At 41.2% G+C, this 72,089-nt stretch overlaps 1 protein-coding gene across 1 annotated transcript; it reads left to right on the top strand.

Moving 5' to 3' along the window:
- The first annotated feature begins 37,721 nt into the window (after positions 1–37,721).
- Positions 37,722–69,723, top strand: NDST1 (N-deacetylase and N-sulfotransferase 1). Its single transcript, XM_063292180.1, has 14 exons — positions 37,722–38,247; positions 43,647–44,129; positions 46,070–46,157; positions 46,648–46,802; positions 48,287–48,472; positions 53,759–53,887; positions 54,932–55,114; positions 55,680–55,776; positions 56,681–56,804; positions 57,637–57,811; positions 58,162–58,332; positions 61,670–61,779; positions 63,054–63,156; positions 65,182–69,723. The coding sequence occupies exons 1-14, from the start codon at positions 37,741–37,743 to the stop codon at positions 65,299–65,301; spliced, it is 2,631 nt and encodes an 876-aa protein (XP_063148250.1). The 5' UTR covers positions 37,722–37,740; the 3' UTR covers positions 65,302–69,723.
- The last annotated feature ends 2,366 nt before the right edge of the window (positions 69,724–72,089 follow it).

The raw sequence follows: 72,089 nt of genomic DNA, 5'->3' as shown, positions 1-72,089 counted from the left end.
GGTGATCACTTTAAAGAAAAAAATGTTTTTCTCCCTTCCTTAGTAAAAGCAAAAGTTGCTGGAAGGTTTGAGACCAGATCTGTTACGGAAATAATTAAGCTAAAAATGCAGCACACAAGACAAACCAGAGCAGCCATCTGCTACAAAATTCTTTTTAACAATTGTGCAGACTCTAGCATTTTCAAAAGGATTAATGCAACAGCAATACCATGTTGCATGAATAATCTTATTACAGTAATAAGAAATATTTCCTGAATGTGATTTTTGACAAATGATCTGGCATTAATATGGATCGATAAAGGTCAGTTGTAGATTTAAAGTGCTCAAGGAATCTGGTTGGAAGTCCTAGGAGGTTAATGTTGAAGATCTGGAATATTCTGTCCACAGATTATGTGAAAATTGTTTATCATATTTCCTTGCCTGGAATTTTTACTGTTTACTGTCTGTGTTCAGTGGTGGGAAAAGTGGAAGAAAGAGAGGATGATAACAACTAGCAGCACAGTGAATACACTCAGTTGTGGCAATGATGGATGCACTGTTGGAAAACCTGAAGGACCAAGTTGGGGCAGTCCTCCTGGAGAGTATCTCTAAGTGTCGATGCTGACTTGAAGGCACATCATTTATCAAATGGTCTGTGTTATACTTGAAGCCCTTCACGTATATCATTCTTATGGCAACCTATAAGGGAGGTCGGTGGACTCTTAGTTGCTGATGTGGCTGGGCTGTAAAGAGCAACTCAACTGAAACAAGATTTAGTGAAGGAGATGAGATTTAAATGGAGGGCAGTGGTGGGGAGATGGAGCTAATCTCTGCCACTCAGCTATCTACATGTAAAAACGGTTCACTCTTTAAGTATGTTCCTTTGAAATATGTCAGTGAAGATTCTCAGTCATCCAGGTGGAATTGTCTGTAGGTTGAGTCATGGCAACTGGATTTCTTTCTTTTTGGCTGAAGCGTTTCGCTGCTTGTCCAAGCAGCTTCTTCAGTCTGGGCAAAGGTTGGTAAGGGGACCCCGTATATGTCTTCCAGGGTGGCTGCATTGTCCCTAAGACCACTTCACAAGTTTACCAGGAGGGCCACTCTTAATGATCCACTTGGGGATCCACAAGGGATTTAGGAGTAAGACATCCCAAAGACAGTCCACACCTCCATGGTACTATTAACAAGCCATTCAGGTGTAGGGACAGTTCCTTTGAAATACATGTATGTTTTTGCTTAAGTTCCTCTAAGCTGTCTTGGTTGTGTTTAGGTATCTTGAGGGGGCAAAAATCAAAATGGTATGGGAGAGGGGGGTTGTCATCCCAATGCAAGATTAACTGTAGTGTTTAAGCACTTCTGTTTTCTGGCTCTAATATATGCTTTACAAATGTCAATCCTCAACTAGACTGCAGTGGAAGAAATACATCATTAAGGAACAGGAAAAACAAAAGCTATTTTTTTAGCTTCAGAAAATACATCTTTCTTCAAATTCAGAAAAATCACTAGAATCTAGCAAGACTGAGCTTGTTCAGCCTTTTCTGAGTGATTCAATAGGATTGCACAATATTTTCTAAGTACTTGCTAATATATTTGAAAGCTCTGGCTAAATGACTTAATCAGAGTTGTGGACATAATGGCCTGGAATTTATTTTTTCCACAAGAGCGTTCCTTTTAATTCTGCTGTTTGCCTTTCCTATGTCTCTATTAGACAAATTGTATTAGGAGAGAGAGAAAGACCAAGGACCAGAAAGTCATAGCATTTCTTTTGTTAAAGCACATGCATTTCTTCTCTGCCCTTTTTCCTGCCTGGATGTTGTTTGTTTTATTCCCTGAACCCTGTAACTACTGTTTGCTAAGCACTTAAGCAGGCCATGTAATCTATTGCTAAGATGGTCCTTATCTCCGTTTTATAAAATTCCTTCAGAGACTGCTGGAAGTGTTCTTATTGCTGTTAGAAAAGTGAGAATACTGGTGAAGATGGCATTATTGGCTTCTGTTTCCGATCATTAAACTTGGCCAGGTTTTTCCCCAAATGAAGATCAGATGTCCCTAGCTGCTATCTTTTGGAATGGTCTGACTGCACATGCAATTAGCAAGACTGCCTAAATATTGGCCAGCTCAGATAGCATTCCACCAAGTGATCACATCTGATTTTGTAAGAATGACCTACTGTCAAGAATTGCTTTTAAATATTTATCTGAATGTGATACTGTGGATTTATGTCAGGCAGAGCATGGCTTAATTGAGCTGCTGCTTTCTTTTGAGCAGGGAAATCTGCAAGCAGTTGGCTGGAATAATTTTATGTTCATATATCTGAAAAATGAGCTTCTCTCTCAGGCATAACTGAAAGAAAATACAGGAGATTAGCAGAATGTTGGTTATATGTACACCTATTCCAAAAGTTGATGCCTCTAAGAAGAAAGCTTCCTTTCCCCCCTGCTGATCTTAAATGGATCTTTCTGCTGGGCTGTACACACGCTGCTCTTTCAGATGGACCAAAGGGATGGGGTTTTTATGCAGCCTGATTTTGGGAATCCTGTTGGATACCATCCTGGTATGCCTTTTCATGGCCTAATTATAAGAAAGCCCCTTGATCCTTTTGAATAACCAAAGGTCTCTCTGAAATCTTCCTTGTATTTTCTTGTGCACAAGGACATTTTGTAAAGAGAAATCTTGATACAGAAGATAATCCCTAGGTAGTACACTTGTTCTTTTCATGTCTTTGAGAAAGGAGAATAACCTAAGAATTCTAAAGGATAATTGTTTTCTGATGTGTCTGTTCCATTTTCACACAGATCAATAATGATATGTGATCTCTTTGGCCTGCTGGAAAGAAGTATAAATTCTGAAATCTCACATGAAGTTTTATCTTTGCAGTGTCCCAAATTCCCCAATTTTTTGTTATCCAGATCTCAGGGGCATGAAAACCACTGCTCCCCCCCCCCCCCCGCTTTCCCGATTGTCTTGAGGCTGTGTAATTTGGCTTTCTATTCTATTGACACAATGCTGCTGGATTCAACTGCAAACCAGGACGTGGAATGTAGTCAGCAGCCAGGGGAAGAGGGGGAAGACCTGAATTATTTATGAAGAACAACTTACAGGCTTGTGGCCTAGCTGTTAACGATCAGCAGAGAGAGCTCTGAACATGGATAGGTTGTGGGGTCTCATCGTGCGTTCTGTCTGAAAGGATGTTTTTGTCTTGCATGGCACAGTGTGTGTGGGGGGGCTTTGTCAAGTGCTTATTCAGAAAGTGCAGACTCTGTGTTATGCGAGGACCAAAGCTGCTTTATGCTTGGTGATAGAGTATCAGCAATTGTAGTGCCCCCCCTTTTCCCTCTTGCACCAGTTTTGCTTTCACTCCTAAGAGCTGGGGACATGGTGCACAACTCCTGCACGTTCACAATGATTTTAACAATAAGCAGAAAACCTTTCCAGGCTGTAGAGAAGAGTCAGTTGTGTGTGCAGCAATTTTTAAAAATAGATTCTAGATTTGGGAAGAGTAATTTTCTTCATGGCTGAAGCAGGTGAGGGATTAGAGGCATTCCGTTCCATTGCAGTTGTGATCCTGATAGAAGCCCCACCCTTACATTTATATAAAACTAATAAACCACTTTTGTTGGTGCCAGTGGAAGCTTCAAAAAAAAAAACAGCAATGGGGATGATCACAGCTGATGATTTAAGAAAAACGTTTTGCTTCCATTAGGTGCATCTAGGCAATTATTCTTATTATTTAATGAAAGATGATGGTACATGTTATGCTCCTAGTTGAACAAGTCCCACAACTATGTAACACTTTTTTTATTGCGGTCTTTGGTATATTGAAGAACATTCTAGCAATTAATTTTCTGGAAACAGCTTCTTGAGGCCAGTTTAGTGGCTGGTGTACCACAGGCCTAGACAACGGGCTAGAAACCAGGAGACTCTGAGTTCTAGTCCCGCCTTAGGCATGAAAGCCGGCTGGGTAACCTTGGGCCAGTCGCGCCCTCTCCACCTAACTCACCTCACAGGGTTGTTGTTGTGGGGAAAAGAGGAGGAAGAAGGAGTGTTTGGTATGTTCACCACCTTGCGTTATTTATAAAAATAATACAGGCGGATTAAAATAAAATAAATAAATAAATACAAATTTTGGTTGAACTTGCTTTCAGTTAAGAGGTGGCCATGATGGTTAAGCTCTTGCTTGTGATCTGGTGGGGTTATTTTCATGAATTCAAGCCATAGTATGTGAAACTATACTAGAGTTCATTTAGCTTAGTTGCTTTCAACAGGATCTGAACTACAACTTTTCCTACAGAAGAGGAAACCTTGAATTATTAATGTGCATATATACAGGACATACACATACATTCAGCTTGTGAAAGTTGCTGCATAGTCAAGAGAACCTTATGCCATAATTAATGTTAGTCTTTAAGGAGCTATAAAACATTCTGGTTTTGCTGTGATAGACTAATAGGTTATTTCTTTTGGAAATTCTTAAATGCTAACTCTGAAAGAATGTTTTGCATTATGATGCAAAACATGTAAAGGGTCTTCTCTCCCCCCCCCCCTCTTTCTTTTTGTTATGCTATCTGATCTTCCTTCAAGCCAGGTACCAAATAAGGTTGTTAGCGAGAACTATTCATTTTTTTCTTGACACCCTTTGAGGATGAAAATGATTGGTATGCATTGTCCTTATCCCAGTGACTTAAAACGTCTCTCTAGACTCCTGGATTATATTTTTAAATACCTGTTAACATTTATGTAGCACTTCAAATAAATGGTAGAAAGGCCGATTACATTAATGAACTCTTTCCTCTTCTACTTCCATTGTTTTATGTGGGCAGAGTGGGGGTCTGCATGCTAAGAAGATCTAAGGCCAAGAGTAGGTCATGAACTTTTGCCACACATCTGTAGACCATTTGCACCTTCTAATGCTTTTTTCCTTAAATGCTAGCATTTTTCAATTTCTTACAATGCATCAGTAGCATAGTTTTAGCAGCTTTTTTTTTTTTGTCATATCCAGGAATGAATTACTGTCCCTGATTTAAATGGCTCCTTAGGAAATAGAAACTATTAGTACTTGTTTCTTTTCTTTAGTTCTCTTATTCAAGCTTTCTTAGGTTTGGGCCCATGGTGGTATTGAAAATTTCTCTTCTCCAAACCTAAGAAAACAACCCACATTTCTTAAACAATTGTCAACCTCTACATCTTGTTGGCAACATGCGTCCCATGTTTATATGGCCACATCATCTGAGGATCGTATATTTGTTTTCCTCTTGTCTGAAAAGCATAAGGGAAAGGCCTTGAAACACCCCCCCCCCCATCTATGAATAATTGTTTTTAGGAAAGTCAGAGAAAACCATTTGCTACTTCATTTCCCAACCTTTAAAATTATGTACAAGTTGATTTAACTCTTAATCAGTTCAGAACTAGTTCAGGAAGTATTAAGTCAGCTGTTGGGTAAGGGGAAGATTGACATTTTGAAGGAGTTTTAGATAGCTTTAGGGGAGAATTGCAGTTGTGATGGACAGAGGGATATACAATGGGAAATGAGGAGTAGCCATTATTGGAAAAGAGGGAGTGGAAATTTTGTGCCAATCTTCTGGTCCATCACACTCTAGCTGACATCCTGGATGCCAGATTGTTTGGCAGCCTGGCTGGATGTCTTGGCAGGGAGGGTGGGTGGAGAATACAGTCTCATGTGAGGTTGTGGGGAGGATGCCCAGAAGCAAACGTTTTGGAGAGGACTGCCTCTTCCCAAGGTTGCCTTCTCACATTTCAAACAGTAGTGAAAGGTTTGGGGCAGGGGGTGTCACTAAGTTGTAGTGTAGGTGGGGTGGAGGGGTCATGATGTTTGAACTGTGATTTTTATGTTTTTTCTGATCTTGCTGGTACACTGTAAGCTGCCAAGAATCTAAAGAGAAGATGGCATACAAATGCATGTGATTAATTCATTAATTAATGTGCTGGTTTTTGCATACTGAAACCTATTGTTAAATTATGCATCTAAAATTCCTCTTTTAAAATGAATGCTAAGGCTATTGGTTTTCTGAAGCTTACAGTGTTCATTAGTGAGTTTTTTTGCAGTTTGCAGTAACCAAAGAAAAGGCTGTTCTGTATAAAATAGGCTTTTCCCTACTTAAGGTTAGTATTCTGTATGCAGTGTTATCCAGTATATTCTTACTGTGTAATTTAAACCATAACAAAACAAAACATTTTTAAAAAGGGCCAGTGAGTGTTGAAAGCCAGATCTTTCATGATAATGTGGGGAACTATCACTATATGCTTGCCAGACTCAGGGGAACACATTTTGTTCACTTTCAAGTGATTAGCACATCTATATTGTTCTGAGAGGAGGCCCTGCTCTAGGCTGCCTATGGGACAAAGAACACTGAAGATCATGGTGTGCTGCTTAAATGGTTACTTTCCAGATTTCTTGACTTCCTTCCAGTGTTTTTGTTGTTGTTAATTGTTTTGTTTGTTAAATTGTGTTCTGAAAAAAAAAATTAACGCTTCTGTTCTGGAAAGGGGAGAAGCATGAATAAGGAAGAAACAAACCATTGTTCAGCTTCTTTTCTCTCTCATTTGAAGCCCTCTAGCAAGTGCAGTCTGTGGATAGCATTGTTTTGGGAAGTATTTGCATTGAAAAACAACAACAGTATGTCACCTTTTCCAATCACTGCATTGGGTCCACTACATCCTCTGTGTGTGTGGGTGTGGATGTGTGAGAGAGAAAGAGGGAGAGGGAGAGAGAAAGAGATGACCAGTTACTCAAGTTCAACCTTTTTTTTTTATCTCTCTATTTGGCATAATGTACCTGAGTATACAAAAGAAGGCATCAAAATACCCACATGATACCTTCTTTTGGGATTTAGTTGAAATGAAATAAATTGAATAGATATTATTTTTGATGGTTTCCTTTGACAAATGGTGGCTAATGTATCAGAGCTAGAAAATTATTTCACTGTTGTCAGTTGTGTTATCAGTCTATTTTTAATGCCCACTTTTTATGGGAATGGCAGGAATTCTGTTGAATTTCAAAAGGTTTGCTTCTGGGCATCCTCCCCATAGCCTCACATGAGGACGTATTCTCCACCTACCCTCCGTGCCAAGACATGCAGCCAGGATGCCAACATTCTGGCATCCAGGATGTCAGCTAGAGTCTGATGGACCAGAAGAAGGGATTCTGTTGTATTTCAAAATTAAAATGTGGTAGAATTAAGTAATTTCAGGAAAAATTGTTTTCTTGCATCAGCTGCTTTGCCTCCCAAGCTCAAGCTTGGATGTGACTGTCCTCTTTAGCAGTAGCTGATAGCTTGTTCTTCATTTTTCTCCCTTGCAAAATTTCAGACAAGTCCAAATACTGCCAAGTAAGTAGAGGCATATTTTTACTGGCTTGGATTCTATTCTTTCTTGTTTTAGTATTCAGTTTTTCTGCTGGGGACAAGCAGCTATTTGTTGATGACCATGGAGTTTGGCATAGAATGTACAGTTTGCAGTGTTGACATGGAGTTGATCTTGGAACTTGTTTTCATGTGAAACTGGCTGCTCTTTTAAGGCAGCATATTAGATAAGCAACCCAATCTCTTATCAGAACCCAGTTCCCAAGAGACAGGAAATAATTATAGTCTAATTCCAGTTTTGCTTAAAAATTAGGACAGAGATTTCATAATCTAAATGGTTTATCACCGAAAGTGCCAAATTAAAATAATGTTCAAGTCAACTTCACATTAGTATTCACATTTTAAAAGTTAATTCCTATGTTAATTGTGAATTGTGAAAAAGCAGTGGTTTTGGAAGTTGGAGGACTTTTCAGAGTAATCTAATTAATAGTGAAGATTGCCTAATAGTAGGAGAATAGATCCTAAAATAGTCAAACATGAATGTGCAGGGCCAGCTTTAGGCTAAAGCTGAGTAGGCAGTGGCCTAGTGTGCTGATGCTTAGGAGGCACCAACATTGTTCCTCCTTCTGAATCATTCTAAACATGCAAATTTTTGCAACAATGAAAAGACACAGTGTAATGATTGTCTATCCTAAAACACACTCAGACTCACAAGCGGGAGCTTGAATCAAATCTGGTTTATTTAAGAATAGTGTGCAAGTACAAAGAAAGCTGAGAATGAGCAGAAGCACGCCAAATACAAACTAAAAACCCTCGGTGTGAATGTAAGCCCTCCCCCCGTACAACCGTTTCAAGTTCCCCATCTCAGGTGCCCCTAACGAGTTCAGCTAATCAACGGGTAAAAAGACCTTGAACACCCACGATAACCCAAACACATTCCATCCCCAAGAAAACAGATAGCCTGGTACAAGGTCTCCCAGCAGCTCCCTCCCAACTGGAACGCACGTCAGCACCATGGCATGTGAAACGTTACGATGTAAATCAAACATCGCAACGGCGAACATGACACACAGTCAGTCAGTGTGGACTAGGGTGCCATTTACCCTTGAACCAGCACTGTGAATGTGCACACAAAAATATGATGGGGTATCATTCCTTAAATATTGGGTGGGAGGGGTAAACTGGTTGTGTCCTTCAAGAGAGAGACTTCAGAAAAATTTGTGTATGTCACTTACTAAAACATTCCTCCTTAAAATATTTGTTCACTCAGCTGTTTTTTTTTTTAAAAGGTTGGATTCCTTTTCATATGTTCTGGGAGGAGGTTCTATTGAAATCAGTAGGACTCATAGAGTTATTAGGTCATTTAGGCCATGACGTTTAGCCTTCTTCTCAATTCAGAAATCCAAGTTAAAGCATATTTGACAAATGACTATCCAACCTCTGCTTGAAGTCTCCAGAGAAGTAGTTGGCTCCCTTGTCAAACTGCTCTTACCTTTAGGAAGGTTTTGTTAATATACAACAAAATTCTGTCCTCTTGTAACTGTTATTCCATATACTATTGTTAGGGACAACTCATGGTCTACTTGAAAGTTGCTATTGTATCATCACTTCTCAATCTCATCAATCCTTTCAAGCTGCATTATAATTGAAGACTTTGAGGTGAAGCAAAGATGAGCCTTCCAACTTAAAGGTCCTACTTTGTAATACCTGGTCAAATTCTATTAAAATATCTATTATCCATTAGTCTTGGATGAAAGTGTTGACCTGGCTTGTATTGCGAAGACTTGGCTGAGGGATGAAGGGAGAGATAATCTTTCCCAGCTCTGTCCACTGGATTACTTTATGATGTGGTAGGCTAGAGGTAGAGGATAGGAAGATGACAGGGCTGTAGTTTATAGGAATTTCTGTCTCACTGACCAGAAGTTCCATCTAATAATCTGCCAGTTTTGAGAACTCTTGGGATGGTTTGGATTGAACATGGAATAGGGCACTTTTTCAGGGTGGTCTGAAATCCTCTCTTACTACAGTGATGCCTGAAGAGAGTTTACTTCTCTGTCTCCATTGTGTCTACATACAGCAGGCCAGTGATGCTTTTCTGTACTGTTTTTTACTTCTTTATTTCTATGCCTATAATATACAAAATGGAAAAAGATAATACAAAATACACAAAGTACAAAACAAAATAGATAATTAAAAATTTAAATGTTTTATTTACACATACTGTACATGCATACATACGTACAACTTAGAGGCCTAACTCCCAATGACTCTGGGCAGCTTAAGTAAGAAAAAAGATACAAAAACCAAAAAGAAATCATGAATGACCCTAAGACAAATTTACAAACAAAAAACCCATCCAGTAGGGGCTTAACTATCACCCTGCCCTAAAGCCTGGGGGAATAGCGAGATCTTTAATAGCTTCCTGAACATCATCAGGGTGGGAGCCATGTGGATCTCTGGAGGGGAGTAGGATGTCATTCCAAAGGGCAGGTGCCATAAGAGAAAAGGCACAACAATAAACATATAAAAGCACCTCAGTTTTTAAACATGAAATTAAACTTTGACCACATAAAGTTGCATTGGTCAGTCTTCTGTTACGTCTGTGCTTTTCTATACCATGTAGCTTCTCCATCAAGATGATGTAGGGGTGGGATGGTATAGCTGGAATAGTTGGAGGCTTGCTGTGAGGAGTTTCCCATGTCTCTTGCTCCCTCCCATCTAAGAAAGCAATCAATACCCTTGAATATTGTCTAATGTTGATAATGCACCAAATGAGGAAGAATAAACTGCAATTAAATCCAGGCAAGATGAAGGAATTTCAGTAAGGAGAAAAATAGACTTGGGGATTGAGGTGAAGCCTGTTCTGGGCTTGCACTCTCCACAAGAGGCAGGTTTGCATATTAGATTGCTCCTTGACCTCCGGGTGGTCATTGGATTTCCAGAAGGTAGCTGTGGCAAAGAGTGCATTTGCACAACTACAGCTGATGGTGATTCCTGAGATGATCAGACTTGGCAACAATTATCGACACCTTGATTACAGCCTGTCTTGACTACTGTAATGCACTCCATGTAAGATTTGGAAAAACATACAGAAATTGCAAAATGCAGTGGCCAGATGGCTGACCAAGGATCCTATGAAGCCTTTACCAAAAGATCTGCAGCGGCTGCCAGCTACTTCTCAGGCAGTAGTAGTAGTTTTTGTTTTGTTTTTTTAATTGTATGGCATAGCAGTTCAGTGTTCATGCTGCTTTTTCTTGCTGGGAAATCCTTGTGAGGTCCAGCAGCCAGATGTGTAGACTATGTAGCCGTGACAAGTCACGTTGCCTGGGGTGCACCACGAGGAGGCTGGTCTACGTTGTACCGAGTTGGGCTGAGAGCGAGTGACTGGCCCAAGGTCACCCAGCCAGCTTTCATGCCTAAGGTGGGACTAGAACTCACAGACTCCTGGTTTCTAGCCTGGAACCTTAATCACTAGACCAATGTGGTCGTAAGACTAATCAATTAATAAATTACTACTACTATGACTACTCTAGTAGAAGTAGTAGTAATAGTAGTAGTAATTTATTAATTGATTAGTCTTATGACCATATCAAATAAAATAAAATAAAGGTAAAATACAGGATCTAATTCCAGGGTAAAATAAAATTTAAAAATACAGTAATAAAATACATCTATGGTAAATACAAAGAATCAGCATTCAGATAAATACATCACCTTTACATGATACCCCCATCTGTTTGATATAACAGGTTCTTAGCTGAACTGCATTGTCTATCAACTTTGCAGTTCTGCCCACAATGTAGATGTTAGAGCCCAGGAGGAAATAGGACAATCTGCGATTCAAGTCTCTACTTCTCAGGCACAATTTAGAGTGTTGGTGTTGACCCTTCAAGCCCTAAATATCTTTCCTGCTATGAACTTGTTTGGTTAGTTAGATCCACAAGAGAGGCCTTTCTGAAAACCCTCCTGCTGCCAGAAGCTGAACCATCTTATTTGCAGAAGAGGACCTTTGTTCTGTTGTAGCTCCCAGACAGAGGGATGGTTTTGCTGTGAAGGTGTGTTTGGCTTCTATTCTCTCAATATTTAGGAAAAAGGCAGAGCTACATTTCCCTCCCCCAACTTTTAAATGTGAGTAGATTAATTGGTACCGCTTCGGCGGGAAGGTAACGGCGTTCCGTGAGTCATGCTGGCCACATGACCCGGAAGTGTCCTATGGACAACGCCGGCTCCAAGGCTTTGAAACGGAGATGAGCACCGCCCCCTAGAGTCGGACACGACTGGACTTTACGTCAAGGGAAACCTTTACCTTTTTAATTCAAAAGATACTGATTTCAATTTTTTATTTTAACTGCATTGGACTGCTACAGTGTTTTATGTTTGGTATTTTATTATTGTAAACCACCTTGAGTGCTTATATACACAGAAAGGCAGAGTATACATTTAATAATAATGTGACTCTCCCACTAGGATTCCCTTCAATATATGGTCAGTGGTTGACTCAGAAAGGGAAATGGGTGAACATCCGTTGAAAGAGCTCCATCCAGGCCCCCACGTTACAAGTTGCCTAAGGCAGAGATATATCCAATACTTCTGGCAAGGCAACAAGAGTTCTCTAACTAAGGAGCAGATGCCACAATGATTCCCAGCCCTGAACTCACTTTTCAAGGACTTCTGAGATATTTTCATGAGAGACACTATTCGATCCAACAGTGCCCTTCCCACAGTTTTTCCCTTAATTTGATTTCAGGGAGTAGAGAAACTAAACCAAGCTGCTCCCCACACTCCAGCTGTAGCCAACGCATTCTGTTTGGTCCCAAAGGAAAGAGTGGTGCTACTAAACATATCAGCAGCTCTGTCCTGTACGTCAGTGGTAGTAAGGATGGGAGAGGACTTCCTGTCAAAGTGGATGGCTAGGTAGCCAAAAGGACACTAATGTTCTACAGTTGCATCACTTTGAGCAATAGCAGCAATTCAGTTATGGCCAGGGCCTAAGAATCATAGGTGCATTTCCTGTGTCCTGAGATTTCAGCACCTATAATGATAGCCTAAATAAACTAGTGACAACCTCAGTGAGTTCATGGCTGACTGTTCTATGGATGCCATTCACTTTTATACCAGGGCTAGAGCCTTGGGTATAGTAATCACCTAGGGGGCTTCCAGATCCTTAGAACTGGTGCTGAATAGGAGCAAGTATAAGAAGACCTTGCTCACAACCCGTAGAAAGAGGTGCAAGCAGAATAAGAGATAAGTCTTTGACTCCTGTTTGCAACAGAAATAGAACATCTTTCTCCTTTCACTTGGAATCATGTTGCTTGTCCCATTTCCTTCAAGACCTGCTGCTCCCAGACCTTGTACATGGAATAGGCCAGACAGCAGTCCCCAGGTGCCCAGATTCTTGCAGTTCTGGGAATCTGGTTTCATCAGTTGATGGGTGCCAAGTCAATCTAGTTTAGATAAGAACAACTGCTGAATCAAGCCAAGGGTCATCTTAGTCCAGAATTTTGCTTCTCATAGTGGCCAATCAGATGCATCTAGGGTGCTTGCAAGCAGAAGAGGGAGACCTTCCCATCTCCTGTTGTTGATCTTTTGGTATTCCAACATATGCTTTCCCCAATCCCCTGGAGGTAATCTTTGATAGACCTGTCATCCATGAATGTATCCAGTCTCCTGTTAAAGCCATTCAAGTTAGTGGTATCACAACATCATCCAGCAATAAATGCCACAGGTTAAATATGCACTGTGTGAAGAAAGTCTCCATTTTGTCTGTTTTAAATCTCATTCCTGTTGGTTTCATTGGATAGTCCTCTGCTCCAGCTTGCTGATTGGAATATTATGGAGTATTACATTGACATGTATCGGATGGCATTTTAACTATTCAGTCTTATGCATATTTAGTCAGTGAGTTCAATGAGATATACTTCTAGAGTTATACAATTTCCAGAATTTTTGAAGCCACAGGGGACACTTCACCCTACTTTTCTTTTTCCTTTTGGGGAGGAAGAACAGAAACATTGGGAATAATTGATTATGTGTAAAATTCATTTTATATTACCCTTTATTGATCTAAGTTCACTTTCTTATTTCAAGAACCTATACTGCAGTTCAAATAACTTATTTTTTGTTGCATATAAGCTGCAGATGCAGGATCACTTAATTTTGCCAGTTGGACAAATTGGAAAAAACTAAAGTAAAAGGAAGAAGGAACAAGCAGTATAATAAAGTACAGGTAGTCCTTGGCTTATGTCCATTTGTTCAGTGACTGTTCAAACTTGCGACAGTGCTGAAAGAGTGGTAGGTTGGACTGGTCTTCGGAGTTCCAGCCGTTGCAGCATCTTTGCAGTATGTGACTGAGATCTGGGTGCTCAGCACCCGGCTTGCAATTATGACATTGCAGCGAGCCACAGTCACATGATCGCGATTTCCGATGTTCCCTACTGGCTTCCCACAAGCAGTCAATAGCTGGCAGGAAGTTCGAAGTCTTGGTCCCATGAGGTCCTCGCTTCACGATCTGTGCAGTCCTCGCTTATCAATGGAAACCAGGACTGCTGGAACTGCTGTCGCTACATGGCATGGTCATGTGATATCATGCTCTACGACTGCTTAGCAATGGCAATTCCAGTCCCAACTGCCATTGGACTAACTGTAGAGTTATTTCTTTTGGGGCTTAGTCAAGGGAGATCCACTGATCTCTGTGTCAAAAGTCAGCAATTGACAAGGGCACAAGAAGCAATCTTTCCTTCTGTGGTAAAAATGGTAGTGTGAAAAAAGCCACGTAACACCTTTATTTCTAAACGTAAGCATTATGCTTCTCAACTCTCCTTAGTTTATTCTTTCATAGAAAACCAACCTTTGTGTATATTTTAGCTGTTCATGTTTCTTTTTAATAGGGAATTTTTGAATAGCTTATATTTCATTTTACACCAAATTGAATTTAGGCACACTTGAAAAATTACTTTTTTAATACTTTATTTTATTTAAAGAAATGTTAGATTTGGATTCAGGCAGACTTGTGAACAGGTCATCAAAGGAAATTTAAATGCATATACCAGTGATAATGATGGTTGACTGCACAGTGTATATGTTTATTTGGTATTAAAATTTCCCATCACCCCAAACTCTACAGTTTGTTTGGCTTTTCAGAGACTCTGCTCAGTTTGACCTTAGTAGTACAGTAAATGTTAAGCACTCTCTACCTCTGGGAGCTTTCAAAGGTATATTTTTTCCACGCAGGTGGAAAACTGTGTGTGAGAAAAAAGCAACTAAAGAAGAAATATTTCGTGAAGCCTAGTAAGTTGGAGGTGACCTGGGTGTGTGGAGAGAATCTGCCTAGAAAGCTGTGTTGATTGTAATGCTGTTTGTCAGGGATCTCAGATTAGGAGAGGCTGCATTAAGTACAGAGAGCCAGCCTACAGGCAGTTGAGCTGGGACATTGCTGGAAGGTGAGCCTTTCTTGTTTGTATGCCAAATGTGGAGATAATCTCTCCCCAGCCTCCCCCAGTCATTTTGCTTCTACTTTAGGAAGCAAAATAAATTTGACTGAATGCTTGGAGGAATTGCATCCATTGTCTTTGAAGCTACAAAGATAAGAGATTTCCTGGACTTTAATGTTATAATGCAGGTGGATTTTCTAAACCTAAGACAGGTTCCACCCAAGTCTAGGCTTGGCAGTGGATAAAGGGATGGCAGTAGATGGAGTTTATCAAAGGATTGATTGGACTCTGTTATTGGATAATGAGAATCAAGCCAAAAAGAAAAGACCTTAATAGGCATTTTTGAAGCAGCCCGTAAACACATATTAGAACTGTATTGTGATCAAAAAGATATTTCCCCAGCAGCCTATTAAACTGAACTACCTTTGAGTACAGAACAATTGCACCTAATGCAAAGTTAGATTTTTTAAAGCAAAATTGTCCTTTGGTCTTTTATTTTGCCTCCTAATTCTGACTTTACTGTAAATGTGTCATTCAAATATTTAAGCAATACTTTTTTTTCAGCAATAATTGCAATTAAACTTCTGTGTAGGTAAGTTGACTGTTTTGAGCCAGCACAAAAAGATACAGAATGAAGTAGGATCATAGGTACTTAGGGAAAGGCAGGAAGGTCTGCAAAATCTTCCAGCAATAAGTAAGGATGTTCTGTGATTTAACCATTATTGTACTGAATAGTAACAGAGGCTCTTCCTCTTAGGAAGATAGAAGGCTCTGTCTTCTTTTATGGTGTGTCTCCCCCTGCCCCCACATACTGAAAGCTTCCCTACAGTCTGGGGACTCTGGTCTTTTTCAGAAAAATAAATATTTAATGTACATGGTAAAGGATGGATAGTTCTCCCAAAGGACTGGATGCTATCAGCTAATGGTACCAGAAATATGTTTCCCTTTTATGGAGACTGATAAAAGTTGAACAAGATTTTCAGAATGAAGTTGACTCAAAGTTGCCCTCCAATAATTGAAGCCCCAGTCTAGTTAGTAGGAGGGGATGGGAGTTTTTTATGTGGAAAAAAAAGTACATTAGTTAAGGTAATAAGATGGCCATTAATAATTATTGGTTCTGAGAACTGAAGGCGTCTGTTTCCTAGAGGCATGCAGTTCTAGAGTTGTCCCTCTACAAAAGCCACAGGAGTAAGTATAAATATGTGAAGATTATCCTACTGTCTCAAGTGTGCCCTCTTGAGATAATATTTTTAAAATCATTGTCACGGATAGAGATTTTCCTAGAAATCTGCTTCATCCAAACAAATCATTTGTCTGTCTAACTCGGTATTATCTATCCTGACCAACAGTTTGCTGGAGTTGGGAGTACTTCAGATAAAAACTTAAGCAATCATAAACCATTGTTTTATCAGGTCCTATCACTTTTTTGTATCTGTACCTTGCTATGTTCTGTTTGTACAGAAGGCAGGTATAGCCAAGTCAGCAGTGTTCCTGCCACACCTTTTCCCAGAGTTTAAGTGTGTGTGTGTGTGTGTGTGTGTGTGTGTGTATGTATCTCTGATTGTAGATCCCATCAATTTCACCTGCAGGAGCCTGATTAATGGAGTTATGATCATGTCTAAACACTGCCCAGTTAGCTGCCCAGTTAGCTGCCCAATTAGCCAGCATCTTCTGCAGTAAAGATTTGGAGCTACACATTATGCCCAACCATGCAGAATCTTGACTTCTCAAGGGCCTGAATTATAGCTCTGCAGAAGACAATCATTTATAGTGGTCTTTCATCAATCATGCACTATGTTCCTTACCCTCGATCTCTGTTACACATCCTGGGAATAAGTAGAACCAAAGAATCTTCTAAAATGAAGCAGCTGTGCAGCAGTGATTCTTCATCTTTCTTCTCTCAATGCTGTTTGCTCAATACCATACTTGCTCAAAATTAAGACTGGAAACAAATTTCAGTTTTTCCCTTTAGTTGGATGCTTCATTAAAAACCGCCCAGGGTCCCCCATGTGGGGGAGATGGGCGGTGATAAAAATATGATAAATAAATAAAATAAATAAAAAAAGATAAATGGGCCTGTTTAAAACTTATTTTTAACAAAACAATTCTATTTTGAATCTCTTTTAAACATTCATTCATTCATTCGGTTTATATAACTGCCCATCTCACATATGCGACTCTGGGTGGTTTACAAAGTTAAAAACACAAAAACAAAAAAAAAAAATCAAAGATACAATAACAAAAAAACCATTAAAACAATTGTTGTTTATTCGTTTAGCTGCTTCCGACTCTTTGTGACTTCATGGACCAGCCCATGCCAGAGCTTCCTGTTGGTCGTCAACACCCCCAGCTCCCCCAGGGACGAGTCTGTCACCTCTAGAATATCATCCATCCATCTTGCCCTTGGTCGGCCCCTCTTCCTTTTGCCCTCCACTCTCCTTAGCATCAGCATCTTCTCCAGGGTGTCCTGTCTTCTCATTATGTGGCCAAAGTATTTCAGTTTGGCCTTTAATATTCCCTCAAGTGAGCAGTCTGGCTTTATTTCCTGGAGGATGGACTGGTTTGATCTTCTTGCAGTCCAAGGCACTCTCAGAATTTTCCTCCAACACCACAGTTCAAAAGCATCAATCTTCCTTCTCTCAGCCTTCTTTATGGTCCAGCTCTCGCAGCCATATGTTACTACGGGGAACACCATTGCTTTAACTCTGCGGGCCTTTGTTGTCAGTGTGATGTCTCTGCTCTTAACTATTTTATTGAGATTTGTCCTTGCTCTTCTCCCAAGGATTAAGCGTCTTCTGATTTCCTGACTGCAGTCAGCATCTGCAGTAATCTTTGCACCTAGAAATACAAAGTCTTTCACTGCTTCTACATTTTCTCCCTCTATTTGCCAGTTATCAATCAAGCTGGTTGCCATAATCTTGGTTTTTTTGAGGTTTAGCTGCAAGCCAGCTTTTGCACTTTCTTCTTTCACCTTCATCATAAGGCTCCTCAGTTCCTCTTCGCTTTCAGCCATCAAAGTGGTATCATCTGCATATCTGAGATTGTTAATGTTTCTTCCAGCGATTTTAACTCCAGCCTTGGATTCCTCAAGCCCAGCATGTCGCATGATGTGTTCTGCATACAAGTTGAATAGGTAGGGTGAGAGTATACAGCCCTGCCGTACCCTTTCCCAATCTTAAACCAGTCCGTTCCGTGGTCTGTTCCTACTGTTGCTACTTGGTCCTTATACAGATTCTTCAGGAGGCATACAAGATGACTTGGTATCCCCATACCACTAAGAACTTGCCACAAACTATTAAAAACATAAAAACATAATCAATGGGACAGCATAGTCAATTTCACTAACAATACAGCCACTTTGTGGATGAGACTCCACACCACCGCTACCAGATCCTCAGGCCAGATGGCAAAGCCATGTCTTCAGCCCTTCTGGAAGGCCAAAAAGGCTGGGGCCAGTCTGACCTCAGGGGGAATGAATGATGTTCCGGGGGGGTGCCTCCCCTTGGGTCCTGTCAGATGACATTCCTTCCCATTACACTGTCTGTATAGTATAAGGCTAAAAAATTACAGCTAGGCTTGTTTCCTGATAAACTTTAGAAAATGGGAACAAGTTTGATTCATTTTTCCAGAGCAGCCATTCTCAACCTTTTGACCCTGGAAGAACCTTTGAAATAATTTTCAGGCCTTGGGGAACCCCTGCACATTCAGGCTTAAATATAGGCTGGAAGTTACAAAATTATTATATTATTATATAAATTAAATTAAATTAAATATATTTAATATAATAATGTAATATACAATATTGGTATATTATTATAAAGAGAGCACCAGGGACTCCACAGTTATATTGGTTGCATGTGTAGGCCTGTATATATGCATTAACAGTGCTCTGAAACTGAAAATAAACTCCCTGTACCACCAGCACCTCCATGCGCCACCAGCAGAAAGGCAAGCACACGCCAACAAGGAGAGCCCTGGCAGCATCTCTCTCGTGCACTCTCACACTTTCTGTTCCTCCCTCCTCTCCTCCTCCCTCCTTGGGTTGTGCTTTGCTTACCTTACCTCTTGCATGCGCGTGCACAATCCCTCGGGGACTGTGAGCACTCCAGCGGCCAACCCGGTGTTAGAGGTTGGAGAGTTTTTGTTTGGTTTTTGTCTCTGCTTCTTTGAAATAAATCTTGATCTCCCAGGGAACCCCTGGTGACCTCTTGCGGAACCGGTTGAGGAACCCTGCTCCAGAAAATGCAGAGTTCTTCCTTATCAGTCTCACAAAGGGCCTTGTTAGAGAGCCTAGTCAGTTTCACCAAACAGACAATCTGCCGGCTTAATTGTTCCTGTTAGTTGGCTTGGGAACTCAAGTGTTAAGAGGAAAAATTCAGGATCCCATCCCTGGACTCAGAGCAGAAAGCAGTTCCTTATTTTAGTTACTCCCTAAAACATTTACTTTGCTGAATTATGCAAGTATACACAGAAAGAGTGAAACAAGGAGCATATTGAATCCCATAATTAAGTAGCTAATTGCAGAGGATGAGGGTAGGATAATGCCTTCATTTCAAAAGAGAAGAAAGTTCAGGAAGCAATTCGTTAAAGCCTTGTTGATATCCATACTGAGAAAGGAAAAGCAGGAACTGCTTTTGTGACATAAGTGCTTCCTTTCACATTTTTGTAAAAAAAAAAAAGATTTGGAGACAAGGACAGCAGGCAAACACTTTCTTTAAGGGGACTTTTTCAGGACAGAAAATCGTTCTGCGACTAGAAATACAAGTGAACTGATGGAGAAAGAGACAACCTGCCCTACACGTTCAGTAGAGAAGACAACTCTCACTGCATGCCTGTTGTGCATTTTCCCTCTTCACATTTGCAAAACAATTGTACTGCAATTCTATTCTTGTGTCATTCCTTGACACAGGGCTTCTCAACCAGGGTTCCGTGGAGCCCCAGGGTTCCGCGAGAGGCCACTACGGGTTCCCTGGGAGATCACGATTTATTTAAAAAAATATTTCAAATTTGGGCAGCTTCACATTAAAGAGGTAAGTTTCATTCTTTATTTTTAGGTTAAGAACACTGTTAATGCATATATTCAGGACTACCCATGAAACAAATATAATAATTTGGTAACTTCTAGCCAATATTTGAGCCTGAATGTGCAGGGGTTCCCCAAGGCCTGAAAAATATTTCAAGGGTTCCTCCAGGGTCAAAAAGTTGGGAAAGGCTGCCTTAACAAATCGATTGCAAAGTAGTTATGAGTAACACAGTTATGTGGAAACTGTATACATTTCATGAAGAAGGCATTGCTCTTGCCAATTAAAAATATTGCTTGGAAGAATTCTCAAGACATGTCTTTTTCTGACACCTACCTGGAGATGCTGGTGACCAAAGCCAAACCATGGGATAGATCTCTCTGAGAACAGGTAAGATAAGACTAGCACCATTTTTAATTATTTTAATTGATCACCTTGAAATTTCATACTTAGGGTAATACGGCTGCCATATTAATCTAATAACTGACTAGTTACAGTCTGGATCAGGTGGAATTACCTTTTTTTACATCAGCGTCTCATCTGCTAAAAATCACCTAGCGCTTTGTATTTTGCTAATATGGCTTTGATGTAGTCTGCTGCGTTGTAGTATGAAGTGTTGATCACTTTACAGTTTTTCACTCAGAAATGTAGCATTCTGGCCATCATCGCCAAGCTGTAGCTTGAAATGTGGAACGTAATCAGCTGATAGAAAGATCTTTTCATGCTGGGAAGTGTTGTAGTCTCATCTTGTGTAGAGTTGCATGCTGCAGGATGTGTTTTATTGAACTCTGTGGGATGAAACTGGCTGGAAAAGGAGCATGGAGTAATAGTGGTGTGTTGGCAGAAGGGCAACTGTTGCCACTTAGTTCAGCTTTCCATGCTGATAAAAATCAAGTTTGTGCAGTGCTGCTGAATTGGAGCGTGCATATTAGGCACTGACACAGGGTGGTCAAAACCTAAATATGAATGATTGTTTTAGCCAGAATCTACATTCTTAAACTGTGAGTAGAATTTGGGGAGGGGGGGATTGTTTTTAACCTCTTTTTGCAGTTTGTGCTGCAGTAAAGAATTACTTTAACTGTTAACTATTACAAAGATATTGGAGTTCTGCTACCACTGGTATTTTCCCTTGAATATTTATCTCATCCGTATAAATATTGCTATGTCAGACAAGTATTTCAGCAGTGTTTTGGACCTATAAGAAAATAACCATAACGGCTCAGTACTTAAGCACTGTGGTCAGTAAAAGGGAAGCAGTTGTAATTGTATATGACTATAAGAAGTATGCTTTGCATGAACAGTTCAGATTGATGATAGGTAATAGCATGCAACCAAAAATGTGTTCAGTTCCATGTGGCTCAGAATTCAGTCAGAATCTTCCCCAGGGAAAATCACAGTCTGACGGAATCTAGAATATCTTAGTTGTTCCAGGTACTGATTGAGACCAGTTGAGAGGAGTTTTATGGGACAAGTAAGATAATGCCCCCCTCTCTCCTCTTCCTCTGTTTGGCCTGTGTGTGTGCCCACCCTTCCCTTGATTTCCCCTTAGCTGTGCACCATTAGCATTATGTTTCAATTCATGTGTGGCATACCAGCTGGCCACCTATCCCTCCCCAGTCTTCCTGTGCTATCCTGTCCCTTACCTCACCTTAGAGGCATTGAATTGGGAGGAAGAAGACTTGCCCACTGCTGATACTATTAAAAGAATTGCTGATCACAATAAACAACACAAGCAGAAAGAACAGTTGAAGTCATTTTTACAATAGTTCAAGAAAATATGCTTCCTACTGTTTTCGAGTATCCATTTTGCCAGATTTCATTTCAGAACTTGTATATAACACACAGGACTTGTATCTGGAAGCTTGGGATGGTTGCTGTATCATTCTCTCTTTCTCACTTTCAAGCCATCCATGATGGTTGAGGATAATTGGGGTTATATGGTCTAGATATTGGTTTGACTGAAAAGTCCAAAACAACAACAACAAAAACACCACCCTGAAAGAAGGCAATGATAACAGCAAGCCAATGAAAGTGGTAACCCTTCCCCAAGAAAACTGCTTGGATGAAGCCATTAAGAATCAGTCATGACTTGAGAGCTTCTTTAGTTTTACTAGTTCATCTAGAGGGCGCTAGATGATAGATTAGGCTATAATCCATATGCGTCTGTGTATGTGTTGCCTCCTGGTGACCACCTGGACAACTCCCTGCAGTTCTCTTGGCAAGATTTTCAGAAGGGGTTTGCCATTGCTGTCTCTTTCCTAGGGCTGAGAGAGTGTAACTCACCCAAGGTCACCCAGCTGGCATCTTGCCTAAGGCAGGACTAGAACTCCCAGTTTCTAGCTTCATGCCTTAACCACTACACCAAACCACCTTCCATCAGTTCTCACTGATGCTGGATGCCTTAAAAGCCTGAAATTCAGGCACATTAAAGAAAAGTCTGGTAGGTGTGAAATAGAGCGACTGCAGTTCCCACATGATTCTGTAAGCACTAAATGGACCTGTTTGAACTCCTAAATGATTTAAGGCCTAGATATTTTGTCTCTGAACATCTAAGAAAAAGAAAGCTACTTTAATGTTTGCAGTGATGATACACACACCCTGTCAGGTATAAATGGGTGCTTTAGTTTTAGAAATTTAAAGAAGTAAACAGGTGAGAAATTTCAATGGCTGACAAGTTATTTTTTGCCTTTAATTCTTGATTTTTATACTGGTGTTAAAAATAAGTAAATTGGAACTAGTTTTCTGTCTCATCTGTATGCAAGATTCACAGATTTCATAGATTCTCAGACTTTCTAAACAGATTGGCATATTTTGAAATTTGAAAACGTTTTGTGGATGCTCTCATAAAATTGTTGCTGGGATGAGGGCTTGCCCATATGGCCTACATGGAGACATCAGAGCACTGATTTGACAGAACACTTTCTCTCACTGTCTGCAGCCCCTTCTCTTCCAGTATAACGTGTTGGAGGTCCAAAGATAATTGCACTGACTCTTCAGCACCTCACAACCTACAAGGGGACAGTAAGGTAGAGGGGGAAAGTTAGGGATTTATTCTGGTCCCACTTTGTCTGTTACTCAGCCTATCGCTTTGTCTAAGAGATTGTTAAGTCACTTTGTTCTGTCTTTTTTCCCAGGTCACACACACACACACACACACACACACCCAGCATGTGCTTTGAACTCACCTCCTGGTAGGATGTAGCCAGCCACGTGCTAGACTTTGTACAGGTAGTCCTTGCTTAATTATGGTAATTGGGACTGGAATTTCCATTGCTAAGTAATGAGGTCATAAAGCGGATGTCACCTGTCTGCAGTGATTAGCGATGGCACTTCTGGCAGTCCCTGGTTACTGTCAAACAAGGACCACGCAGGTTGTTAAGTGAGGACTTCACGTGACTGCAACTTCCAACTTCCTGCCGGCTTCCCTATTGACTTTGCTTGTGGGAAGCTGGCAGAGAAGGTTGCAAATTGTAATCTTGACAAAGTGACTGCGGGACGCTGCGACGGTTAGAAATCTGAGCTGGTTGCCAACCACCCGAATTGCAACTGCGGGGGCACTGTGATGGCAGAACTTCAAGGACCAGTCGTCAGTAGTACTCATTCAGTGCTGTTACAAGTTCGAATGGTTGCTGAATGAGTGGTCGTTAACCAAGGACTACCTGTAATGCATTTCTGGTAAATAAATTTCTTCTTTTTTATAACTAAAAAAACCTTGCTTCACTAATCCTTGTTCAGGTTAAATTCTCATGTTCAGGAATGTTTATGGGCAAAGACAGAATCCTTCAACCTCAAATAGAATGTTCCTTACTATCCTTATTTTTTTGTAGGTCAGCACAGTTCCAAAAAAACTCACAGGCTACATCTGCCTATCATTTTCTAAGAAAATTTATAGGTTCTATTTAGAACATGGCTGTATTCTGGGAAACTATAAGTAATAATGGAAGTCTAATGTGCCTTTTCCTCCTCCTCCTCTTCCTCCTCCTCCCCCCTTTAGATAGCCAGGTTGAGGACTATAGGCATTTGATGTAAACCTTTGTTTAGATAGTTTTGAGGAAGCTGTGAAGGTTATAGCCCACCCAAATAGCTCACTGTCTCTCCTCTTTCAATGGGCAACTTTGAGTTATTTGGGTTGAGTTCTTTTGTTCTTGGCCTTTGAGTCACTAGCTCCTAAGAAGAAATGTGCTGAATTCAAAAGAATGGATCATTCAGCCTCTGACCAAGAGGAATAGTATTTCTGTCATGAGTAAGGATGGCGAGCAGGGGGCTCCCATCCAGACTGTTAAGCGCATGCGTAGCACTGAGGAATTAGGTAGCCATTCAAAGAGACACAGATCGGGACCGCCTTAACCTTTGGGGTTTATATGGCTGGGTTTTTCCCATGCTTCTTCAGTTTGTTAGGATTCCTGTTATGTACAAGCAATAAAACATTAGAGACCAGTTCCTTGTCTCAGCGTGTTTCCTGGCAGTTAGGACAATTTCTCCTCTTTCGGCTTCCATCCTCCTCTTTGTTTTGTTACTTTTCCCCCTAATCTGAAGAACAAGAAGACATTTAGGGTGATCCTGATGGAGAGGACTCATTATTAAAACAAGAGTTATCAGAACCTTGTGCTTCCAATTGCTTAGGCCTCATTGAGGGTTAAAGAGGCAGAGGTGATATTTCCTTGTCAGTAACTGTTGCCTGTGCTGCCTCTCCTTCCATGCATTGCCATTAAATCTGTTGGCTGTCAGTTCTCTGGATGTAGCCATGGGAACTCTGATGTCACTAATGAGAGCTTGTGACTTTTCTTCTGTGCAGGAAGGAAGGGGGACTAGTGAAGGCAGGAGGTGCCTGGACCATGCAATGTGAATGATTGAAAATGGCAGAGAACAAAAGAAAACCACCTTATGGCTCCAAGGGGGAATCCTTGATTAAATAGTTTTTCTTGTACCCCCACCTTCCGCGCACCTTACATATCATAAGTGTGCATTTTTCCAACAAAAGAAAAGTGCTGAGGTGTGCTCTGCAGGTAGAGAGGGAAAAGGAAATTGGAAATTTAATGGTTAACATCTAGTAAGCACTTTGGGAGATTAAAAGGGCTATTTGGAGCTTTAGGAAAGGAAGTGGTTGAAACTGTGGCAGTGCTCCTGTCATTCCAAGCGACTGCCTCTGGGAAAATTTCTGATTGACAAAGGAAGATGCTGAGCTCGGTGTAGGAGAACAAAAAAGCCCTAACATTCTTTTTCTTGTCTATTCTTGATCTATGTAAAATCTCTTTTAGATACTGCTGCTTTGTGTACAGACACCATTGTGTGTGTGCCTTCGAGTCAGTCTTGACTCCTGGCGACTGCCTGGACAAGTCCCTGCAGTTTTCTTGGCAAGGTTTTTCAGAGGTGGATTGCCACTGCCTGCTTCCTAGGGCTGAGAGAGAGGGACTGGCCCAAGGTCACCCAGCTGGCTTCGTGCCTAAGGCAGGACTAGAACTCACGGTCTCCTGGGTTCTAGCCTGATGCCTTTAACCACTACACCAAACTGGCTCTCTGCAGTTAAACACAGCTGCAGTTAAAATTAACACCTAACCTTTTGCCAAATCATTGTTGAATGGTTGAAATCTGTTTTCTCCCCAACATGGGACATTTCATGGTAGCGTTTTCATCTCTTTGTAAATACGTTGAGCGAAATGCAAAATTCATTTGTTGATTGGTTCAACAAATAATAGGGAAATGTCTTACTTTCCCTGTCCCTGTTACATGGGTAGTTCTGTTTGCATCATCGTGATGGTGCAAAGAATGCGTGTGTCTATATCAAAGAATACCATTAAGCCCTGAAATAAGCACCCAAAGTGACTTTCAAATGCAAGCAGAACAGTTCAAATACCAAAGTGTCTTCTGGCTAACAAAACTTCATGTACTTTGATTTGAGCAGAATTTGTTGACCAGAGAGAATATTAAAATATTAAAACTTTGCTTTTCCACCTAGATTATTGCCAGCATTTTACAAAAATGGGTTAACATGGAAGCACTGTTGTATTCTAAAACAGTAAGTTGGTAGAAAGGATTAAGAAATAATGAAGAGATATTGAATAAAAGATAAAAATTACATTTAGTGGAATACAGACCTAACTATATTTGATAAGGCCTAAATAAAACAAAAAGTCCAAGCTTAACAGGGAAATGGATACTAGAAGGGGATGGAAGGAATGACCAATCAAACTGAGCACCCAAACACAGCTGGGATATGCTTGATATTTCACCACAAAGATGTGGGTGTTGATGTTTGTGTCCCTTAACTCTTAGGGAAATCCCCCTAAGCCTATGGATTTCCAACCACAAGGGGCAAAACAAAATAAAACTTTTAGAGATCACCAAATCTAAATCAAAATTCCCCCAGAGGAACAGAGACAATGGAAGTGCAGGTAGTCCTTGGCTTATGACCATTTGTTCAGCAACCATTTGAAGTTACAACAGTGCTAAATGAAGGGACTTATGACCTGTGCCAACATTATGGCTGTTGCAGCGCCCCTGCAGACACATGATCAAAATTTGGGTGCTTGGCAGGCTGCCCGCACTTATGACTGCAGGAGCACTTCAACTCTCCCCACCCGCCTATCTCCCCCCCATCTATGTCCTTTTGGCATAGATGGGGCTGGCTTCGCACTGGAAAAAGAAAAAAAAAACGCCCAAAGCAGTCCCTTTGGAAAAGCTCCTGGGTGGGGCAGGGCTTTTTGGCACGCTGCTCTCCAGGAGCTTTTTGCAAAGGGGCATTTTGGGTTAGGGTGCTCTGGGGCTGCTTTTGGCTTTTTTTTTTTTTTGCAGCCGAAGCCCAGCCCAGCCCAGCCCAGCAGCCAGGCCGGGCACGCCTTGTCAACAGCAGGAGCAAGAAGATGGCAAAGGTCAGCTGGGGCAGCTATGCTCAAGGTGGCAGGGGTCTCGGAGTGCAGGGTGGTGAGGCGACTGGGACTGGGCTGGGGCAGCTGTGGCTTCCTGGGGTGTGACAAACAGCCTGAGAGCCGTGGGGTTCTGGGGCTGCTTGCCACCCTGCAAGGCAGGGTGCAGGGCAGCCAAAAGGGCAGAGTTGGGGGGGGGCAGATGGGGGGAGTTGCAGGTAGTCCCTTACTTTACTGAGGCTGGGGGCTGGGAGAGACCAAGCCCACAATGGTTTGGATTGGGGTGGGTCCTCAGCTAATGACTGGTAAAATTCACTTAACAAAGGCAAGGGGAATTGACAGGATTGCAGTTGCTAAGCAATGTGGTAATGTGACATCTTGCTTTATGACCACATTGCTTAGCGACCAAAATTCCAGTCCCAATTGTGGTTGTAAGTTGAGGACTACATGTAAGTAAAACTATACAGGCCAAAAGGCAGAGAACAAGTAACTGATCATTTTAAGTGAGAAAAAAGAAGGGCAAGGCAGGTGGCAGAAATGATAGACTTTAAGATGGGCTTAGAACCAAATACAAAGTAGGGTCACAGGACTGTATCAAACTAACCTGCAACATGGTCACCAGGAGATGGAGCAGGTATAGTTTCATAAGGAGAGGCCAGAGTCAAGACAAGCAAATGAGCACTGCCATGCTCATCAGAAAGTGAATAATGAATTAGGTGCCTCAGGCCAAGGCTTTTTAACACCTGGCAGAGATTCTATGCTTCAGGCTAGAAAATAACAGGGATGAGCTGCAGCCATTTCAACCAAGCTAATGGAAGATACTGTACAATAAGGATCTGCCTGATAGAAGTCATATTTAGGAAATGAAATTGGTCTTCTGCATTTTGGTGAAGATGGTGAATGTTTGACATATTCCCTTGAAAGACTTGTTGCGAGAGAAAAACAATTCTGCTCATTCATCACTATGCACTTGATAGAGTGAGCTGCAGCTCACAAAAGCCTGTGCCTTTTAATAAAATTTGTTATCCAGAAAAGGTGTTCCCAGATTCCTGGGTTTTTGCCATCATAGACTAACACGGCTCCCTTTCTACAAAATCATCACTGAAGAGTCATTAACTAATATATTTTGACAGGAGTCCTTAAGCTTTCAATCTAAGTCAATTCCAAAACTTGACCAAAATGAATCCTAGGATTGTGTTACCTTATAATATATCCTGTTTCATAATCATTACAAAATCTTACAAGGAGGACAGTCAAGGACAGTTATCCTAGTCATGACTTTTCTGCCATGAACTTGGATTCCTTGAAGTTACAAACATGCAGGTGGAAATGGAGTTGCAGATAGTATGAATTCTGAGGACTAAGTGTTTTCCATTAAACTTGTCTTATCTGATATGCAACACTCTTTCAAGCTATATTAACAAGCTTTTGTATGATACCCCATAGCTGACTGGATTTATATTTCTGGTTAGGAACAGATTATTCTAGATAACAGCATAATGTAAAGAGATTTTTGTATCTGGATAACATTTAGGATGAAAGAGAGAACTTGGCATCTTCCAGATATTTGGATTACACCTTCCATAAGAAGGTTTCACAAATTACAGGTAGTCCTTGAGTTATGATGGCAATTGGGACCGGAATTTCCATCACTAAGCAATGCGGTTATAAAGCACAATGTCATGTGACTGCATTGCTTAGCGATGGCAATCCCTGCAGTCCCCATTGCCGTTGTTATGTGAGGATCGTGGGTTGTTAAGCGAGCACCTCCTCGCAACTTCCTGCCAGCTTCCAACAACCAGTCAGTGGGGAGGTGCGGTGTGAGTGCAGCGAGGCTTAGGGTGGCTGCTGCTGGGTCGGGGAGGGTATGTGAGGGTCTGTGAGTGGCCAGGAAGGGTGCACAAAGGTGTGTGAGTGGCAGGAGAGCGGCAGCGTGAGCACAGTGGGGTTTGGGGTGGCTGCTGCCGGGTGGGGGAGGGTGCATGAATGGCTGGGAAAGGTTGGGGAGGGTGTGCGGGTGGGGGGGAGGCGTGGCACGAATGCAGTGAGGCTCGGGGAGGGTGCGCAAGTGGCCAGGGAGGGTGTACGGGTGGGGGGGAGGCGTGGCACGAATGCAGTGAGGCTCGGGGAGGGTGCGCAAGTGGCCAGGGAGGGTGTACGGGTGGGGGGGAGGCGTGGCACGAATGCAGTGAGGCTCGGGGAGGGTGCGCAAGTGGCCAGGGAGGGTGTATGGGTGGGGGGGAGGCGTGGCACAAATGCAGTGAGGCTCGGGGAGGGTGCGCAAGTGGCCAGGGAGGGTGTACGGGTGGGGGGGAGGCGTGGCACAAATGCAGTGAGGCTCGGGGAGGGTGCGCAAGTGGCCAGGGAGGGTGTGCAGGTGGGGGGGAGGCGTGGCACGAATGCAGTGAGGCTCGGGGAGGGTGCGCAAGTGGCCAGGGAGGGTGTACGGGTGAGGGAGCCTTACCTGAGCAACTTGTGACCTTCCCTGCTGGCTTCCCTATTGACATTGCTTGTGGGAAGTCAGCAAGGAAGTTTGCAAATTGCGATCATGTAACTGCAGGATGCTGCAACTGTCATAGGTGCGAGCCAGTTGCCAGACGCCCAGATTGCAGCACATGATCGCAGGGTTGCTGAGACGTCCAGAACTTCAAGGACCGGTTGTTACCACACTTGTTCAGTGCCATCTTAACTTTGAATGGTCATTGAACAAGTGGTTGTTAACCAAGGACTACCTGTACAGAGGATTATAGGTGTGGAATCAAGAGGGCAAAAACACTGCTGATCCAACTATATGGTCAGTTTTTTGTTTTGCTTTTGTGGGGGCTTTGAGTCAGTCTTGACTCCTGGTGACTGCCTGAATTAGTCCCTGCAGTTTTCTTGGCAAAATTTTCGAAAGTGGCTTACCATTGCCTCCTTCCCAAGGCTGGGAGAGAGTGACTGGCCGAAAGAAAGCCACCTGGCTTTATGCCAAAGGCAAGACTAGAACTCATAGTTTCCTGCTTTCTAAAGTGGTCCTTTAATTGCTACAACAAACTGGTCGGTCTCTATATGGGATTACCTTTATCATATTGGGTGTGCGTGTATACACGTGTATATACATGCATAATATATGTTATATATTCTTACCTGGTTGAAAAAGAAAGGTAGTTGCACAAGAAGCCTATTTTATTACTATATCTGTGGTTTGTGAACTTTACTCCAGGAAGAATGGAATAAATTTAAGAAATAAAAGGCATAGTAATTCTGGCTCTAGAATTGTTAGCTGTAGTCTGTATGTAGAACCATTATCGCCTTACTCCAGGTAGAGACAAAAATAACTGTATTAAGCTAGGTATAATCTCAGCTACTTCTCAGTCATCTTGCTTTAATAACATTGTTTTAAAAATTATTTTAGGTAATTGGCCTTTGCAACATGCTATAACCAAAGAGGGGTGGTAATTCAAAGATGGCAGACCTTTTTGTTTAAGGGTTGTGGTTAAGATAAAAAGTAATTACAGTAGGCTGTCAGTAGCCAGACTCAATCTCCTGATTCACTCCCTATGTCCAACTAGGGAGTTTTTAGCCTTTCCACCAAAGACTTATTTCAGATTACTTACAGTATAGGAAAAATAAAAAGGAAGGTGCTTTAGATTTTCCCATCCAAACCCAGTAGTAATGAACTTTAAAAAGTGGTGAAAGGTCCCCTGTGCAAGCACCAAGTCACGTCTGACCCTTTGGGGGGATGCTGCTTTCGTGACGTTTTCTTGGCAGACAATATCGGGGTGGTTTGCCATGGCCTTCCCCAGTCGTCACCTTCCCCAGCAAGCTGGGTACTCATTTTACCGACCATGGAGGGCTGAGTTGACCTGAGCCGGCTACTGGAGAATCCAGCTTCCACTGGGATCGAACTCGGGTCGTGGGGAGAGTTTCAGTTGCAATACTGCCGCCTACCGCGCTGCGCCACACAACTTGGGCCAATTCTGAAACATAAAGTGCAGTTTTGCAACTGGAGAATGTTTTAATGAGAAATTCCTTTATTGAAGCTAATCTCTAGATATGAAAGGGGAATATAAAGGAGAAACAAGTCACCCTAATTCAGTGAGGGTTTTATTAATTAACTACTTGAATAAACTTGGATTTTGTCGTGTGTTCAGGATTTATTACAGAGAGAATAGAGAGAGAGAATCTGAGTGTTCTACTTGGATATTATTAGGCAGGCCCATCTTACCACTTGTGCTTCTTTGGAACAATGTCCTTTAATTTTATTTAAAAATGGAGGATAACTGGAGGGGTTTTTGCTTTTATTGTTGTTGTTTGTTGTTGTTGTTTATTCGTTTAGTCGCTTCCGACTCTTCGTGACTTCATGGACCAGCCCACGCCAGAGCTTCCTGTCGGTCGTCAACACCCCCAGCTCCCTCAGGGACGAGTCCGTCACCTCTAGAATATCATCCATCCACCTTGCCCTTGGTCGGCCCCTCTTTCTTTTGCCCTCCACTCTCCCGAGCATCAGCATCTTCTCCAGGGTGTCCTGTCTTCTCATTATGTGGCCAAAGTATTTCAGTTTGGCCTTTAATATCATTCCCTCAAGTGAGCAGTCTGGCTTTATTTCCTGGAGGATGGACTGGTTTGTACAAAAACCAAAAAATAAATAATACAGAAATTTATGAAGAAAGAAAAAAGAAAAGAAAACCTAGAAGAAAGGACACACACATACAAGTCATATGCTCTCTTGCTTTACCCAGTCAAGGAAAATGTTCCATCTCTAATATTCTGGGTATAGGCAGGAAATCAGAAATAGTCTAGTGGCTGAATTCATCTTCCCAGTGATTCTATAGCTGAGTGTCAAAAATGCAGATTGGTTTTCAACAGTGTATAAAAAGGATTTTTGAGTGGGGGTGGTTCAAAATATACCCCCAAAAGGTAGGGGGTTTGTAAAACGGTGTCTCATAACCACTTTAGAATGGTTAAAAACCTGTTTTAGTTTTTCTTACTTGGCTTATATTCCACCTTTATATCTAGAAAGCACTCAAGATGACCAGTCCTGTATTGGTGAATGAGAAAGCAGCTGTGGCGAGGTTTGAAAATGCACTTAAGTGCTGAAAGACAGCAGAAGAGTCACACTCATGTTTGACCAAAAGCCTCAGTACTCTGATTTGGTAGGGTGACCAGGGACTAATTCAGCTTGGGGATCCTCAGCTATGGCCATTAGAAAAGCCTTCACTGAATAACTAGTGACTCATGCTGGCATTTATTAATATACTTGCTTTCCCTGCTAAGGTGGAAAGGTGAGAAACGGCAGGCCTTTGGCTGCTACTCTGCTTCAATCCAAAGGCTGCTGCTGGTGACCTAGATGTCTGTGTTCCAGCTTTCAACAAGCCTTGGCAGCTCTGGCTTGGAAGACGGGAGAGTTGAAGAATGTTTAAAGTACTTGCAAGTAATGAAAGGAATGCCTTCCTCTGCAGATAGAACAAATCGGGACAGGCAGGCTTTGTGAACGTTTCCTATAACATACATAAGACAGAAGCTGATGTGTGTCTGGTGTAAGAGAGCAAAACCCATGAGACAGGATGTAATATGGTTGGAGATCTTGAGGGTCAGCATCTTATCCAAGGCTCACTGAATTCTAGTTGTGCTCTTCCTGTGCTGCCTTGAAGTTTACAGATCTCACTGCCTTTTCCATGGTGGGCGGGGGAAGGCAGGAGGACACTGTGGCTCATGATTTTTAGCTAAATTTCCATCTGTATTGTTGCACTATGCGTTCTTTGCCAGTTTGCTTCAGTACCATTTTCTATTTTGTGCTGCACACTAGGATTATTTGCATTTGAACAAAGCCTTTCCTGCTAAGAAAACTATGTGGAAAAGTCCAAAGAAACTGCCAGGAGTTGAATTTGACCTGATGGCAGCTTTACTTTTAGGTTATAAAAAAAGAAACACGCAGTATTTTGTTTCAGCTTATTTGTTAGTTAAGTTTGAATATCATCCTTCCTTTAGAAACTCAGTTTAAAATATTTACAATACAGTGCTTATCTCCCAATTTTATCCTCCCTATACTTCTATGCTGCAGGTTAGACTGAGTGATAATAACACCTCAAGTCATCAGTGAGATTCATAGATCTGAACCTAGCTTCATTTATTTATTTATTTAATCAATTTATAGCCATCCAGCTTGCAAATTACAGCCCTAGGCGGTTAACATAGGATTGCATACCAGAGCAACCCAAAAAGATTTAAAACACACAGACACGCACACAAAGATAATGTAACTGAAACCAGCCTATATTTGTGGGAGTTTCCACTCCCTACAGATGGGTTCAGTCACCACCCTAACCCAGTTCCTGTAGAAAAAGCCAGGTCTTTAAGACTTTATAAAAGGTCAACAGGTTCAGGGCCATTTGAATCTTGGGGGGTAAGCTGTTCCAGAGGTGGCTTGTCCTGCCAGATGATACTGTTCTACAGAGGGGATCCAGAGCATGCTCACCCACTTGGATCTCTTGGGATGGGCAGACTCAGTTGGAGATAGGCAGTCCTGCAACTAACCCAGCCCTATGCCATAAAGGTGGTAACCAGCACTATGAATTGTACCCAGAAGCCTACTGGAAAACAACACACTACCCTTCCTGGATATCCTTACCAGCAGAGGAAACAATGGCAAATTTGAAATACAAGTCTATCAAAACACAACCCACACTAACCAAGTGCTCCATTACCAAAGTAACAACCCAACCTCCCACAGGAGGAGCTCGGTAAGGACATTATTCAGACGAGCACTAACGCACTGCAGCAACCCAGAACACCAGAAAAAGGGAACATCATCTATACAGCATCTTCCAGCAAAATGGATACCCCCCCAACTTTATCAAAAAGTGCCTGACCACTGAACTCACTACAGCATAACCAACACAAGTTATAAAAAGGGTAACACTACCATACATCAAAAACATCTCAAACAACCAACAGACTGTTACAACTACATGACATCACTGTAGCACACAAACCAATTAAAGCCCTCCAAAATATCTTAAGTAACCCAAAAGACCCAGTAGCCCAAGAAGAAAAAACAGGAGTTACCTACAACATACAGTGCAAAGACTGTAACAGCCACTATGTAGGACAGACAGGCAGAAGACTAGCACAGTGCATCAACGAACACCAAGCAGCAGTCAGAAGACACGATGATACTCCTTAATCTCACAACACATGGACAGGCTCAATCATAGTTTCAACTGGGAAACTGTGAGCATTCTAGACCAAGCTAAATCCAAAAACACTAGGGAATTCCTGGAAGCTTGGCACTCAGACAAATCAGCCATCAATAGACACATAGAGATAAACCACATTTATACACCATTCAAAAGAGAGAATAAAAAAGCTGAGAAGGAAAGGAAAAGACCAGAACACATCCTCTCCAGCAGCCAACACCCAGAGAAGCAGAGATTAACACCAGGCAAACAATCAAAACAACACCCTAATCAAGGAACTACCAAGGAGAAAACCCCACCCCCACCAACACTGGCAGGGCAGGCTACTGTATATACACAGGGAGCAAACCCCACACTCACCAGCACTGATGATGTTACCTAGTTAATGGTAACTGGTTAATGAAATGTCTGCGAGCGAATAACCAAGCTCGGAGAGCCCCAAGGACTTCACAGTTCAACCCTGGGCTACGTACAGTATATTCTCTTCTGTTGGAGAAATGGATTTGTACATAGGCCCTTCTGGCCATGGTTGCCATCTACTCCTTAAGCGGGAAGTAAGAGTCCAGGAGTTGAATAGGTGGAATTAGGGATGTATCTCCTCCTTACTTATGATACTTTTGCTGTCCTGAGACTCTCCTCTTCTAAACTTTGTTTCAGTGTGTTTCACCTTTTAATTAAAAAAAAAAAAAAGTATATCAGATCGATTATGTGGCAGGCTTTCTCTGTTGGTCAGTCAGATTAAAACGTTCTACCAGCTAGTAGCACTTAACAGGGGATATAAATGTCCTTAACGTGGCTAACTGAGCTGTCTGACTGTGCAGTCTCTGCAGAGGCAGAGCTGTAGTTCAGCGCACTAGAAAAGCTCTTTAGGTTCAGAGTAGTGTCTTCCTGTGGACTGATGAAGCATCTACCCCAGGGAGCTTTAGCTTGTGGGAAAACGCTAGTTGTGGTTTGTTCTTTCTGCTTTAAAAAGTTTGAGTAATGCCTGATTTAGGTTTAATGAATAGTAGAATTAGTAGATGAACACATCACAACCAGATTTTGGAAATTTTGCCAGATGTTTCAACTTGCATCTGAATGGTGGGGGCTTTGTCCTCAAATGTAATAATTAGAGGTGCCATTAAAAAAAATCGGTAAGAAAAATTATTGTGGCTGTTGAACTACAACCTTAATGGATAAACTAAACATAATAGTTTTAATACACAGTATCTGCATTTGATGGGCAGTAGTTTGGAAATAAAAATTCTGCAGCTGGAGGGATTGTTTTTTTCAGATCAAAGCAGATATGAAGAAAGTGAAATGCATCCTTTCTTTTCCCACCCAGCCCCAAGCACTGCTATTTGCATTGTAAGGAAATCTGTAATCTGCAACAGTGGGGATTTTCTTCGTGGTGCTAATATTAAATGCAGGGGTTTTTTTTCAGGATCAGAGCAGAGGGACAGAAGAATATGTTTCACGTCATACACCTGTTGTGCTCTAGATCATTATCAGTCTCAAGCCAAAGACAGATTTACCTTTATGTCTCATTTAGTCCTAAATGAAAATTCATATGAATGTTCGAAGATCAGCTTTTACAGAATAGAATACTGTATGGAATCATTCTGAACTAACACACTCCGTACATTAGTGAGAAATTTGAACAGGTACATCTGCTAGCATGTACGATTACTTTGTCCATTCTTTGCATCCCTGAAAGCATGAATGCCAAAATGTCTGTAGGAAAAGGAATACTGTGGCTAAGGAAAATCAGAAGGCACATGTGTATGATAACTGATCCAGCTGTGAGCTGACTAACCTTATGGTATACAAGGCAGATGTGTCACCTATGTGGGCTAAAGAGCAGGGCAGTATGGACCATACATATGTGAACTGGTGCACTTCTACATGAGGTATTTGATTCTACACTCCTGTTCTTTTTTTTTTTTGGCAGTTGAGTTGATTTCCTGGCTCAGCTGTGGTGCAAGAAGAACCATTCGGAAATTGGTTTTCAGCTGGAAATGCAGGGATTTTCTGGGCTTTTTGAGTGAGTGATATTCCAGTGCAGGAACTCCTGCCTCACCTCTCCTACAAGCTTCTGATTTTTAGCCACAGTGGAAAGGTCATATAAAGAGAACGATGGCCTGCCAACATGTATCCCCCCTCCATAGCCCAGGTTTAATTTGATAACATTTTGCTTGAGATTTTTTTCCCCCTTTTGGGTGAAGCAGATTTTTGTTGCTACAGGACTGCAGAAGTTCGGTGAAGCAGTGATTTTTTTTGTTCCTTATTCTCAAAGTTTTTGAGTCAACAAGAAATGAAGACAATTGGAAAACGAAGGGGTTGGGAAATGGAAATGGTGGTTATTTGGAAGTGCCCTTGGGCCCTTAAAAAGATTGCTTCCCAAATATTCCCTTACACTTCATAAGATGATTCGTTGATTGAGAAACTACAAAACTTACTGCACTGAACTGCAGTGAGAGAATAGAGAAACTGGGTTTGCCTCTCAAAACTGGGATGAGTGAAATACAAATTTTCTGTTTACCTCTGTATGCTTTCCTGAGGCTGTCTTGTGTCAGCGTGTACTTTGAAGGTGTTTTTAAGTTACAGGTGAAAGACGGTTAGAATCTGTGTCACAATCGTTGAATAATTTTCTCTTCTTTGGAAGAGAAGCCTTTGGAATGGCTCTTTCAGTGGCTATCTATAGGAGAACATTTGTAATTGTTTCATGTTTTTGTCCCATGAGTTAAAGCAGGGCTGAGGGCCCCCTCTGGCCTTTCCAAGCATACAAAGGGATGGCAGCATTTCTTACAGTTTTCTATACTGTCAAAGTATTAAAGGCTTCTTGTGGCGTGTTGGCAAGTGATCGACACTAAGCTGAAGCAGGTGCAGAGAGTGTGGCGGCTACCTCAAAGCTACGTGGGAGTGATCGGCCAGTCTGGGAAAACAAACCATGGGTCCTCTGTAAGCCTGGTGCCTGTATGGTTCTGTGGACTGAAGGACAGCTGGCTTTTTTTTTATTGCTGCACTGAGATTGAATTGAGGCGGGAGGGGGGATGCACTGCAACCCTACATTTACAGTTTCTCTATAAAGCTAGCTGAACTTGGTTGAAGTTAGTCTATTATTCTCTTCCTGCCTCCTGCAGATTAAGGCCAGATCTAGGTTGCATATATATTTTTTATTCACGAACGTGCCTTTTAACTTCCTTAACTATTTCTGTGACCCCTTCCTTGTGGCTAGTTATGTGGGCTCAAATAGCCTGGGAAACTTTTTTTTAAAGACGAAAGAATGCAAAGAGTTGAATGCTCTGGAGAGAAAAAAGATCATCCCTAATCATCCACCCACTGGCATATTCTGCTCTCCCAAAGAATTGGTTTGACACAGTCCAGCTTTTGTTGCGCAGCGGTGGCAAAAAGTGCACTGCATGGTACATGATAAGGAATAATAAAGGAAAGAGCAGCTACCTATGGGTAAAGTGAATTTTCTTCCATGCCAACTGCCTGGCCTAGAGGCCAAGTAGATGTGAGGGGCCCATAAATTCTCTGTGTGAAAACAAATGCCATGTCTGGGAGGCAGAGCTTCTGAGCTGGGAGACAAGGCTTTTCCTCAAGTGACCTGCTAACAGGCTTTTTTCTTTTGCTTCTGATTGCAGACCCAAGGAATCGCCATGTGGTCCCGCTTCTTGAGAACAGTTCCAGAAGGCCAAAGCTGTCAGACTCCCATCCTAATAAAACAGTGAGGATGGGAAGCTGTTGGTATTTTTATCTGAGAAAGGAACTTTGAATGGATTTGCCATGGTGACATGAAAAAGGACCAGGATGGATAATGGACTGTCACAGGGGCAATTCCAGACACGCATGGCCTCTTTGTGAAACTTATCTCTAGTCTTTCCTGAGTTGAGACCTGGAGGGAGGGAGGGGGGCTGGGTGGGTGGGGTGGGGAAGGAATCTGAACACTCTTTTCCAAAGCAAGGATGACTTTAGTAAGGATCCGGAGGAGTTTCCGGCAGGTATCTCCTCAAGTGGTGCTCTTCTTGCTGTTTGCCTTCTGCCTGCTCAGTGTTTTTGTCTCAGCATATTATTTATATGGGTGGAAGAAGGGACTGGAACCCTCTGGGGATATCCCTAGCCCAGACTGTGATGAACTGAAGATTGTTCCCTCACGCCTGCTACCATTAAAACCCATCAAAGTGGTGGACTCTTCTCGCACTGATCCCTTGGTTCTTGTGTTTGTGGAAAGCCTTTACTCCCAACTGGGACAAGAGATTGTGGCCATCTTGGAATCCAGTCATTTCAAATATCTGACAGAGATTGCTCCGGGGAAGGGAGACATGCCTACATTGACCGACAAGGACCGAGGGCGCTTTGCACTTATCATCTATGAGAACATCCTGAAGTATGTGAACCTGGATGCCTGGAATCGTGAGCTCTTGGACAAGTACTGCGTAGAGTACGGTGTAGGAATCATTGGCTTTTTCAAGGTATTTCAGATTTCAGAAGGTGGTTGCTGAATGTGATGGGAAGAGGAGAGGTGATGTACTGACTTCTGGAGATAAGATTTGAGCAACAGTGAAAAGCAGAATAAAAGTATATTTTAGCCTACTCCTGTAGCACAGTAGAGTCATCCAAGGGGAACTATGCAATTTCAGGTTGCAATTCTCTTTCCTGATTCCTTGTGAAGGATGATGCTTTGTTAATATTCCCCAAGGTATATTTGTGCTTCTCTGCAAAAAAAGAAAGTGAACTGAGTAGCTAAATATCCTTTATTTTTTGACATGCAATTTCGTTTGTTTGTTTGTCTTTCTTTACACCTCACAGGCAGGGAAAGAAATACTTCACTCCTTAGATTTTAGAAGGCCAGAGGCATGCAACATAATATTGTATATCCTAATCAGATATTTACCCTATCTGCAAAATGTCCTGAAATTAATTTACTTCATCTTTTATGCATAAAATTAGATGGTGATACAATGACAGCGTAAGAAAGCCTTCTTCTAGCAGATATCCCGCATAGTTGCTGGCCGGTATCACTCATCTTCTCAGTGTGGTCATGATTGCCGGGAAGAATGAGAATTCCAGAATGTGGGGTGTGATAAGCATTGCTCAGACAGCCTTATGGTGCAAGGTGATGATGTGGAGAGTACCAAAGTTCGTTCATTGTGTGCATGTCAGGAAACAAGTCTGTTAAACTTTAGAAAATTCTTCAGTTTCCCTCTTACCAAACTCTTCTCTAAACAGAATTCTTTCTACTCAAGACTTGAACTGATCGGTGAGAGAAAGTTCTGTCACAGCCTCCCTCCCTCCATCTGCAGCCAGCACAGCAACAGCACTGAAAGTGAATGCGGTTTTGAAGTTGCAGACTATTTCCCTGATATCCCACACCATTTTATCGAATTGTCTATATCTGATTTTCTTTTTGAGATATATTTGCCATGACCTGATCATGTTTCAGAGTGGCAGCTATTGCCTGAAGGAGCTGTTGTTTAAAAGTAGGACAAAGAACTTCTCCAGTATGCAAAATGTCAGCCTCACTTGTCTGACCGTTTTCCCATTCCTACTACTTGATACTGAAGATTTTGTCAGCATCTGGACTGATAAGTAAGAAGATTATGTGTTGTACTTGATTTGAGATCTATAGCTATTTTGACCAGTGGTATCTGCAGAGGGAAGTCAGAGTGGCACAAGCAGAGTCATGATATTTGGCCATAACACAGCGTATGTCCCACCCCTTTTCTATGTGCAATGTGATGTCACAGGCACGCCTCAAAGCTGTGGGGCTTGTGGCTTGATGCTGTGACATTGCTTTCATCATTCTGATCATTCTGATGAAAGTAGTGAAAGCCTATGGATGCCACTGGTTTTGACAACCCAACAAACCTATCAGCAATGATTGTTTTAAGAAATGATTAACATGTAGGTGTAGCAAAATTATGCTTGGGAAACATAGTGGCTCTGTTGCAATTTGTCAGGGTCAGGATTCCTGTTTCCCTTGGTGATTCTTGAGTTTAAAGGAGGTAGAAAGAAGGGATGCAGATGATGATGACGATGATGACGATGATGATGATTGCTTCCTCTAGGAGGTACAAGCCAGGGCATTTGATCTATCTGGTCTGTCACATTTTTTATATTTGAAAGGCTAAGCCAAGAAGGGTAGAAATTCAGGGGCAGAACTGCTGAGGGCTAAACAAGACCTTTTATTCTGACAACTGAAGTTGTCCTGCTGCTTTTGATATGCATCTTTGCACAGTGATTTTGTTTCCTTAGCTCTTCCTTGCTTCTTTGGTTCATACTTACTTATTTAACTGATTTACAGAGCCTCCCATCTCACAGGAGTGACTCTGGGTGGCACAGAAAGATTAAAACCATCAAAACAGTATAAACTGACAATGCTCCAGCTAAATAATAACCCCCAGAACAAAACCATATCAGCAACAGAGCTCGCCTGTCTCCCTGGCCCAAAGGCCTGGAGGAACAGCCAGGTCTTCAGAGCCTTACAAAAAACTAACAGGGTCAGGGCCATCTGGATCTCTGGGGAGATGCTGTTCCACAGGGCAGGTGCAGCCACAGAGAAGGCACAACTCTGGGGTCCAGCAAGATGGCATTGTTTGATGGAGAGGAACTGGAGCATGTCCTCTGCTAGACCTGATGGGGCAGGCAGAAACAATGGGGGACAGTCCCACAAAGAGTCTAATCTTTTGCCACATAGGGCTTTATAGGTGGTAACTAGCACCTTGAACTGGGTTTGGAAACCTACTGGGGCCCACTGCAGCTCACAGAAGTGGTGTTATATGAGCATATTGAGAGACACCAAAACCTGCCCACACCACTGCATTCTGGGCCAGCTGCAGCTTCCAAATCCTCTTTAAGGGCAGCCCCATGTAGAGCATGTTACCCTAATCCAAGCAGGAGATAACTAAGGAATGAGTCGTGTGAGCAAGGCCTCCCTGTCCAGGAATGGGCAGAGTTGGTGCACCAGATGAGCCTGTGCAAAGATCACCCTAGCTATGGCTGTGACCTGCTCTTTGAGCAGGAACTGTGAGTCTGAGAGGACCCCCAAATTGCACACCAGCTTTGACTGGGGAAGAGTCAGGCAGAGTTAATTTCCAGAACCAGGGGGAGAATCTTCAGAACCAGGAGGCCTAAAAACCCATAGCCACTCAGTCTTGCTAAGCTTGAGATGAAGCCTGGCCTCCTCTATCCAGACCCCCACAACCTCCAGGTGCTGGGAAATGCCTTCTTGATGGCATTGCTTGGTTAGCCCAGGCAGAGATGTACAGCTGGGTGTCATCAGCATACAGATGACCTCCCCCAGCTGCTTCATGTAGATGTTAAATACAGCCCTGAGGTACCCCGCAAAGCAGAGGCCTCCAGCTCAACCTCTTCCCCCCTCCCAACACCAGCTTGAATCAGCCCTGGAGAAAAGAGAACTACCATACACTGCCTTCCACTCCTAGAAGGATATTATGATAATGGTATCAAAGGCCACTGAGAGATTAAGGAGATATAGGATGAATGTACTATCCCCATTCTGGGCCTGCCAAAGGTCACTGCCAAGCATGATCAATGCCATTTCAGTACTATGGCCTGGTTTGAATCCTGACTGAAAAGGGTCGAGATAAGCTGCTTTTTCCAGAGCCCTCTGGAGCCCACCATCTGCTCAACAACCTTCCCCCAAAAAGGAAGATGGGATGAAAATTGTCCAGATCCATTGGGTCCAGTAATGGCCTCTTAAGGAAGGGATGGACAACCACTCTTTTAAGGCAAATGGAACCACCCTTTCCTGCAGAGAGCATTCGCTACCTCTGGACCCAGCTACCTGTCACCTCCTGGGAGAACCGCCAGGAAGGATGGGGATCTAAAACCCAAGTAGCTGAACTCACTCACTCACCCTTCCACTTCATTCAGGCCAGCAAGTTCAGACTTCCCAGATAACCAGGCAAGACTGTCCCCAGGAACTCCATGGAACCTGTGCAGCCAGAGTCCAACTCCAAGAGTTTACCTGATGAAAGCGGCCCTGAGAGAGTTCTTGTAGCCCCTCCTTACCCACTCTGATCCAGAGAGACATGTGCATGTGTGTGTGCATGTGTGTGTGTGTACGCCTTCGAGTCACTGTTGACTGTTGGCAATGATCTGGACTGGTTCTTGCAGTTTTCTTGGCGGTATTTTGCCACCTCCGTAGGGCTGAGAGAAGCTAATTGGCCCCAAATTCACCCTGCTGGCTTGGTGTCTAAGGTGGGACCAGAACTCACAATTTCCCAATTCCTAGCCTGGTGCCTTAATCACAACTACACTTGATCTTAGCTAAGCTGGTTTATGGCCTGAAGACCATAATAAAAGTTTGGATTTAATTAATCACTGTGCCAAACTGGTTGTCTAGGAGGCCTTTAGGTCACAGAATTTGCCCTGGTTGCGTATATATAGGCAAAAAGCTTTTGTGTGTGTAAACACTATCCTTGTTAACATTTCCTGTTTTTTGTTTTTGTTTAATTCTGTAGGACTTCCCTTGAGAGCCATCTGTATCTGCCTCCTGACTTAACCATTTTGCGGGGTGTAGGTTAGGAGTGAGAGAGGACGATAAGGGAGGAGATTAGTTTGATCCTAATCTTAGAGCAATTTTCTTAGATCCCTTACTTGACTATGTATTGATATATTTTCTTTTTCCTCTTACAACATTTTGAATCAAGGGCAATTCCATTATTTATTTTGCATTATCTTAATGATAGAGACATGCAGCCAGATGCTATGAGCAGCTCTGGACTCTGTGAGGAATTGAAAGAACCATCATAAATTTAAATCCTGACATTTTATAATTTTCAGAGTGCATGAGCACTGGATTCTTGCTCTCTGCAGCAAATCGTGAAACAAGTAACCCATTCATTTCTTATTAGGTTGCTTGTGTCTGTTCAGAGAAAAATGCCATCTGGAGTTTGAATTCTATAGAGCAGACCCCTCCCTGCACCCAAGCTTGTTGTTTTGTCATATTCAGTATCAAATGGAGGTGCTTTCAGGATTTCTGTTCTCTGTGCTCTCATTCCCTTCAACCTGCTGATTTTTAAATTAGAGATAAGTAATGATTGTAGATTCCATTCTTCCCTTTTCTAATGGAGAGCTCAGAGGAGGTTTTTTTTAGTATGATGACACTTGTAAAATAATTACTTCATGCAATTAATTAATTACCCCACCCCACCCTACAGGGTTGTTGTGAGGAATATAGGAGACAGGAGTATTATGTATGTTTGCCACCTTGAGTTATATATAATCTGAATCCTTCTTCTAAAAAAAGGTTCTTTTAAAAATTGGCAATAAACTGTTGCATACTGCATTGCAAACTGGATCCTCCACTTACTCAAATGCATATACCAATGACAATCTTAAGATTTGACTGAAGATAGTAAACCTGTTGAGTGCTTCAGGAACTTAATTTATAGCTTAATCCAGACTAGAGTCTCAATGCTTCTGAAAGAGGGTCTGGATGGGATAATAAGTAAAATGATTTTAACCATATTTAAATAAAACTAAATCAAAATTTAGTAAGGTCAGCCTCCATGTGTTTAATAAGTTTCCCCACCAGTCACATTAAAAACAAGAATTCAGCAGCAACTTCTGGATGCTGCATGAAAGCTTTTGAATGGGGAAGTGCAGATTGTACATCTCTGCTCAAGGTGTTTTGTGTCCTATGGCCTTTTATTTCCTTGGACTTGTCTAAGCAACTGGGACGCTGCGGAGGCCCACTGCATTTTCTGAAGTGAGTCCATTGGGCAGAGCAAGTTTTTATCTCCCTGATGGCAAGCTGAAATTCTTTGTGCTTCTCCTTCTTTTAACGGTTGTCTGACAAGTTCCTGTCTGAAGTTGTCATTCAGTTCATGTGATCTCCTTACAGGCCAATGAGAACAGCTTACTGAGTGCTCAGCTGAAAGGCTTTCCCCTTTTTCTCCACTCCAACCTTGCACTGAAGGACTGCAGCATCAATCCCAAATCACCGCTGCTGTACATCACTCGGCCTAGCGAGGTAGAGAAGGGGCTTCTTCCAGGGGAGGACTGGACAGTCTTCCAATCAAACCATTCCACATATGAACCAGTCCTCCTTGCTAAAACCAAGTCTGCAGAATCCATCCCACACATGAGCATTGATGCTGCACTCCATACCACTGTCGTACAGGACTTGGGTCTCCATGATGGTATCCAGAGAGTCCTTTTTGGCAACAACCTCAATTTTTGGCTGCACAAACTGGTCTTTGTGGACGCTGTTTCATTCCTGACTGGCAAGAGGCTTTCACTTCCCCTTGACCGGTACATCTTGGTAGACATTGACGATATCTTTGTTGGCAAGGAAGGCACACGAATGAAGGTGGATGATGTCAAGGTAATTGTTCTTAAATCTATATATTGCTCTTTGTTTTAGGTTTGTGGGTTGATGTGGGGCCTGTTGACCCCTGAATTCATTTCGTTAAAGGAAAAGTTTAAATAGGTTTCATTGATGCTCAGATCAGTGGCCTAGATCCCTGAATCTTTATTGCTGGTTCTATCTGGAGTTAAGCCATTCTGAAATATGAAATCCTGAGGAACTGATAATAAAATGCCAAATATTTAAACTTATGCCCCTGCCTCATTAAACTTCTATTTTGTAGGTAGAAACCAATCTGAATTTGTAAGTAGAAACCTGATGTTCATGGCTAGGGTATAGTTTGGATTGCAAGTGCCTAAATTGATGGGTGCACATGCACTAAAAGGAAACACTTTGCATAAAACAGGAAAGTTTTGTACATGGGGTACTAGACAGGTTTTTGACATCTTATGAAAAACATAATTGTACTCTTGAAATGAATTTGTTTTGAGGATATTAAGAAAAATAGTATTCATAAGCAACTGACCAGGAGAGCTCTGATCTTGGACAAATGTTAATTATCAAAAGGATGGGAGGGGCAGGGGGAACCTTTGAGCTAAATAGCAGACATTGGTAGTTAAGCAAGAGGTTTTTGAAGTTTTATTTTCTGTCATTAACTACTTTTAGAAGAACAGCAAAGAAAAACTTAAGTCATATAATGAACTTCCCTTTTCATTACTGACCATTATTTCTCATATTTTAACAAAAGTAGAGGTGGTTACAGAACCCTCTGGATCAGTGTTTCTCAACCTTGGCAACTTTAAGATGTGTGGACTTCAACTCCCAGAATTCTCCAGCCAGCATGTTGGCTGGAGAATTCTGGGAGTTGAAGTCCACACATCTTAAAGTTGCCAAGGTTGAGAAACACTGCTCTAGATAGTCAAATGTTGAAACAACAGATACTCCCTGACCAAAGACCCAGTTTTGCAAGATCTAAATGTGCTGAATGGATATTTGAAAGTTTTTTCCATACACGCCTCTCCTTCTAAATGATTAGAATATATCTGCCAAATGGGTACCCAACATAGTACTTTGGTTCATAAAAGATATCTCAAATGCATTTAAATACCTGTTTATATCAGCAAAGGTGATACGTGAGTTCCAAGGCTGATTTATTAATAGTGATCTCTGGACTTGGATGTTGTAGAATACATCCATGTTTTACAATATAGCTGTCCTGTAAAAGTAAACTTCTAGTTTGCATGTGAATTAATGAAATGCATGTATTAGCACATACTAAAAAAGAAATGTCTGAACTAGCATATATTGTTGCTTTCCTTTATATGGTAGTTGGGAACTTGATGTTGTGCAGCTCTTTTTTCAAAACCTCTAGGGCAGTATGAAAAATTTCTCATTACATAAGAAGCTCCTTCCCATCACTTCTTTGGAAGGGAGACTTGCAGGAAATGTAGACTGGAAAAGCACCCCTCATGACATTCAGTCAAGTGTTACAACTCTAATGTTACCAACAGCAGTTCAAGAAGAAGACAACATGCTGTTTGCAAATTCAAATCTTGTATGTGTTGTTGGATGTTTTTGAAAGTCAGTGGATGATGGTCAGCTTTTCAGAAAGCAGGAATATTTAGAATTGTCCATTTAAGGAACCAAATGATAATTAAATAACATCAATAGAATGCTCAAGGTCTCAAAATACCGCTATAATTATGGCTCAAAGTTAGTCCAAATTAGAACAAAGATTTTGCAGATGTGATCATTGTCCATGATAGAATGTCTAGAAATCCTGCAATCTTGTGGGTAATTGAGCAAGGGGCTTCAGTTGTCTGCAGTAATCCATAGTCATATGTGCTATATATGAGTTTCTGGAGAAAATAATGGGGGTTCAAATAGCTTTCCAGGTTATGTAGATCCAGACATTTTTGTACGTTAAGATTTTAAATTCTCTTTTCTCCATCCTGTAGGCTTTGTTTGATACTCAGAATGAACTACGTACCCACATCCCAAATTTCACCTTCAATCTGGGCTACTCAGGGAAATTTTTCCACACAGGTAAGAATACATTTGGCAATTTTTTTTTACAAACGTTTTATTCTCTGTGATTGACGAACTGGAATTTACCTAGTATAACTTAAATATGCAGGTATCTTAAAACATTATGGTAACTGTAAGAGCCTATAATCCTCTGGATGTAATCTACAACTCCAAGCATCCTTCACTATCTTTCATGATGGCTAAAGCTGTTGAGATTTGTACTTTAGAACATCTGAAAGACCATGGGATCTCACCTCTGCAGTGAGTTGTGGAGATGGAGATGATAGTGCTGTAGGTCTGATTAATAAAGAAGAGTATTTCTCTTATTCCTTTCTGCTTGGGGAGATCCAAGGTTTGGGGGTTGGTTTAATCCAAGCAGTGCGCTACACTTAATGCTGCTCAGTGTAGAAACTGTCAGAAAGATTGAATGGTATGATACTGTGAAGTTCTGCATTTCATTCATGTCTTAAACATTGCTTGGTTGATGATGGTGCTTTGGACCTGGCAGGTACAGATGCGGAGGATGAGGGAGATGACCTTCTGCTCTCGTATGTGAAGGAGTTTTGGTGGTTCCCCCACATGTGGAGTCACATGCAGCCTCACCTCTTTCATAATCAATCTGTGCTGGCAGACCAAATGGCCATGAACAAGAAATTTGCTGTTGTAAGTAAGATGCTGTTCAGGACTGGAGCTGGAGGTGAGGTAGGGGGGAGTGTATGAAAAAAGAGGATGGTTTGACCCTGAAGAAACTCTAGTTGCTTGCTTGTTTCTCATCTAGAACAAAAGGCTATAACAAGTTTATCATTGCAAAATGAAACAAGAATTGCCAGGACTGTGTGATAGTATATTAAACCACTAAAATAAGGAAGTCTTTAAATACTATGGATCTGTAATGTCTTCTGTAACCAACTGAATGATTATTTTGGGTAATACAGTCTGAAGCACTGCATAAATGATGAGTGGAAGGTTTGGCTATTTATAAAGACATTGTGACATTTAAGTTTCCTGTGAGTCCTGTATAGGAATACTTTATTAGGTCTTCTGAATTTTGCACTGTTCAGAACATCATAACACAAAGATTCCCAAACTTTCTCAATTCACGGTGCTGCTAGTAGTTCCCAAATTGTGTTCTGCATACACTGTGGTGCCCCCGGGCACTGCAGCACACAGTTTGAGGTTGTAACGGGATAAAAAAAAAAATCGTCCTTCTATGTGTCTCCTCTAGCTACTGATCGCCAACTAGATTTTTTTTTTTTTACTTTTCACATTTGCTACAAACAAATAACGGTTCCTGTGACACCATTCAAAAATGTGTTTAATGTATGGTTCTAGTAAATAGCATACTACTGCCCACAAGTCTCTGTTTTAAATTTAAATTGGGATTTTGTTACTGAGTAGCTATTCTCCCCAAAACTTAATTTCTCCAGAACCACACTGATGGTTGTGTTGCATGTGAGTTCTCAATATTGCTGTCAGTGCAGTGGTTGCCTAGAATGTGCCTTTTGCTAGTAAGGACACACAGAGACAAATAGTGTTCTCACTGAAACTTAGGGTATCTCTAAGTGGCTCAGTTCCATATTAGCATTTTTCTAGTTTAGTATGATTTCCTCTTGGTGCTCCCCAGATTTTGCTAATGCACTGTCCTCTTTTATCTGTTCTAATTTAACGAAGTGTTAACATTAAGCTTATTCATATTTGTTTGCTGAGCGCCTCCAGATGCAGGAGATGTATGTTTAAAATAGTAGTATACCGTTTCCCATTGAAAAACAAACACAGTTTGCAGTTTATTCATACAATCTTTTAATTCCAGTGCTCTTGCTAAATAATTCCAAGCATCTTTCAGCACAGTAGTTATCTGACCTTATGAAATTACTCTCTTTAAAAATTGCCTGTAAAAGATACTTGTTAGTGGTATGAAGATGTAATGCTAGTTACTCAGTCCACTCCCTGATGTTCTAACTAACTCAGCAAGATACGCTTTGAACTATGTCTTAAAGTAGAATTCTGACTGTTTGGATTGTATAGAATAAGTAAGATAAAGAAGTAAATGAAAGTCTGGCTCTTCTCATTTGCAGTGGAATTATTTCATTAAAATTTGTCTGTTAGCAGTAGATGATAACAACTATGAATGCTTTCCCTCCTCTTAGGAACACGGCATCCCCACAGATATGGGATATGCAGTGGCACCCCATCATTCAGGGGTGTACCCAGTCCACGTGCAGCTCTATGAGGCATGGAAGCAGGTGTGGGGGATCAAAGTAACAAGCACCGAAGAATATCCTCATCTCAAACCAGCCCGCTACCGACGAGGGTTTATTCACAGTGGAATCATGGTCAGTAGAAAAGATACCAGCCTGTTAACGTCGTTAATCCTTTCCTGGTACACCAATGAATTTAAACAGATTGTTTTTTCCAAGATCACTTTATAGAATACTAAACATAAGTCATGGAATTAACCCTTTATACCACAAGGTATAAAGAAGTGGGAAGTTAGAAATATTTTTTTTAAAAATCTTTTCTTTTTCTATTTTTTTTTCTTTTTTTCTAATATGCAGAAACACCAACAGGTAACAATACAGTGGAAACCTTGTATTAAGCTTAAGATAGAAACCTTTATTATATAACAATCAATGTAATGCATTTTGCATCAATGTATCAATGCTACATTCAGCTCTAGATGTAAAATATAAGCAACCTTATGCTTATTAACATTAATATTTTGATCATGTGGCTGCATGGATGCTGCATGAGGACCAGTTGTAAAGTTACTTTTTCAGTGAAGTCGTAACTTTGAACAGTCGCTAAACAGGGCAGTCGGTTAAGCGAGGATTACCTGTAGTTGCATTTGTCTATGCTCTCCAGTCCCTTCCATACTTAAAAGCCCTTATAAACTAAATGTTGTACCCAAATTTAATCCCAAATTATTTATTTACCATTTGAATTATTTTATATACACAATGCTGTAGTACAACATCTCTTTGCAAAAACTTGCTGGTCAGGAATATTTTTCAGTATTCAAGACAAGGGTCTGTAATCATTTGAATGGATTAAAGAGCAAGATTGTTTTAATCTGTTATATACTCAGGAGCTAAGGGCAAGTGGATCTTCAGTCCCTTTTTAGATACTTGTTGTTTTGTTTCCTATTCACATTCTTCTTTTGGGTCGTTTGTGCAAAATGACTCTTCTGCTTTGTGCAGCACATGTGGACTCAGTGGTAACTACTTTTGATTTTTTTGGTATTTGTGAATTTTAGTACTCATATTGCTACTTGTATTATCACAAGTTCATTTCAATGAACTAGCGCTCGGCCATTTATTCATTTTGCAAACCAACTGCCTGAATATGGGGAGATGGGTTAGAGAGTGAGCAGACTCTGGCCAGCTGGCTGTGAATGTGGACCATGTGGTGGTCTGAGGACCACAGTTAAAGATCACTGCCATTAGCTATTTTTAACTTCATAAATTAAAAATATATATTCATCAGGCTACTCATGTATCATGTGTGAATACAGTTTAAAGTAATTTACATGAAAGATTTTCTTTTAACCTACCTGTCAGTCACTGACCAAATGAAAAACAGTGATTTTATCATTCTTTATTGAACTCTTGGACAGAATTTTCCAACAGGTCTTTGTTGTAAGAGCCTATGCAAGGATGCAACAGGAGACTCATCTAGGAAAGGCATTTCTCAAAACATTAGTGTCCCAGGTCATGTAGAGCATTAAAGAATAAAAATATTATGTGGAATTATGCCTAAAAGCACATTGGCAGCCACACGTAACTGGCACAAAATTAGCTGAATATGCACCTGTTTCCAACACTTGATGCAAGATGGACAGCTGTGTGCTACCAGCTGAGGCTTCTGAGTGCTCCACAACGGCACCCTCACGTAGAGTGAATTGCAGCGTGCAAATCAGTAAATGCTACGGCAGCCTGGACTGATGTAGAACATTCTGTCCTATACGTGGGCTGTGGGCGGGGGGTGGGGAGAAGCTGCAGTTGGAAAACAACACTTCTACCAACAGCTTTTAACTGTTTTTCAGAAAAAATAAATACCAGGGCCAGGTTGTGGCCAGGCTTTTTACCTAATCAGAAGGATTTACAGAGGTTTTCTGGTTTAATATGGTCATTTGTCACTAGAATGATTGCCATCTTGTCTGGATTCAATTTCAACTTTTTTACATATCCACTTGTCTGTAGCTTCCAAACCTATTTTAAGGTAGAGAGAGGTTCTTCGTTTCTTAAGTACATATGTGCATACTTGCCCATCATGCGATTCCCTTTATCCTCATATGCAAAGTACAAAAACAAAAAAGGTAAGAAATAGTAAGCAAAAGAAATTAAAGTCAGGAGATAAGAGAGACAGAAAAGAACTAAATCTAGTTTACACCGATATCATTCACTATACCTCTCAAAACCTTTCTATTATTTAGGATGTGATCCAGATGGATCAGTTGAGGACACCAGTTTGACAGCTAGGGAGGGACACTCTTAATGGTTTTTTATAGATGGTGAACTGCATTGAGAGTAGGTAATAGGGATGGGGAGTGGCTTGCACTTCAAGAACTCTGTTGATACAGAAATGGAGTATTCAGGATAATCCAGATGCTAAGAAGTTTGTAACTAAAAGTTGTAATTAGAAAACAGCATAGTTAAAACAAGAGGTGGGCAAACGTACCTTCTAAGAAAAGTTGGGAAAAGGATATATGGAGCTTTTCACGTTATTTATTCAAGGAAATTCTATTACAAAATTATTAATACAATCTTGAATCTGACTTTTGCATATTTTTGAGCAGCGTACAGCTATTGTAAGAAAATTAGCTAACTGCATGTGTTAGAAATCTTACACAATTTCAGTAATATGCTTTTGACATTTTTAATACAACTTATACAACTTACCTTAGAGGAAGACTTCTATCTAGTTACATTGCTGTTAGTTTCAGCTAGAATTTCATAACTGCTACTTGAAAACCATCTGAAGTTCTGTGTTCAATTCTAGAGAGAGAGCGAAAGACCGAGACCATATTACTTTACAATAGAAAATTATAACAAAATTTAGCTAGAGCAGATAAGAATGCTTGAACCTAAGGAATCCTTTACAATTTCCAAGTGTATGGCCTTTTAAATAATCCCTAGTGAGGACAAAAAGGGGCTAATCATTTAGCGAATTTTCCCCAGGGCCTGCCCTTGTTGTTATGATGGACTGCATACTGTTCAGGAAAGTTTCTGATGGCGATTGGTGATTTTTTTTTTCCTGAGATAGTTTAATCAGGTCAAAAGGAGCAGCTGCTGTGTACTTTGCCTCTCTTCTCAGACTTGTAAAAAAGGATAAAATGAACATAGGAAGATATTTTTCTCCCTCGGGAAAGAAGAAACTGGAACAAAGTTTCTTTCCTCTGTCGTCCTCATACTGCCCACCAAATGCATGTACCAGATGCATATTGTACCTGTAATGATTGCCTTATCCCAACGAAGTCAGTCTCACCAGAGTTTAGTGAATAAAACTGATTTATTGAAAGGATAGTATGCAATGCAAAGAAAGCTGAGAATAAGCAAAAGCGCGCCAAATGCAAACTAAAAACCCTCGCCTCCAAGCCGATCCCGCCCCTCACCCCAGCCTCGCAACCACCCCCTCCCGTGCGTCGGCAAGCGTCACACATCGGCCTGGGAAAGCAACCTTGAATACATGTCATAACCCAAACACATTCCTGCAGGGCAGCAGAGAGATAACGCCCCGGCAGGACTGAACCTCCCCACCCCGCGCTGGTAGACACGGATCATGACATGCGAAAGGTTACGATGTATGCAAACCATTGGAACGATGAACATGACAGTACCCTTTCTCCGAGAGTCTCAGAATGTACGTTTAGTCTTCCTGCAGCATTTGAAATAGGTCAGGCTGTGACAGGCAGTGGCTTTGCCAAGGCAAAGCAAGTGATCTCAGTTATGTATCTAGTTTTTCCAGTCTCCCCTGCTGTAGTGCCTAATACGAGTATGGAATATAGGTTATTTCATAGCTCCGCACACTTCAGGATCCTGCCTAGAGTGCCCTGAACTAGGTCAGGGAGGCAAACTGCTGACCCAGCACTATAGGACTTACACCAAACCAGAAATAAAGCAGCGCTTGAGTACTTCAGCAATAGCTTACGTATAGAGTGGAACTCATGAAAATCATGCATAAACAGAGACCCTCAGCAGAAAAAAGTAGACACCTCAAGACAGACGTTTTGCTGCTCCTTAAATTAGACAGCTAATGAAATATTTGAAAATGTATTCATTTTTGTATTTATAATCAACTCTATCAGCTTCAGAGGCTCTCTGTACCCCAGTGTCCCCTTTAAAGCATAATGAAGCATATTTTAGCCTGATAAATTTAACATAAATCAGATATTAGGGAACTCTGATTTTCCATTTAGCAAGCTCCTTTCCTTCCCACAGTGTAGGGATGGGAGTTGGGGCTTATTTCCTTTCTGCAGCAGATTGGAAATTAATATATTCTCTCCTTTAAAGTTTAGAGGTGCTAAAACAGGCACTCAGTCTGTCTTGCTTGCTGAGCTGGTGGGCTTGAAGGGGGGGTGTACGAGAGAGAGAGAGAGAAAGAAAGAAAAAGAAAGAAAGAAAGAACAGTTATGCACTTATACGAATGACTGCTTTTATGTGTGAAATGTATGCCCCAGTATCATGGTCCAGGACCAATTCCACTCACAGGCATGAAGACTTCTCCACCCCTGAAGTCAGTAAAAAGTGAATACAAAATGATAGAAAGTTTGTTTTTAGAAGCATTGAAAACAAGACCCAAGACCCAAATGTCTGTTAGAAGGAATTAATGCAGGCTTTCTAAATATGATGGAATGACTTTGTGTGAGACCTGTTGAGCGTACCTATTTCTGTGGTGGGATTCCTCAGTCCTATATGCTCTATGGTCCTGCATGTTTTGGGGGGAAGTGGTGTAGTAACTGTTGTTTATTCATTCAGTTGCTTCCGACTCTTCATGACTTCATGGGTCAGCTCACGTCAGAGCTTCCTGTTGGTTGTTGCCAGCCCCCACTCCCCCCCAAGGTCGAATCCATCACCTCTAGAATGTCATCCATCCATCTTGTCCTTAGTCAGCCCCTCTTCCTTTTGCCCCCCACTCTCCCTAGCATCAGCATCTCCAGGGTATTCTGTCTTATTATGTGGCCAGAGTACTTCAGTTTTGCCTTTAATATCGTTCCCTCAAGTGAGCAGTCTGGCTTTATTTCCTGGAGGATGGACTGGTTTGATCTTCTTGCAGTCCAAGGCACTCTCAGAATTTTCCTCCAACACCACAGTTCAAAAGCAGCTATCTTCCTTCTCTCAGCCCTCCTTATAGTCCAGCTCTTGCAGCCATATGTTACTATGGGGAATACCATTGCTTTAATTATGCGGACCTTTGTTGTCAGTGTAGTAATTAGGCAGTGTAAAATAGTTGTAGAAGATGGCAGTGCATAATAAGGTAATACTGGTCAAGTAACCTGTAACTCATTCTTAGGAAATTCAGGGCACCGTGAATGACTTAGCTGGGATTTGTAAGAAGTAGTGCAGTGGATTTAGATTCCTTTTAGTTTGCTAATTGTGTTTTTTTCCCCCATTTCTTGCTAGGTTCTTCCACGGCAAACTTGTGGGTTATTCACACATACTATATTCTATAATGAATACCCAGGTGGCTCTGGTGAATTGGATAAAATCATCAATGGAGGCGAGCTTTTTCTGACTGTTCTCCTTAATCCTGTAAGTGTTAATTCAAGGACCACTGGACGGAATCCTTGCAGCAAAGACAAGGCGGGATATAAATGCAATGAATAAATAAAAAATTAATTAGCTACTGAAAGGTTCTGGAGTTGATAAGTTCTAGAGCTGAATAATTTTCAGAAAAGTATGTATGTGTGTATATATATGTAGGATAGAATTGGTGTATGTGTGTTTGGATGGATAGATAGATAAATATGATTCAGAAGTGATTCAGAAGCTCAAAGGGCTTATGCATAAGAATTAAGCAAGAGCCATGAACAGTAATATCATTTGGATAATTACCTGATCTATTAAAGTTTATTATGTGGTATGGACACAGTGAAGAATTTATGGTAAGAACCTGAGAAAGAAGTAAGTGTGTACAGCAGCACAGCTGGCTGGGGAATTCTGGGAGGTGAAGTCCACCTATCTTAAAGTTGCCAAGGTTGAAAAAAACTGGTGTACAGTTCTGAGTTCTGTCAAGTAAATATTTTTTTTCTGAAATCAATGGAAATGAGAACTGAGGGGAAACTAACTGAAGTTGGTAGGAAATTCACACTAGATGAAAACACTCTGACTCAGCATTTAATTCGCTTATGGAACATACTGCCACAAGGTATGCTGATCAGCCTGGATGTTTCTAAAAACGCAGTACTAGCTCCCGGATATGCTGTTCTCTATAGAAAACATGGTAGATAAATAGTAAAGGAGAAGCCGTTTTTAAAAAATCAAAGTGAATTAATGGAAGATGGACTTTCTATTATTCAAAGATAGTTTACTTCCAATCCTAAATATAAAGGTTTTTTTCCTCCATCATGGCCAGACTTTTGTACTTCTTTTGGATGTTTGGCTAGCTGACAAGAGCAGCATGGCCTTCAATTCAGGAAAGCATTTTTGTGGTTTTTAGTTAGTTCACAGACAATTACAGTATGTATGTTTTGTTCACTTGCGAATGAGTGGTTAGTATTTCACTGCAAGAAATCCCTGAAGTAAAATGGTAACCATAATGATCTATGATTTTTTCCTCTCCTCTCCTCTCCACAGATCAGTATCTTTATGACTCACCTCTCCAATTATGGAAATGACCGTCTGGGTTTGTACACCTTTAGACATTTAGTCCGTTTTCTGAACTCCTGGACTAACTTGAAGTTACAGACATTGCCACCTGTGCAGCTGGCGCAGAAGTATTTCCAGATATTCTCCGAAGAAAAAGATCCCCTTTGGCAGGTGTGCATTAACTGCCTCCCTGGGCCTGCATTGCAAAATGCATCAAGAACATTTCCACTTGTTCTACTGTTTTGTCTTTTTCTTGGTTTGAAAATCTGGGCGAGTAGTTGTCTGTTACATAATACTCCCCAGCAAGAGTGGCAGATATGAAGTAACATTCAGTGAAATGTGTAGTGGTGGAGGACCTGCAACAGTATGCAGAAGATTTGCCTCTTTCTGTTTAATGAGCAACACACCTGGTCTGATCACCTCTTTCAGTTGCACATCTGATTTCAGAAAGGGTATTCTGATGATTAGATCATAATATTGGCCTCCTGGAGAAGGAGGGCCTGGGTTTGAAAAGAGTAATTTTTTTCTTCCCTTTTAAGAGAGGAAAGCCACAAAAACCTATAGCATCCAAAGTGTGGAGCAGACCTAGCATACTAGTGGAGAAGAAGATGGTATCTTCCTCCTATTACCTGAAATTGCTGGCTTTTAAGGGACTTCTTCAGTCAGACAGTCGGGGTATGAAAACCCTGTTGCCATGGATGCCCTGGCTGATTCCCAGCATATTGTCATGTTTTAGGATCCTTGTGAGGACAAACGCCACAAGGATATTTGGTCCAAAGAGAAGACTTGTGATCGATTCCCCAAGCTGCTAATTATTGGTCCTCAGAAGACAGGTATGGCAGTAACTGACGTATGCTTGAATACATCTATCACAACGATTAGATTACAGTATCATTTTAAAACATGATACATGAAATAAACCACAATTCACTGAGCTTGTACAATCCACTAGGCCAAAACCTAACAGATCACTTATGGCTTATTAGAGTAAGCAAACACAGTCTTAAACCTATTGTCAAGGTGAGGAGAATTGGCTGTTCCAAATAATGGTGAGTAAAATTTTTGAGCCATTGAACAGTTACTATTCATGCCATTTGTCATCACCAATAAGTGTTCATGGTTCAACATAGGAAACTGAGTTAAAATAAACTATCATCCTCCCTTCAACCCATTTTTTTTTTACAGAGTGAGCAAGGGAAACAACTGCCAAAAACATTTAATATACTGTAATTGAATCTGATAATATTTGGCCAAAGTCTATAGGGCTGACAGACATAAGAAATATAAGTTAAATGCTCAGGCTTTACATATGAGTTCACTTTTTTCCTGCCTGTGAGATGATAGCTGTTAAAAAGGCCATTTATTTATATAGTAGGATAAAATATCACCATATGCTGTAATTGAAAAATGCACTGGAGTACCAGATACTGGTTTTCAACACTTTTATTGAGAACTGAAGATACCAAATCCACTTATCCTTGTAAGTGCAAGAGCCCACATAATCTAGAGCAGTGTTTCTCAACCTCAGCAACCTTAGGGTGTGTGGACTTCAACTCCCAGAATTCCTCAGCCAGCGTGCTTTCAATTCTGGGAGTTGAAATCCACAGACCTTAATGTTGAGATTGAAAAACACTGATCTAGAGTATAAAGCTGCCAGAAGCTTGGCAGAAAAGCAAGGAAAAGCAGTTTTTAGCTCTTTGTCTCCCTCCCCCATTCCCTTTCTTCTTCCATGAAAAGGTACCACTGCCCTCTATCTCTTCCTGGGGATGCACCCTGACCTGAGCAGTAACTATCCCAGCTCAGAGACCTTTGAAGAGATCCAGTTCTTCAACGGACATAACTACCACAAGGGCATTGACTGGTAGGCTTCCGTTTGTAGCAGCTTCTGTGCTGGGGTGGGTGAATGAGGAGCTGCCCTTGTGTTTACAGCCTGGCTCATAATGACACTGTGAAGGAATCAAGAACCACTTTGCAGCGGGGTCATCTTTTTTCTAATCTATTTTGCCGGAGTTTTCTGAAAGTAAAACAGACATCTAGCAAGCAAGGGACAAACAAATTTTCCTTTGGATTTAGATTGTGGAAGAAATATGCATATTTAGGCTGGTAAGGCTGCTTGAACGACTTTGTCAGCAGACCATCCCTGTAAGCATGAAACACAGAATTGTTACACAAGTTTTATCTGATTCTTGCACCACGTTTCTGCAGTGATGTCCTGTGAATGTGTTAATTCTGCTGGGCTATGGTGTGAGCGAGGAAAACAGGGTTTTGTGTTCAATGTCTGTTGCAACATTTCCCCCTCCTTCTCAAAATGAGCTCCTTACTATTTATTCCTGTCTGCTTGGGAAGAATGGTGATCAACACCATTGCTGCTCTGTCTGCCTTGTGTTCAGTAGTTCATGCTGCGTTTGCTCTATGGTGAATCTTTTCCCTAAATGTAATAAATTGCAGTCTGTTATTTCTTTGACCCAGAAGAATGCTTCATTGGTTGCTTAGACTTAAGTTCTAAAATCAGTCACATTCTATTAAATGTCTTGACTAGTATGGTTTGGGGCTGGAAACAATCCTTTGATGTGTCTTAATCCTTGTTCTGTTTAAATTGGCATAAACAATTGAAATTGGGGAAGGACCTGAAACTATTTCGGCATTGCTTCACCTGGTCTGTTTTTCCCTTTCTGCTGCTGACATTTCTTAAGGTATATGGAATTTTTCCCCATTCCTTCCAACACTACTTCTGATTTCTATTTTGAGAAGAGTGCCAATTACTTTGATTCAGAAGTAACACCAAGGCGGGCTGCCGCATTGCTTTCCAAGGCCAAAATAATCACCATCCTCATCAATCCTGCAGATCGGGCCTACTCTTGGTATCAGGTAAGCCGCTCCATTGTGGTGGTGTCTTCTTGACCTAGAGCACTATTCACTGGTGGAAAAGTTATATAGATATTAAATATAATAACAGCAGCTCTTATGTCTTTAGATAAGCTTTTCCTGCCTGCCCCCCAGTCTGCAGGGCTCTCTGAAGCAACAGTTTCCGTCTACCATTGGAATTCAGCTTTCTAGATGTGCTGTGCCTCAATTTGTCCTGCCTTCTACACAGTCCTGTGTGTTCCTTTATTGCTGTCTATTTCTCTGTGTCTTCCTCTCTTTCCCCTGCAGCTTCTTTGAGTGCCTCTTGTGGCTGTTCGGTAGCAGGCTCACAACATGTTTTTCTTTCTTAATAGCATCAGCGGGCACATGATGATCCAGTTGCCCTGAAGTACACCTTTCATGAGGTGATCACAGCTGGACCTGAGACCTCTCAGAAGCTTCGGACCTTACAGAACCGTTGCCTAGTACCAGGCTGGTATGCTACCCATATTGAACGCTGGTTGAATAATTTCCATGCCAGTCAGGTAGGCAAGTCACGAATCCTCAGTTTTACCTTCCCAAAAAACAAAAGGGGGAGAGGTTTTTATGAAACATAATGTTTATATATACAGCCATATATTACATCCTCTTTGATTCTTACAGAAGATGTATCTGTTGGAATTCACTGTAAGTGGATTCCACATGGCTCTGATAGTCTGTGAAGAGGCTCCCTGGGAATTGGGTGAAACACTTGGTTCCTTCCCATGGTAATACTATTATCCTGTGCGGTCACTTGAGAATAGGGCAGCAAAAAAAAATCACCATACCTGAGTTTTATTTTGAAGTTAAGAGAATGAAAGCTGCAGCTGTGCACTTTGTCTGCTGGCCAGCATCAGGATGTATTAAAAATCCTACTACTCCAACATTATCTTCATCTTTTTTTAATATTAAGAAAGAAATCCATTAATTACATGGTGAACTTTTAAAAAAAATCTTGCTTCTGGCCACAAAATGCGAATGTCCTTCATGGGTTGATATAGTACTTAAAAAGCAGACTGTTATTCCATCCTGTGACAATTACAGTCAGTGTTGCATCTTAAAGGCAGTATATACCCACACACAAGCTTACAATCATGGGGATGGTAAGCAGCTCTCCACAGGCAGGTAACATTCCGGTTACCTTTTAAAGATCCCATATAGAATAAAGCCAAGCAAGTGAGCCCCCAAAATACTCTCAGTTAAAAACTTATGCTGTAATTGCATTTCAAAGCCCTTTTCCATAGGTGAGGTAAAGTAAAAATCTAATGATTGGAGCTGAGATCCATTTCTGATAACCTCAGGGATAGAAATGGCTCTCTATTGTCTTCTTCTTGGAAGCTTTTAGTCTTACCAATCTAACTTACATTCTGGCATTCCCTGGTGGTCTTCCAACTAACTCTAAATCACACCTGACACTGCTTAACTTCCAAACCCAGACAGGGTCAACCAGATACTACCATATGCTGGGACAGAAGTGAAATGAAAGGGGGATAAGCAACGGTCTGTCTGTCTGTCTGCCTGTCTGTCTGTCTGTCTGTCAGTCAGTCAGGTCAGTCAGTCAGTCAGTCAGTCAGTCAGTCATCTCAACACATGCTCACAACCTTAGGCTCCTGAGCCTTTTATAGCATAATGATCAATCTCTCCACAAACAGTTTGAAGCCAATCCATGATCATCTTCATTTCTACCAACCTGCAAACACGGAGAACAGACAGAAAGCACCATGTCAGTGTTCTTTTTGCAGCTAACCAATAGGAGGGTAGGGACGCGGTGGCACTGCGGGTTAAACCGCTGAGCTGCCGATCGGAAGGTCGGCGGTTCGAAACCGCGTGGCGGGGTGAGCTCCCGTTGCTAGTCCCAGCTCCTGCACACCAAGCAGTTCGAAAACATGCAAATGTGAGTAGATTAATTGGTACCGCTTCGGCAGGAAGGTAACGGCGTTCCGTGAGTCATGCTGGCCACATGACCCGGAAGTGTCCTATGGACAACGCCGGCTCCAAGGCTTAGAAACGGAGATGAGCACCGCCCCCTAGAGTCGGACACGACTGGACTTTACGTCAAGGGAAACCTTTACCTTTACCTAATAGGAGGGTGCAAAACACATTGTTCAGTCAGTGCCCTACTCCTAACTAATGCAGGTCCTGGAACAACAAAAACCCCATCAACCCTCATGCGGTGCAAAAAAAATAAACGGTTCTCATTCCCTCCATGTTTCCAGAATAAATTATGCATGTTTGCAGAGAAAGGAAGGGAAAATCTTATCAGTCTCCTATAAGGAAGAGTTCAAGCCATAATTCCACAGTTGCATTTAAACTCCTCTTGCTACCTGGTAATGATGAAAGGATAGCACACTAGCAATTTTGCATTCAGGCATTTTCTCAGTAATTGTAAGTATGGTTTATGTTGCTGCAGAAGCTAGAGTGAAAGAAGGGGAGATACATTTTAATGATGCAACAGGAGCAAGCCACTGAAGGTTGCTTGTGAGGAAGCAAAAGAAACACAGTCATGGAACAACAGAAATCTCTCTCTTCACTTTCCACGAAAGGGAAGAAACCTCAAAATAAATTGCTAGCACCTCTGTGAGACAGTTGCTAAGGGAAAAAAAATGAAGCAGCCTGGCTGTTCACATACTTGTTCCGCCATTGCTCCATTTTGCATAGAACCATATAGCAGTGTGCTATATGCAGTGTGACTATATGCAGAAAAGAAAAGAAAATCTGGTCACTTGCAATAACAGGGATATATGAAGCCAACAAGCACTTTTCCCCTTTAAAACCCCAAAATAAACATATGCTGGGAGATGGGGTGAAGCAGTCATCCCTAACAATGAGAAAGCAGACTGCCTACAAACTCTGCAGGCCTTTACAGTGGCAAACCCAAACACCTATTTTTTCTGATTTGGGATTCATTGCAGGTGAGCTAGAAATAAATTAACTCAGGTGCTGAACCCAGATTGTGATATGAGAACAGATCTGGAGAGGTGCAAAAAGCCCATGTGGAAGTACCTTAACAATACACTAAATAAAGCACAAAACCTATTTCACAGGGTTGCTGTGAGGTAAAATGGGAGGAGAGAGGAGCCCCTTGAACTCCTGAATGGAAGACAGGATAGAAATCTAACAAATAAATGCATACTTTTATTTGAGAGAGGGAAGTCTCCAAGATTGGCTTTGGCTGAAGTTGGCTTAAATTTTTAAGGCTGAGGAAGATAGGAATTGCCATATTTTTGTGTGTGTTTATAACTCTTTTTTCTGACTACTCTTCTTTGGTGGGGGGAATCATCTTATATTCAGGGTCATCCTCCTTGTAATCAGTGAAATGAATTTTAAGCCAGATAGAACAGTTGATATGATTCATCATCTTAGGTTTAAATTAGGAAATACCAGCTTAGGAAAATGACTTTGGTTTAGTTAACAGATTTTAGTGGGGGCTCAAAAATAGTTGGGCAGGTCAACACATTGAGAGACCATATGTGTGCCCACTATGGTACCATAAGTTTGGGAATACTTTGTTCACTAAGTTAAAGCATTATGTAGCTTTCCTATGCTATTTGTCCTTCCTGTGCTCTTGGGCTAGGGTATAATAGAAATGGAATACAAATTCCCACAATCCTGAAATACTGCTTCCATTCTGTTCCAGGGAAAACAGATGTGGATTTATTTCTTATTTTGATTTGCTCCATTACTGTCGCTGAGGAGTGAAAGTATCTCTGTTTCTAGTGCTATATATTGCAGTTGGGCTGAAGTACGTTTTGTATAAGAGAGGAACCTAAGGGGCTAGATCTATATATACATACGTACGTACATACATACATACATACATACCTATTTAAAAATGTCTTTCAGATTCTTGTTCTGGATGGCAAGCGGCTACGCACAGAACCAGCCAAAGTAATGGAAACAGTCCAGAAATTTCTTGGAGTGACCAACATCATAGATTATCATAAAACTCTAGCGTGAGTCCATCCCATCTGCTCTCATTGAGTATAATCTTTGAATATATTTTCAGCATTTATCCTACTTGCTTGGACCCCTCACATTACATGCATTTTCTCCTTGGCAGTTGATGAGCTGGTTCTGTTTGGATGATTGGGGTACTGGCTTCCTTCCATTTTGCAGATATCAAGACTGCTCTGAAGCTTTGAAATCTGTCCTGCCAAAGGATTATAGTAGACTGCAGTGTGTAGGAATAAGAGTGTGTTCTACCCTGGTTTCAGTAGCAATAAAGATGCAGAATCTTGATAGTTAAATACTGTTTTCTGTAGCAAATGCATAAAGCACTTTGAACATAACCTGTTGTGCATGGGTCCCTGACTGTCTGTAACAGAGCACTGTGGGCTTCTTTCCAGGTACATATCATACACACATGGATGTAACAGGAGTAACCATCTTTTCCATCCTCACTCCAGGGAAAGTGTTTCAGGGATCAATTTCCCACCTGCTGTTTACCTTCTTGCAAACACATTCACGAGGAGCTTCTTCCCTGGTAGAGATTCAAACACAGGAAACTGAATTCTTGAGAGGAGTGATTTAGAGTGGGGTAGGGTAGGGTAGGGTAGGATAAGCATGCTCTCTTCCAGTCACTTCTCCACGTCTCATTTCCTTTCCATGAAGGGGATATGGATGGATATATACTGTATAGATATAGATATATAGAGAGAAATCTACAAGCACTTGCACAAATAAGACAAGTTATTAGACTACTGTTCAGATACATTAGTGTGGAGAGTGCCTTTGAAATCCACAGAAACTGTCTTTTTCTTGTTCAGAGCTGTGGGGCATTTTATAATCAGTAGGTATTAACCCTTTCCTTCAGAGCATTTGCATTTGTAAATAGTTCTGTGGAGTGCAAATCCTAGTGCATGACTTAAGATTCAGGGTTTTTTAAAAAATATAAACGTGTGTGTTTTCTAAATTCAGGACAAGAAGCCATTTATGCCTAGCCTCAGGACCATCACACAATGCATTTAAAAATCATTGGAATTAGCAGATTAGTAGAAAAATTTGAAAGCATAGGAATTTATTCCCTCCCTTCCAATGCTGTTGACTCTTGTAGCAGAGGAATAGTGTAATTTGGTCATTCCGTATGTCTGATAAAACAAATCTCATTTTGACCAGGAAAGTCAGTTTCCGTATTTAAGTATACATAATTATGGCATGTATAAAATAAGTAATTCCAGTTCCAAAACATGGATCATTTGTGTATCATCATCTTTGTGATTTGTGATAGGTTTGATCTCAAAAAAGGATTCTGGTGCCAACTATTAGATGGCGGGAAGACCAAGTGCTTGGGGAAAAGCAAAGGAAGAAAATACCCAGAGATGGATTTGGATGTAAGTATGTAAAATGCAGCTTTCACGAGGGCATTTCTCTGCTGCTGTTCTTAGAAGATATTGGCACAGTTGTGCAACCAGGTAACTGGCTGATCTCACTTTGTAAGGACAGAAGCCCCACTAACCTTTGCTCTGTGCTTAGTGAAAGCTGTTTCCCCTCCATGCCACTGCAGTAAGGCTATGAATTTATGAAACATATGCAGTCCAGTCACTTAGATTTGTCCCCAAGATCATCATTCACAAACTACTGCAAGATAAGATGTGGCCCTACTTAGGCATTCCTTATGAGTCATTCCCAGATGGGCAGTTAGACTGTACAGATTAGCCTTGCCAAGATGATTCTTGAATTTAGAGCTTTTCTGCTAAAGGGTAAGATCTCACCATAGATGAGGGGCATCTGCTTCCATGATACTTGCAGCAAATAGACGCTAAATTTGAATGCTTGTAGGTATATGGAGAGGAAGAGTTAAATCAACACAACATACTGCTTTTGATCTTTTCTTGTCTCATACTATCTATTAAAAACTTACCTTTTTCCATAGGATAATGGTTTAGAACCATCTTACACTTTGCAGTTTTGGGATTATAACTAAGATTGGGTGCTATTTTCTGTTGAGTGACAAAGAACCCTCCATAATTTATGAGCTGAATCCAAGTTGAAAACAACCTACCTTGATTGGGTCCCTGCCCTGATTCTGCTTGAACCTTCATCTACCACCAGTCAGTCCTAGCTGCAAATGTTTTCCATTGGAAAACAGGATTGGCTATCCTCAACTCCTTTGATAAACAGAATCTTCCTTCTATACTTTTTGACATTTACATTTATTTATTTATTTACTTACTTACTTACTGACCATATAAGTCCTGTAAATAAGTAAATAAGTAAATAAATCTCATACAATGACTCTAAGTGGCTCACAACAATCTATAAAACATAATTAAAAACATACCGTTCCCCCCATGCACCAGTCCAATCATCCTCACAGCTCAACACCCCCTCCTAGCCCAATGCTTGGGGGAAGAGCCAGGTTTTCACAGCCCTCAGGAAGGCTAAAAGGGTAGGGATCCTTCGGATCTCAGGTGGGAAGCTGTTCCAAAGGGCTGGGGCAGCCACCAAGGTCCCATCAGGTGGCAACAGGGAGAGGACCTGGAGCACACCCACCCTATATAACCTAATAGGATGTGCAGATACTTTCAGGTATATACTTATACTTGCAATATGGCGTTTGCTCAGTCTTCGTATTGGATAGTAACTTCCATCTCAGAACCTCTGACATTTTTTTCCTGAGCAGAATGAGAATTGTAGTCCAAGCACTGATTTTAGGGAAAAAAGATATGGTAGCATTAATATTTTGCATTCTGCACCTTTCAGAGTAGTGAAGGTACCATTGCTGCCCTCTGTCTTGGATAGACCTGATTGGCAGCTAATGGAGGAGATGTCTTGAGTGGCTTAATAATTCATGCATTCCAGGGTTCTGCAAAGCTTTGAAGAGGTGCTTTACACAACTTTTCATCAAAGCAAAGCACCCCTTCAAAGCTGTTTCATAAGGTGATGTTCCCCAACTTTCTAAAATTGAATCAAAGCTGCTGCTCTTTAGCATATTCCAAGATCTCATCCAATAGTTGAAAAGGGTTTTTTTTTTCATGTACTGTGCATACACAGAAGTAATTTCTCATTCTTTTAATCAGCTATTGGGGCATCAAAGAGGCCTCAGAACAATGTGAAGTGGCTTATCAAGGATAATTCTGTCATCTTATCACTCAGTGAGGCACTGCATTGCCTCCATGGGGTAGTGTGTCTCATTGAATATTCAGCCACCAAACACGGCCTAATATTTTTTATTTTTGCAAGGTTTATTACTTTATTTTTATAAGTAAAAATAAGCTTTATTTTTCAGGTGAGACAACTGCTCCTTGATCATCTTTGTATTCTTCTCCATCCCCTCTAGTGTAACATCTTCATCTTACATTACATTTAATCACAGTATTTAATTATTTTTCTTTGTTCTTTTCTTCCTCTTGCAGTCAAGAGCATTCTTGAGGGATTATTACAGGGACCACAACATAGAGCTATCCAAGCTACTGTATAAAATTGGCCAGACACTTCCAACTTGGCTGCGGGAAGAACTCCAGAACACTAGATAGCCGCTTCTTATCTCTTGTATTAAGCAATAGTAGATTGGATCCATGGGGAGGATCTCAAACCTCTACGCCAAGCCAACGGAATGTCATAAGATGTGAGATGTTCAACAGGGAAGAAGCATTTTGAGCAATATCCATTCAAGATGTTTGAGGGACAGTGAGAAAGCACCAACATGGTTAGCATTGCAGTTTGGAAGAAAGCAACCATCTGGGACCTACTGGAGTTGATATACAAGCAGTGCCCCAGGGCCAAGCCAGGACTATTACATCTATTTCTGCCAGATTGCCCAGGAGCTCAGCTTTACTGATAGTATTGAGGTGTGCCTCCTAGGCTGTAATGCCACTGTTTGATGAAGAAGAGTCATAAAGATCTGGGTTTTCTTCACACTTTAGTTCCAATATCTGGAATAGTATTACAGCAGACTGACTCCTTCTCTTCAGATAGAAGACACAAGAGAACCAAGGACTCACCAGGGATCAAGAATAATAGTCCTGCACATGTGTGAGTTTGGAAAAGAACAACATGGGTAGTGTGAACATGGAGCCAGAGGGAGGCCATGCTCCAAGCATGGACCTAATTATGCAATTTGGGCTCAGACCCACATAGGTCTGAGATAGTGTTCTGGAGCAAGTTCTTAGTTGAAACAGATGCTTTGTTTTTATATGGAAGACTTTGGTATTGGCAATATTTAGATTATCCCAGTTGGATATTTTTTTTCTGTCTTCTTATTTAGGAGTATATTGGGAAAGGGGTGGAATGAATAATGTGAGCAGCATATTCACCTGACAATGTTGGCAAGAAGTTTGCTCCAAAGAGATACTTTGATTTGTGTCCTTCTTATAGACCTGTCTCTGGTTTCAACGTACAATTATGTGAGATGTGGTTTAAGACCATTCAGTATCTTTACTTCCGGTACACACATCCTGCCTGTTCAAACGAGGATGACATTCTAGCATCATGTGTAGGTTTTGGTCTAATGGTCACCCCAAATACAACTTAAGAGTATTGAATCTCTTGAGTACTGAACAAACAGTATTTTAGTATCTTTCTTTCTGAGCATTTTGGAGTGGGGGTAGGGATACATATTAGAGTTGGTATTCCCAAGTATTAGGTTCTTATTTTCCCACCCTTTTGCTATTATAGAGAATAGAGAAAAATGGCCCATGGATTTGGTTGTTTTGTCACCATAATGTGTCTCTCTATTAGAATCATTTTAGGATAAGCCTGTGGCTGCCCATTTTCAATTATTTCCTCCTGTCCAATGTGTCCAATTGAACTGTGACTGAGAATTTCTGATAACTCACCCATTGTAGTTTACTAAGTTAATTTGTGTGTGTATGTGTATGTATGGAATTTATAAATATGCTGCTAATGGTACTGTGTATACACGCATGCACACACACATACACACACTTGCCCATTGCTGTTTGTTTGGAGCCATGTTAACAAGGTAAATAGAACCACATTTTTTCCCCCATTTGGCTTATTCAGTCCTGTACTGCTATGTGTTGGATGTGTCATAGGAAAGGCATGTAAAACTTGCAGTCCAGATGGGGCTGGGAAGACAGAGGTCACATCAAGAGTCAGAAGCTTTTGAAAAACATCTCAGTGGAGGAATTAAAGGCACTGGAATATGGACTGGTCTGATTAGTGTTTGATCCAAAGTTGGATACTTTTTATAATTAAAAAAAAACCTTGTTAGTAATGCTAATGGAAAGAAAACGTTTATTATAAATTAGAATGTCAGGAATCAAAAAGCTTTCAGAGCTTTTTCAAATTGGGGGTAGGAATAACTGGTGTTTTTTTCACCAGAATATCTTCCTGTTTTGCTTAAGGATTTCTGGAAAGAATCTAATTGCTGAAAGCAACATGCTAGACCAGTTACCTTGTTCTGGTTTTCATCGAAGCTATCTTCATACTAGGACCAGTTCCATGGATGAATATAAGGAGAAAAGGCAGAAGCAAGAAAGGTTTCTTCTTAACTTAGATCTTGTCTCCCCATAATTGTTGCCAAAGGACAAAGGGATATCCTGGGTCAGAGTCACCCTGTTGAGGACAAAAGTCACTCTCACACCAGTATTAGCAATTCTTCAGTTACTGTCTGAATTCAATTCCAGTTCTTCTAAAGTCCATCACCGTCTAGCTATAGCTTCAGTACATAGTTTCCACTGACCCTGTGTGTGAGCACCATCTACTGGATCATGAAATTCCATAGAATCATAGAGTTAAATAAGGAAGTTGGAGAGAACTAGACTGTATAGGCCATTGAGTGTAACCATTTAGTGCAGCTATCTAAACTGAAGAGTCCCCAGTAGCTGACCGCCTCACCTCCACTTGAAGATAACCATTAAAGGGAAGCCTATCAGTTCTCTGGGTAATTGGTTGTACGGAAATTCAAATTTCTCTCAATGTTTAGGAGGTTTTTTCCTAATAGTCAGAATCTGCCTTTCTGTATCTTAATCCATTCTCTGGCATCCTGCACTCTGTCATTGTAGAGAATATGTCTCTGTGTGACTGATAGTGATAGTGGCTTTCAGGTACAGGAAGACCACTATCAAATCCCCTTAAGACTTCTCTGAAGACTTAATATTCTGAATTCTATCAATCCCTCTTTATAGGACCTACCATTGCTCTTCTCTGACTTGATTACAGGGGACTTTTCACCTTCATTATATTTATTCTCCCTGTTTGTTTAGACAGCTATACCAGTAATTAATGTGCATTTGAGACAGAGACATGTGTAAGATCAAACCTGGGGAGATGACATTGTCTCGACTTCTCTCTTTTTAAAATTAATACAATATTTTACCTGCAGCCTTCTATATGAAAAGGTTTGCTGCATTTGAAAGCAAAGTGTGCTGTCATTGAAGAGTTCCTTTCTTCCCAGTGCCCTTAACTAGACGGACATTTTCCTTTTCAGATAGAATGAACGTGGGTGGGGGTGGGCAGGAAGCAGAGTTGCATCTATTGGCAAACCTAGCTTGCAATGGAACAGCTCCTTCTGCTGCAAATCATCCAGAGTTCTTCTGCATGTGGACTTCTACTGTTGATGTAGAACTGTGTCTTTCAAATGTGGCAACTTTAAGATGTGTGGACTTCAACTCCCAGAATTCCCCAGCTAGCATGCTGGCTGGAGAATTCTGGGAGTTGAAGTCCACATGTTTTAAAGTTGCCACATTTGAAAGACACTGATGTAGAAGAAGGCTAGTGGCAGACGCAGTGACAGATCATTTTACATCTGCAGCCTTATTAGATAAGACACAAGGTCAGACAGGCTGTCAATTCCAAACCATTGTTAAACAGGAGCAGCATCAAGGAAAAGGGGACTGCTGAAGCATGGTAATGAAAAGACCGTGTTGGTCCATTTGGGCTGTGGGTCATTCATCAGAAATGGTAAGCTTGCTTTGAGAAATTTTGGCTTGGAAGGCACAAAAGGCCCTCTGTGTAACTGCCTCCCAGGCATAGTACTGAGTGATTTTGCTACAGCTTCAAAGTTCTGCAACAGAGTTTAAATCCTGTTTAATACATTCTGAGTGGAGTGCAATGCAAAAAACAAAACAAAACTCTGAAATTGTAATGTTGCATCTTCTGCAAAACGATGTATTTTTCTTTGTCCTTTGTGTGTGGAATTTTCTTCACAGTTTTAAGAACAGGGGACTCCTACATTCCCATTGTTGAGCACACTTTCTGTGTACATCCTTTGTGCACCAGGACATCCCAATCAAACTACCAAGTCTTGCTTATCTGTAGGATGGCCCTCAGGAAGTTATTTTAAAAGACAGTCTACAGAGGCAACAGTAGCTGCTACCTAAAAGTTTGTTCTCATTATGAATATTACTATTGTCCCTGTGCACCACTATCTTAAATAACAAAATGATGTAGAACGTTTAAAGTAAGCGTGAGTTTGGCGTCTCAAGGTAGCAGTCTACATTGTAGAGAATACTGCCAAAGTGAGACATGCAAAAAAGAATTAAACTTAGGACATGTGTAATGAAAGTATTAATTTGTATTGCTCCCAAATGCTGGTGTGATTTAATGTGCAGTAGAGATAGGAGGAGACATTTGCCTTTTCACTTAGTAAGTTGATCAGCAATAGTCAGAAAACACCACTCACTCTGAGTAACAGAGAACTTGTTAAAATCTGAGTTTAAAGAAGGACACTTTTTTTGTTTTGTTGAAAGGAAGAACTCTGGGAATTCCTATTGTCATGTTTGCATGAGATTCTGTATGTTTTCCCATTGGGAAGGGTGGGTTTTCTTTTTTTTTCTCATGGTGGGAGGGAGGAAAGGGGAGGGAATATTTTTAAAAGTCTTTCTCCCATATTTTTAATCTGTACTTGAACTCATTTTGGGTTCAGAAAACTGTCACTAATGTAACGTCCTGGTGAACTAACTGCTAATAAAATGGGGTTGTCTGTTTTTAGTCACTTTTGTGGCCTTTTTTGTGTATGTGTAGATTTTCTCTGTCTCTTTGAGAATGAAGTTGAACTTCAGTTTTTAAAAAGTGCTCCTTTAAAGAGTTCAGCAGGTTGATGGTTGAAACAGAAGTAACAACCTGCTGCAGCTCCCAAACTTGGTGCAGTCCTCTTGCCAGAACCTTGGGACAGCCCCAGAGCCATTCCAGAAGTTGCTACTCAATTGTATTTTTACAGTTTAGATTTTTTTACCAATTTAGATTTTTCTTCCAGCACTTGGCAGCAAATATGACGCTCTGCCCCCAAAAGATGGCACATCCGTGTCTTAGACCATGATAGAGCGCTACCATCTCTTATACAGGAAGCCTTTTGCGACCCTGAGCGAGGACTTGGGTTTGATAGTTACACTGATAGTCTCTGTGTTTGCTGCTGGACTGAAACACACACACACACAGACAAACAAAACTTTATCTGTATTTTATTTAAGGCCCAAAACATGGTATTCTAATGTTTTACCATGGCAGTAGTTAATCTTTCAACTATGTGCGAGTTCCATAACAGTGCAAACCCAAATAAACAAAGGAGCAATCCTGTCCATTGAAATGGGTTTGGTTACCATTTACTTAATGCCAAATATGTAAGAACACTAAATTTCTTAGCTCAGATTTGCTTCATTGGAACTCAAGAGATCATATGAGTTATTTAACCCTAAAATCACTGGGAAGCTCTGCCACGTGGCAGCACTTAGCACTGTGATCAGCGCTGGCCCCGGCTGTTCGCAAAAAGCCTGGCTCGTACTTGGAGGGGAGGCCATCGTGCTGCGGGCGAAATAGGGAAGCTGAAGAATTCTACCAGAATAAAGTAAGGGGCAAACCTTTCAGGTATTGTTGCCAGGAAATGTCATGGAAGTCTCCATAAAGAAATTTGTCTTACTGTTAAAGCCAGAGGGAATATAATGGCCCAATGATCATCAGTCAGTTAAAGAATTAGGTAACCATTTTTTCATCTTTGCTATCTGTGCTGTATTTGGTTTTTGTTTGGAAATTTGACCACTGATAATAGTTTGGAATGTGTGACCTCTAAATACACTTGCAACAGAGTATAGACAGGCCTTTTTTAAAGACTGTTTACACAAAACAACCATGAATTTAAGATAACCCCTTTAAAAAAGAAAAAAAACACTGGGGGAAAATACATTTGCAGAAGGAAAAAGAAATATGGCACCAACATCAGTGTATTGCCTGTTAATAAGGTGTTTTCCCAGAAGGTGGCAGCATCTGCCTAGAAACTACCTGCAGTTGGCAGATAAAATTAAGCTTCCACAGTACTTGTATTTGTTATTTATTTTTGGAGAGCTGAAAACTGGTTGAAATAAAGCCACATGGCTTCAGCTTTGGTTCTGAGTGTAGCAATTGTTCTGAGTGAAGTGATGCCTGCGTGGTTGCAATGCTTTCAGACAGATAATTAGAGCACCCAGGAACATAGAAATTGCATCACTGCACTCTATTGCATTTCAGTCAGTATTCAAGTGATGTAGGTATTGTTACTCTACATATCAGCTGTCTTTTGTTTGCTGCTGTCCAGTGAGGACAATACCTTGAAGGCATCTCCCATTCTCAGGTCTAAAATCTCAACAGCTAGCAGGGATTGTTTATGCTTAGATGGAGTAGATCTGAAGACCCAATCTTGGTTGCTGCTGGTCATGTATGTGGCTGGTGAAGGAAATAGAACAATTTCTGCCCATCCCAAGTCATTTGGTCAGGAAGGGTAACAAAGGAAGTTTCTATGTGTGTACTGCAGATAACACTCTGGTGCTTGTTAATCAGATAGTTGAAGGGTGTGAGAAGAATTAGATGGATCTGTGCGTGATGATACCAACAGGTACTTGTAATGGAAGGGAGACAACATTGCTACCTCCAAAACCAAATACACACACACACACACACACATTTCTGGTTTTGCACTGCCTCCTGGCTAGGGAAGCATGAGATAGGTGCTTCTGGGCATCCCTGAACGTGTACCTGCTTGTTTTAGCTCATGCCATCTCTGCTGTGCTTGTTCACTAACTATGGGGATTTCCCAATGTCCTTGTTCTTGTATTTAGCAGGTTTTCATTGCTGGAGCCATCACACAGAGTTTTGTTCTTTGCATCACATAGTGGGAATTCAGATTATTGTTTCCAAAGATTACAAAACCTGATGTTTTTTATTCAGAGGAAGTAATATGAAGTAAATGGATCAGTACAACCAGAGATATGTCGGTATACCATCGGAAGATGAGACCCCCAGGTCAGAAGATGGTCAAAATGCTACTGGGAAGGAACAGAGGATGAGTTCAACTAGCCCCAGACGTGATGACGCAGCTAGCTCAAAGCCG

This window comes from Candoia aspera, chromosome 2 (genome assembly GCF_035149785.1).
Source record: "Candoia aspera isolate rCanAsp1 chromosome 2, rCanAsp1.hap2, whole genome shotgun sequence".
Classification (NCBI taxonomy): domain Eukaryota; kingdom Metazoa; phylum Chordata; class Lepidosauria; order Squamata; family Boidae; genus Candoia; species Candoia aspera.
This window is presented reverse-complemented; position numbering and strand designations above follow the sequence as displayed.

Bases quoted from the DNA above. Each gene is read 5' to 3' on its own strand.
- NDST1 (XM_063292180.1), top strand. From the start codon at position 37,741: ATGACTTTAGTAAGGATCCGGAGGAGTTTCCGGCAGGTATCTCCTCAA. The intron at 46,158-46,647 runs GTAAGAATACAT...TGGACCTGGCAG, and splicing joins AGGGAAATTTTTCCACACAG to GTACAGATGCGGAGGATGAG. The intron at 57,812-58,161 runs GTAAGCCGCTCC...CTTTCTTAATAG, and splicing joins GGGCCTACTCTTGGTATCAG to CATCAGCGGGCACATGATGA.